The following is a 60,948-nucleotide window of genomic DNA, read 5'->3' as shown; positions in this document are numbered from 1 at the left end:
CTGCCTGCATTCCACGTACGGATTCCTGTGTTGCTTTTTGCACCCCTTCGGTTCTTGATCTACGCCGTTCAGCAGCCGACAAAGTTTAATGAGTTTTTTCTAGGGCCGAGAACACAGCTCGGACGTCGGCACGACCAGCCTTTTTTTGAGTTTATGGGATACTTTATGGATATAGAGAATAACTGCGGTTCTTGCTGTTCTATCCTCCAACTCCTGATCCGATTGACTGATTGACTCCGACTTAAAGTCTTAAAGTGCAGGGACTCGGCAACCGTCGTGAGCAAGGTCGTTAGATACCCCGACTTTTCCAGCCTGATGGCCTGTTGTTGTATACTATGACTCATAGAATGTGGGCATGATTTGTTGATTGCGTTCTGAAAACACGTATTAACTATGCCTCTCTTCACCAACTTCGAATGGACTGACGAAAAAGGCAGGAGAGGTTTGTTACCTCTGGGCAGGTCATCGAACAGGCGTGTTCTTCGGTAAAGGTCAGACTTAGATCCAGGAACTTAATACTGCCATTGGTCATCCTCTCTTGGGTGGTTTCAAGCGGTCTTAAGACTTCCTGTATCGATGTCAGGACTGACCCCATCATCTGATCAGTAGCCTGGTGCCTCAGAACGATCAGTTCGGTTGAATCCAGCGGAATCTCCGTGGTGCCACATTTCACACAAAAAGCCTGAAGTCGATCTCGTATCGCGCCAACCATGCCCAAGGCTCTCCATTGGGACACAACCTTGTCTATAGTTGGTGGCTCGTAGCGCAGAAGCTCTGCAAGGGGGACTATGGAGCCTCTGATCGGACGCAGGCATTCGGAAACTGACAAGTGCGAAATGGTTTTCGCGATTTCGAAGCTGCTCGGAAGTCGGTTGCACAAGTCTGCGACACGCTTCACCGCAAGAGATGGCCAGCGCTGACTATGGCGGGCTAGACTATGGCGGGCCCGCCATACGCTGACGGACTGCGGCTGCTACTGCTTCAGAAACTTCCGCTTCTCTCTTAAATTTCTCATAGCCGTACGCGATATAAGTGTGACAGTCGACGTGGCTGGTTATGTCTTCCTCTGATGGATTTACCCTGCCTGTTGGTAAGACGGCTATCTTGCTGATAGATTCGATCGTGCGTTCTAAGTCCTGCAGCAGTTTTGTCGAGTCCTTTTCTTCTCCCTCAAATCCTTTTGATGTTGTCTTTACTTTTTTGAGAACAGGGCACAAAAACAAAAGGCACAGCTGATTTGCTTTGTCTGAGTACATCTGGTACAGCATTTCGGCGACGTAGTAGTCTTGCGAGTTCGAAATGCAATTTCAGCTCGTCCCGTTGTTCTAGAATGTGCGAAACCGCTAGCTGTATGGAGATCCATCGCGTGTCGCACATCCGTGGGATTTTCAGCGGCTAATTGCTCCCATTAATAGCGTTGTATAATGTTTTGTACATGATCTGCCGCTTGCTTGATTGGCTGAACCAACTGTGTGTTTCCCTCACAAGATACTCAATACTGCGCGGAAAGGTCTGTCGCGTTGCGTGCGAGGCAGCGAGTTGCAGGGAATGGCAAACACATCGCACTATCCCCAAATTCGGGAGGTTGAATTCCTTCTTCATTTTTTCATAGACACCATTGTTGACGCCTGTGTTAACCGCTGCGTTGTCGACACCTATGCCGATAATGTTTGCTGGGTCCAAATTCAGCTTGTCCAGGGGGGTTTCGATGCCTTCAACAATCGCTGAAGCTGTTCCAGCTTCTAACTCTGTAAAGCTGTACTGACGGTCCCTAATCCACGCTTCCTCATGTGAGGAAGCTTCCACGCTGAGGAAGCGTGGACCTCCACGCTAAAGCTTGTACAAATTAAACTTAAACAAAAATCTTCAGTGTCGGTTTCTGTATTTTGTTTATATGTTTCTTTATGTGAGATAGCCTCGCATAAATCTCACACTTGCAATAGATGCACTGGGCCCTTGTGTCGTTGTCTTTGACTGGATGCAGCCACCCCTTGAATGCTGGCAGCATTTCCCAGCTCTTGCGGTACTTCTGATCGTATTTAAGGGCCATTTTGGAAAGCGCGTGCGTCTGTAGTCAACGCGGTGCGTCAGAAAAGCTCGAGCGATGCGAGGAGCAGAAACGAAACTGCAGGGAGCACGCTGGAGCCCTCTGTGCACGGCCTCTGTGACAGGTGATTGACCCTGAGCAGACTCAGGCGGCGATAGGTGACGCAATTTGGTGTCGAAAGGTGGCGCCATAGCCTGTCATACACCGAAATGTGACAGGAAAATCACGATTCGTCCTGTCTTCATGAAGAAATGTCATTGTCTCTAAAAAAAGTCGCTAAGAAAGTCGCTAAACACACCAGAAAGTCGCTAAAAAATCCGTTAATCCTAAATACAAAATTTTGTCACTAGACAGATCCTGAAATCCGCTAAATTTAGCGACTTTTCCCCAAATTTGGCAACACTGCGTGAAAGGTCGCGTAAAGGTGAAACATGTCCACAAATAATTTGCTTGCGTTAGTGACGACTAACGAGAGACAGGTTTCACCTCTTTTATGTCATCACAGAAATGTATCTTTGAGATTTAATGTGTGAAGTTTTTAAAAATATTGGGAACTATGTGTCCTACATGCACCGAAGAAAGTTCATGGCGGCGGAGCAGTCGAGGAGAGAAGGTGTAAGAAGGAGTAAGATGCACGCGTTACCGCTTCTCCACGAGGTTCGTACACCTCTTAAGCAGGAACCACATACGACGTTTTCTCGACGCAGATACGCCGAGCTTTGAGGTCGTGACGTCACTCCCGATGGAGAAACGTTGGGCCCACCCGCAAACGGCGTTTTCTCGGCGCAGCTTAGGAGCCAGCGCAAAGTTTGTACTCGAGGCCCCTGGCCGCATTTCTCGTCATGAGTAAGAGCTATTATAGGCTGGCGTAACATACGCGACAGATATCACTTGAAAAACATGCAGTATAACTTTGTATAAATACAATATATGGTAACCAAAGGCAATAACCAAGGCGCGCCGACCACCAACGTGGAAATCTCTTGCTTGTACTTCCGCTTCCGTCCGCTGTTCTCCTGCATCTCCCAGTATGGACCAAAGGCGAAAATTGCTGCTGCTGTTAAAAAAGGAAAAAAGCAACTGACTCTTCTCTAAAAGCGACAGCTGTTGCGGTAGAAGGAGTGAAGAAGACCGTCGAGAACACTATACTGGGTGCAGCGATATCTAGGTCAGAGGGAAACGACAATCGAACAATGGCTAGCAAGTGGGATGGTATACGTTTTGTCGCTCCCGTGTCCGCCTTCATTTTCATTTCCAGCCATTTCTGCCTGGTCAACTTCATTCTGTCTTCCACTTGCGCCTACTTCGCGACCACACCGTCTATGCCCACACAGCTGAGCGGCTGTCGAGACGGTCGTTTCCGGCCAAGCATGCGATTGGTCAAGACCGACACGTCGCTTCCCGCGCTTGCAGCTCCGATCTGTTCACCTCAGATGTCGGCGTCCCCGCTCGACGGCTATAGTTCGTGGAGCTGAACGTAAAAATGCCGAGCGCTCGGCGCTCTCGCGTCGAGAAAACGTCGTATGCGGGTCGCCCTTTATACGCCTTCCTCTCAAACGAAGGATAGATGACCATCTGTTCTCCTTTTATGAGGTGTACTTCACGTAAATCTGACGTGAAAAGAGTAGAAATGGGAAATCTACCTTTTTCACTCCACTAGAACACCTTTTCTAATAACAGTGTATATCCTTCACATGAAGAATATGATCTTATACACTTAATATGCAGTGTACACACGAAAGTGATATGCAGCGGTATATGTGCTGTATTGCTGACTTTTCATATTAATGGTGTATACGAGATGCGTTTGACCATTGTGCATATTTACGGTTCTTCGTTTTCGAGATAAACCCGATCCCCCCCGAACAAATTATTTTTCAAGAATTCGTATAAATCCCGATATCTACCCGAAATCCTTGCGGTCCAACAACTTGTCGTTCTCGGTAAACCGTCGGAAAAGTGAATCATAATATCAACAAAAAGAGCTATTTGTAACAACCTATTTGTCATCCGTTTATGATCCCCTCCTGCAGGAGTCAAAGACGAGCATTTGTAGAGCTCGGGCAAGTGTTTGAATACCGCGGTCATTCACTATCCCAGTTCCGAGCGGAAACAAAGATTATTGTTTCTCGTCCCAGTGTCACAGCAGTGGCTTGTTTCATATGCCTTTCGTTTCACCCGAAAATTTCCCAGTGACATATCAAACAGAGATCATAGCGCAGATTTCTCCCCGAATTCTCGTGTGTAAATAGCACCCGATTTTTTTCCACCCGAATTTGAAAAAGCATAAAACCCGAAAACGAAAAGAACCCTATAAGCATATCAGTTCAAATGTTTTATTTTACAGCTTGTACAGAGGTAATGCCATACAAAATGGGGTAAAGAAATTGAATGCATTATACGGCACGAATTAGAAGGATCAAACGCCATAGGCGTGGAATTGATCCAATATTGTATGCATGACTCAACGCTCAAGCTGACTTGACCAACTCAAGCTTACACACAACAGTGATCGCTAGGAAACACAAAAGAAAAAAAAAGTATTACAAACGACTCATACAGGACCAGGACCTTTCGATCAAAGAAGAAAACACCAATATCAACAACATGAAGAGTCAACACCTGATATGTAAAGCACCAGCGACAATTACACAGCGCTTTCACCCATGAAATAATCATGAATCATCTTCTTGAGAACCACTAACGAATTACAAGTAGAATATAAGGTGGAAGCGAGTTCCAAACTTTGGCCGCGAAATACTGGAAAGAAAAGTAGTCATAGTTGGTTCGAATACTAGGCAAAGTCAAGACAAATGATCCCTGATTCCTTAATGGGATTACGCAGGTCTTGGCCTGTAAACTTACAAACGGTACGGAAATTAGACTGTGCCGCAGTTTGAAAACAATTACACACAATCTACGCATAAGCAAAACCTGAACCGACGGTATATTGAAAACATGATATACAAAAGAGACACTTTCTTGAGGCGATAGCGATAACATGGCACGAAGCGCCTTATTCTGGGCTATGCGCACTGGATGTGTCGTGGACCGGTATGTCAATGCATAACATTCAATGCCATAAGATATATAACTTTGAATATGTGACATGTATACTGTTCTGAGAACTGATAAGGGAAAGAGATATCGAAGTTTGACAATAGCATATATACCCGAGTATATTTTTTGACAGATGTGCGAAATATGTTCATGCCATGAGAGATGTTCATCAAACACTAAGCCTAACAGTTTAAATTACGAACGTCTCTCAATGATATGTGCACCTAGGGCCAGAGATATGCCGTGTGATCGAATGTGCACTTGTGGTGGCTTGAATAAGACATAGGATGATTTGGCTGGACTGACTACGAGTTGATTGTAAGTTAACCAGGTGTTTAACCTTAAAAGAACGTTATTAGCTTTTGCATACAAGTCCACAACGTCATGACTCTCAACAAAGATTGATGTGTCATCTGCATATAAGATTGTTTGAGAGTTAACGTATGAAGCCAAGTCGTTTATGTAAACAAGAAATAAAACCGGTCCCAAAATGGATCCTTGTGGAACACCAGTAGAATTGGACCCAAGAAATGAAGACGTTTCCCCGAGTTGTACAAATTGTCTTCGATTCCGGAGATAATTACGTATTAAACTGTGAGCGACACCACGGACTCCATAGCGTTCCAATTTTATGCACAATAGGGAATGATCTATAGTGTCGAACACATTTTTTTGAGATCCACAAAAACGCCCATGGTTAACAATTTTGATTCTATATTACGTTTAATCAGTTCACTAATGGAGAGGGCAGCCAATTCCGTTGATTTATTTCTACGGAATCCAAACTGAAAATCTGATAATAAATTGTGTTTCTGAAAAAAGTCCTCAAGTCTAGTAAGCAGTAGACGTTCAAATATTTTAGCAAGTGTGGGCAAGATAGATATTGGCCTGTAATTCTCCGGTTGTACTCTACTACCTTTTTTAAAAATAGGGCAGACCTTGGCAATTTTTAATTCATCAGGAAAACATCCTTCGCTTATCAGCTCATTAAAAATACACGACAAGGGTTCAGATATCAAGCATACTGTGTTCTTGAGAAAGGAAACCGATATCTTATCGTACCCCACAGTTGCGGTTTGTTTCAGTCTCCGAATGACTGATTCTACTTCGCCGGGACAAGAAGGTGAAAAGAAACACGTGTATTCGTTGTGGGATGGCAAAATATTGTCTTGCCTTTCATTATCGCCAGCAACTACCGGTGAAACAACACTTAAGATATGTTTGTTCAATATATTACATATAGCTTTCTGATTACTAGTTTGGGTTCCGGTGTCATCCATTATGTTTAAGACAGCAGAAGTTGGCTTCACCTTCCCTAATGCACTATTGATAAGATTCCACGATTGTCGTGGATTTCCAAACGCGGCAGAAAATTTTTGTTGAAAATAATTTCTCTTTGACACGCGTAGTAATTTCGTCGTCAGATTCCGATATCTTATGTACCGTTCTTTTATTCTCAAATTATCAGGATTATTGCGCACCTTTTGATACATATTAGCGCGATGGTTTATGAATCGCAACAAGGCAGCCGTAACCCATGGCTTACGTCTTATCTGTCTCCGAGATCGCAAAATGGTTCTAGATGATGCGTCAACACATTCGAGGAGCACTTTGTGGAATTTACTAAACTTAGCAGCAGCGGAAATGTCAGTGTTTACAAAAGACCAATCCACACCACCCAGGATTGTTCTTGCCACATCAAAGTCGCAGATTTGGGAACGAGTCACTTGTTCTGTGATAACATGAGACGATAACAATCCAACAGCAAAGATGATATCATGATCCGTCATATCGCACGGTACCACCCCAGCTTTGAAAACAGTCGCGTTCAAATTCGATATGACATGATCTATTAAGGTGCCGTCACAGTCAGCCGGAGTACGAGTGGGCTCTCGGATCCACTGATCCATACCATTCGCAAGCAAAGTATGCAAGTACTCACTGGACTGACTATGTTGAAGCATGTTGATGTTAATGTCACCCATTATTATAATGTTGTATTGGGAGAGAAGGAGACCACTAAGAACTTCGTCTAGTTTTACAAGAAAGTCAGTCACGCTACACTGGGGCGACCTATATATGACACCAATTATAACGTCTTTACCCTTAAATGCTAATGAGTCAGGACTGGAGGTCTCTTCTGACTTTTTGTCAGAAGAGACCTCCACAAAAATAGATTCGCAGAAATCGCACTCGATTATAATGTCTCCTCTCAGCCTGTACGGCAACACCTCATTCACAAGTAGCGCTACTCCACCGTGGCAACCGACTGTGCGACTGGAAAATTCTGTGTTATAACCTTGAAATGAGTAGTATACTTCATTATCCTTTCTCAACCAAGTTTCAGAAAGCCCGAATACAGTTATGGGATTTTCTGTTGATGTAATTAATGAACATAGTTCATCGTAATGTTTATTTAAACTACGCACATTTAAATGAAACAAAGAAAATGTGTTACACAAATATTTCTCGTCTAGGTCCTGTAGAGAGAAATATGGAGCAGAAATACTGATCGGTCACAAGAACCAAAGGTGCAGTCGCCGTCTCAGCCCTACGACATAAAATTGATATCTTCCTTGGTTTTGATCTGTAGAACTGGAGAGTCATCAGATTTCCTGGCATAAATCTTTCCTTTGTTTGTCCACAGATGCTTACAGTTTGTTATCTTTTTTCGTGCTACCGCAGCGCCCATCAGTTGTTTATTTGACGGTGACAAATGTTCATTGATAAATATTTTGGCAGCACCGGATAGTCCCAAGGACGCACAAGTTAACTTCTGCTTCCTGCCCTTATGGAGCAATTCGTCCCTCTTCGTTCGAGAAATCATGCGAACGATAATATTTTCCTGATCAGATTGCCGTGTTGGAACGCGGTGACAGATGTCAATGTCCGCATTCTCTAACTTCACTCCCGATATCTCAGCTATCTTTTTCACAACATCAGCGGGACCGGGTGCATCCTTCGGTACTCCTTTGATTTCAAGGTTGTTTAATCGCTGGTACTGTAATGAAGCAGATAGTTCTTGTTGCGTCCTCTGAACACATTTCTTCAGCTCGACGATTTCAGTTTTTAAATCATTCACCTCACAACGCAAGGCATTAAGTTCCTTAATGTCATTTTTGCATTCATTGAGGGTGTCATGACAATTTTGTATGCTGTCTTTCAAGGACCGGTTGTCGGCCCGCATTTCTCGTTTCAAGTCTTCAATAGCCTTGACAAGCTCCTTAATTTCTTTCGCGGACATTGTACAAGCAGTCAATGTACGAGAGCACAGAACAGGCAACAGTTCAGGCAACGGTTCAGCAGCAGTGCTGATAAACTAAACAAAATTACATAACAGAAAATGACGTTCTCACCTGCAACACGAATAGCGATTAAATCATGCGTACAACAAATGCACTGCCGCTGAAGTAAAGACGGGTCGATAACGGCAGCCTGCTTTTAAGAACCAGCGATGAAGTAGAGGGCGGGAGCAGCGAACAGGCAGCACCGGTTTAGATCATGTTGACAGGTGGATTCCAGGTGCCGATGTTGACTGCAACACGAATAGCGATTAAATCATGCGTACAACAAATGCACTGCCGCTGAAGTAAAGACGGGTCGATAACGGCAGCCTGCTTTTAAGAACCAGCGATGAAGTAGAGGGCGGGAGCAGCGAACAGGCAGCACCGGTTTAGATCATGTTGACAGGTGGATTCCAGGTGCCGATGTTGACTGCAACACGAATAGCGATTAAATCATGCGTACAACAAATGCACTGCCGCTGAAGTAAAGACGCATGATGCATCATACAACATCACATGGATTATACGCAACCGCACATGAGTCTCATATGAACCTATATGGTTTCCATAAAGATTTGTATAGGCTCATATCAAATTCATGTAAAATGATATGGCTTTTTTCATTGCCCTATGGTAACGATAATTGCACCCTGTTACGCGCAGAACATTGGTGGTGGTGGTTGCGGCGTGCTATTTCCGCGCGATCTGCCAGAAAACTGTCGCCTTACGAAAGCAACATATCCCATTTTCGAAGTTGAATGAAGAAGACGAGGTTGCTTCATTTTGCAGGTTAGGCAATATGGCGAACGACGTTGTGTCGGCGGCGCTGATATAAGCTGCGCTTCTGATTAACAACACGCTACCCTTGTTGCATTGACCTGCACTACACGAAAGAGGGTGATCCTTGGCACAGAGGGGCACAAAGGTTAAGTAAGGAAATTGATCCGTTAATGGTAAACAGTGCTGAAAATAGCTGAGGTAAGCATTATTGTCGACGTAGCCAATGTGTATGGGAGAGCTAAACCGCTATCATATGCTCGCACGAAACGTATTTGTGCAATGTAGGAAACTTGAATGGGTGCTGCTTTGATCCATAACGCTGTTGTTTTCTCAAGTAATTCCGCAATGCTAAAATTTGTGAACATCCACGATAAGAGGTGCAGTACGTTGACCTGAAGCCTACCATGCATGCATTCGTCACGAATATATCCAGTTTCATGGGAAATGCACAGACACTGTCTGATGTCGTCGAGACATATGCCTATGTTACTACTGTGGCTTTACGTGACTTTACGCCGCGAGAAAACTATTATCGTGAACGATGCCACGGTGCTACCTCTCGGTGCTTTAAATGTACGCCTAAGGTTCAAACCCCGCGGAAGGCAATGTAGCTAAGAACTTTTCGGACCAAGCCGTAGTCGTCCTCGGCCGGGTTCGAATCCCCAATCTTGATAGTATGCGGACCCGCAAACAGTATCCGAACAGACTACCAACTCATGCACCTCGGCCGGTGCTATGCCAAGGGAAACCTGAAACCAATACACCTGTTTCGAATTTTGGTACCAGAAAGAAGGATATACAAAAAAGAAAAAAAAGCCACACTTACAGTGCCAGCATCCTACTTGAACTGAGAGCAATATTTCTAGACATGATATGTGGCATGTCATATTTACAGCAAAATGCTGGTTTTCATTCGTAAGGAAAGCGAATCTTACGTAGTCGAGGGGACACTTTGTAGAAGACATGCGAGTGGGGTTCGAAGCTCGGTCGAAATAAAGGGACGCGTATTTGATTGGAAGGTGAATGCCAACGGCAAGTAGTGTTTTTGCTTTGGCCGTCAATGATTGGAAAATGCAAAAAAAAAAAATTAAAAAAATATTTCGGCTAGCTGATACACTTCTTACCCCGTCCTGCTACGGATCTTTCCCTTGCCGTCTCTTTACAAATTCTGAAATTATTTTTAATTGTGCTTCGGTATGAGAAGGCAGTATAATGCAATAGTGTGATCTTTAGGAATAATATCGTACGGGAAGTAGGCTGCGCATTTCGGAAATACTTTGCAGGGTGCTTCCACTACGTCTCCGCGAAGCATACATTTTAATGTATTTCGCTTATAGGTGATGCCTTACGTACAGTCGAGGTGACCTATGTTCGTCAGTGAATTCCGGACTTGGCTAGATATCCGCGTCGCCTTCACGATACGACAAAAATGTCCCCGAGCATGACCACAGCCATATTTACTTTCCATTTACCGGCAGCACTTTTTATTTACTTAGATTTTACTTGCAGCAGCCACGTCACCACGAGAGATGTCCAGCACGAGCAGTACCGACCCTCCGCATGATGAACCCCCTGGTAGCGGAATGACGGAGGAGAGCCAACCTTCTGGTGCAGAGAACCCTTCCGACGATCCCGCCCTGTTCTCGGTGCAGAACTTCGACCCACCACCTAGCCTGGAGCTGGTGTGCACCATATGCAGGGGTGTGTTTCGCCATCCGGTTGAGTTGCCCTGCCGGCATGTATTTTGTCGCTCCTGTATATCACAATGGCTAGAGCGACAAAGCAGTTGCCCCAACTGCCGTCATGAGGCGGCACCAACGTCAGTTATTCCTGCGCTTCCCCTGGTGGCAAATTTGATCGCCAGCCTGCAGACACGGTGTCCGCACGGTGAATGTCAGGAAAAGGTGAGCGCATCAGTGTTTATTCAAGCCAAAGTAACGATGGTAATTTTGCGAAGGTATTGTTTTTTGTCGTATACATATTCCAAAGTGAAAAATTCCAAAGAATAAAAAAAACACACACACACACACAAAATAACAAAATAAACAAACAAAAAAACAGAATATCATTGATAGAAGCTCTACCGTCGAGTGAAGTATTTTCAGTAAAGCTTTCACGCGGGCATGTTGATGTGCGAAGTTATTCCGAAAAGTTCCTCAAATTCACATTTTAATGACAATGCCGTGCATATACTTCACTTGACACGACGTAGCTAAACGTGGGTAAGCAGTCGGACAGAAAATGATCGTATGACAACTTTCATGTAATGCCAGAGAGCGACCTTTAATTCTAGTACTCAATGGTCACGCTGTCAGGCAAGCGATGTGGGACATTCATAGCAGTTGGTGTTCACTTATTACCTACATCAGGGGTTTTATTAAGAAAGCAGATGGGCTTCAAAACCAACAAGTACCCCCCTCACATACCTTCTACCTAGAGATGCAACACTTTTGAACTGCTGAAACAAAACGGTTTCTTTCATGTGTTTTCAACTCGAAAAGGGAAATTTTCGCTGTAGCAAGGCTTAGATTGATTAGCGAAGTTCAGAGAAAAAATCATAGTGTAAATATATTATTTATTTAGAACACAAGTACAAAACATAACAAGTTTAGTTATATGTAAGCATTAGCGGAAGGCTTGACTAGATCTAGGCAATACATAAAATATACATGGAGAAAATTGCCGGTAATTTCGACTTACTGACATGGAAGAAAGGCTTCTTGAGGTTTTTTATATGGAAGAACTGAAGAGAGAGAAGAAAAGTTGAACTAACTTTTCGTTGTTCAGCGGTTAAATAAGAGTCACCGTTGTTCACCATATCAATAAAAGTTGGGATATCATTTATCTGGTCTGACTCAAAAGGCAAACTATAGGGTACAATAGACCGACTCATATTAAAAGAAGTAGGCTAAACGGGCAATTTTGACTTCGGTTATCCAACATATTTTTCCAGAACATTATTTTTTCCGAATTGCAAAGTTCGGGCAATTTTCGCGACGCCAAGGAAGAAAAAAACAAACAAAAACTGTTTTCTCGTCCGTTTTTCTGTTTTTTTAGAGGCCTCCGCATCTCCATCCATCCATCGAAGATGCACAACAAATCAGCTGAACGATACAGTCCTGTACCAGTTTTTCCAAATACCGCTCCAAATATTAAAAAAATATCTAGCATTGAGCTCCAGAGTAGCTCTTGAAGTTTTCATCCTTGTCATGAACCAAAGCACCCATAAATATTGCTAGCTGGAGGCACTCCCCACAATGATCGATGTCCTTCGAACTGGAGCTGCCGTAACACCAGCCCTCATAATGATATTCAATGGGGCATTTTCCCGTTTTCATACCTTCCACCAGATACGAGGTCCGACAAAGTACGGCATTAAAGTGTTTGCCTGGAGTATTTCGTGATGCTTCTGCTTTGTCTAGAAGCACAGCCTTCTGAAAAACTAAACATTTCACTACCACCCCCTTCCAACAGATGACTCTTGAAACTCTGCAACGGCACATCCTGACTTGCGAATGGCGCCAGGTTAAATGTCCGGATTGCAACGTGTCTTTCCGCGCCGACCACTTCCAAAGTCACCATACGAACGAATGCCCGAAGCGTCTCATTCGATGCACATCCCACTGCGGCTTCGACGTGCGAGCCGAAGACATGCCCGGCCACAACTGCATCACGGAAATGAAACGCCGTCTCGCGGAACTCCAAGAGCAGCGTGATCAGCTTACCGCACAGCTGGAAGAGGCTCAACGAAGAATACAAGAGATGCAGAACGAACTTTACGGATTACGTCGATGGATTTCTGAGATGGGGGTGGATCCAGGTGGGACGTCTGTCCCAGCCCCACAGCTGTTCGTCCATGGTACAGGGTTGGTTTTGTCGCTTCTTCTCTCTCTTACGCTCAAGAACACTATGTCATGCGTTCTGTCACATTATGTTCTCGTGAAGCTCCCAAGTTTCATACGAAACTGTTGTGCGTTGGGTCAGACGTGTGAACACAAAAGAATAATGCGAGCGAGCTGGTAAAAGTATGACGTATAGGTCTCACCCTGACGGGAGGATATGACCTTCTAACGCCAACCACTCAAACGTTGCCCACCGGCGCACTGCTGATGATGACCAAGAACGCCGAAACAAGCTTCCCAGTGATGGTGTGGCTACGTTTGATGCTTATAAACATATGACGTATAGGCAGGCAGGATCTTCTTGAGCTTGAGGCTGGGGCAAGGGGACGAACAAATAATCCTACAACACAGGACAATGCTCAAACGAGCAATGAAGCAAAATTTCAGTACATGTAAGAGGGATAAAAGGGTAAGGGGGATAGGAACACAATAACATGACACTCTCGGCATACACGGAAATGTGACGTGTCTTAGGATAACAAGTTATCACAAGACCTCAACCAATACGTATGTCTCGCATTCCGTATACGCGGAGACGTCGAGGTTACGGTCTCTTCTGTTTCCTCGCCCTTTCGTTTCCCCTACATGCACAGGAATAAGGACCCATTGATGGTTTCAGTCATGCCATGCCTATAGTACATCTATTTGTTTGTCCCCTGCCTTTAACCCCACAGTCAGGAAAACGCGTGCTTAAAGGGGACTAACCAGACACTTTGACCCAGGCATATACGCTAGTGGTGCATACGTAAGCGGTGTAATGTACGCGGGATAGAGGTGCACAAGGGAGCTTCGGGATGAAAGCAGGAACACAACAGGTATTCTTGCATCAATTCGGTAATCACGGACAGACAAGTAACTCCCGTGAACATGTGTTTCCACTTCCGCTTACTTATAAATGGCCATGCGTTTTCTCTTACCACAGCTGCGGACCGCGTTATAACTAAGATAGAAGAAATACCGAAATAGATAATGATCAAGTTGTAATATGGAAATTGGCGACTTTAGTGACAAAATTGATTGGTAGACATGAAAGAGTTACCTTCAGGTTATGTTTCTAGTGTTTGTTATGCACTCCTGTGGCGTGAAATTTAGCCAAAACTACGCAATCGGAAATCAGGAAACTAGAACGAAATCACTTCGTGTACGTATTTGCAACGAACAGCAGAAAACAATGCAATGAATAAGATTATCCGCACATGCAGTTGCATCCTCAGGTTCGTCGTTCAAGTTTAATAGGTACCTATAGACGTCAACAAACACGTCTTGTCAGGAACAGAACTTGTCATACTTTTAGTGTTCTCCATGTCTCGTAATTGCTTCTGCGTCATTAGACCAGTACCGCCGCGAATATTTTAGAAGACTTCTATCGCGCACTGGATGGACATGATAATGCGAATGGATTTCACAACCTGAGTAATCCTTAGATGCTTTTTTCATGTAATTCAAATTTCGTGTAATAAGGTAGTTATATACTGATCTAAAACGTCATATTTGGCTTAACAAAGGGATGCGCACCTTATAGTGTCTAGGTACAGCAATAGTTCCCTTGCTATTTTCACGGCATGGGTTACTGTGTGGGTGCATATTCAACTAATGACTACGATAAGAAATAAGTATGATGAATGCGTGAAAACAGTTGTACAAGAATACGTTCCCGGCTTTCGGTTAGGTAACAATTTTGTAACAGCAGTTTTTATCACTTACCATGCAATGCTTACGCACCGTGCACACACCTTGGCGAACAGCATTGAGCCGTTTGAGCAACTGAAATGGAGCGTACGTTGTAATGGAGCATGGGATACAGTGCGTTGAACTATTGACTTGTTCCACTTTGTAGCGCAGCGCCAGATTACTGGTACCCGGTTCCTTTCCAAGTCCAAGCTACGGCCATGGTCATTGCGCCTGCCACAAATTCGGAAGAGCAGGTTGCGCTGCTGCATGATGCCAGCAGTGGGACTTCGTACTCGCAACAAGGAAATTTCGGTAGCTCTACTGCCCCGCTTCTGAGGCAGAGCGACACGGTTCGTTCCAGTAGCACCACAAGCAGTACCACGCAAGATTTATCTACTTCCAGAATCACCTCCATAATGGAACTTGGTGAGTGTCTATACTTTCTGCTGTAATTTTGAAAGCTTCAATCCGTAGCTACGTTGTTCCGCACACGGAATGCGTACAGTGCCAAATCGCCTGCCATCTTTCGGACTTGTGAATAGTTGCTATGTTGCGGGTTGTTGTTGTGCATGAAGTTGCGCTAAAACCGGGACTAATCACATGATAGATGTTACAGAAATGCAACCTCGTGTTTGAGAAATACGTATTACAAGTCTCTGACTCTTCATCTCCTTCAGTTACACCTACTGACTAGAGATGCAAAATTTCCGGAAACTTTGAATTGCTCGAAAAAAAAAAGTTTCTTTCGGGTTTTTTTCCGAAAAATTGAAAAAAAATGGAAACAAACGCGGTTACTGCTGAGTCGAAGCATTGCCGGCCAAACCACGGCATATGAGCTAGGAACTTTAGTAGTGCTCATCTTCTAAATGCAGAGCAGAGCATCCCATGAGACTGCTGTCCACTCAGCGATAGGGAATTAGAACAACTCGTTCACTCCGACCAGAACTCCGACATTATATGAACGCGATGGCGATCGGTTGGAACGGCCAGACGGAGCTCTAAGTTGGTGGTTGTTGGCGGATTAGAGACACCTAAGGCAATGTTGGCGGGTTGGAACGCATCAAAGGCACGGAAATTTACATTTTTGAATTTTGTCGCCTTGAAATTTGGGGCTATTTTTCCGGAGACGAGGAACAATCCCGAAAAGAACTGTTTTTTCCCCAAAATTTCCGTTTTTTTTTCCTGTGCTTCGATACTGACGCTACATCTGGATACTCAGCATCTTGTGGTTTTGTAATAGCGCAAATCAAAGATATCGCATTTGCAGTTTGAACAGTGATGTCGTCCATAGCTCGCACCCTACACAAGCACCAGATGGCTCTGCCGTTCAGCATAAGTCTATCGTCACCCCAATCCACTGATTTTAAGCGCGGTCACTGAAGATCTTGAAAGGTAGAAGTGAAGACGAAGAACAGTGCAATTGTTATCAGGGCCCTATGTAGTTTTCCTGTGAAAACAAAAAAAATGTGAGTCTTGGTATAATGTCTGGTATTCTGTAGCAGTTGAGCGATACTTCAGCGTGGGGTTGTGCAATATTGTAAGACAAACTTACTGGTACGAACTTGTGCAACATGCACCGTAATGTCCATTTAGCGCAGAAAAAAATATTAAACCTGAGTGCTTCACAATTAAGAAAATACCTGTGAAGTAACTAAGTTACTTTCACTATAACTTCATAGTAACTGTATCTGTACCTTAGTTACTTCTACAGTAACTTTTCCCAAGACTCAACGGAACATGCTGCAGCAAACCCTTTCTAGTTTGGGCTTGTTGCGCTAAAGTTCCACACGGCGACCGCAGCGCCAACTCCCCCAACGTCCTTTCAAAGCCGCAGTGTGGGCGATACATGCTTGTGCATCATCTGTGTGTGTGTAACCTCTGGCTAGACGATCACAATTGGCGCTGCAGAATACGGTTCGAAGAGCCCCTAAAGGTCGTGCAACTGGAGAGCGAGGAGGAGGTCATGGGACCAGAATACAAGATAATCCGAACGAGTATCCGTTTTTCTGTTCAGTTTGTTCTTATTTCTTTGGCTGTAAATGTCACAAAATGTGTATTGTGTATTCTTAATAGAAACGAGTTACTTTTCCGAGTATTTAGTATTTTACCCAAATGCTTTTCAATGCTGAATATTTAGTACTCTGCACAGTTCGTTTTTTTTTTCCTGCTACTCCGTAACTTAGCTTAAATACATTTTTCGAGTATCTTGTACAGGTCTGCTCTATCTTGTGCTGACGCACCAGAATTATGTTGTTGCCCATTGATGATGCACCTTACACGCACGAAGCTGCGTCACACCTCATCGTTATCTTCCCAGAAATGTTACATGTGACATGTCTGGATCATGCAATTCATCGCGTCTGCTCAGGAAGGCACTGACCCATGTGAATGAAGTTATCGCTGCCACTAAAGCTGTATTTCTAAAAGCACCTTATCGCAACTGCGCTTTTAAAGAGCAACTGCAGGTGGTTCCCGTTCCGCCAGAGCCCATAGGGACACGCTAGGAGTCTTGGCTAAATCCATTTCAGTATTACTCGTAGTTTTGCGGGTGTGAAGTCCATTATTAACGGTTTTCAGCAGACGAGAGCGTTGCAGGGAGCGTGCCCAAGGTGCCTTTCAAGAGAAACTCGTACAAGGAGATCTGTCTTGTTTGTGCGCCCATGACACATTCCTGACCGCTACTCTGGGCGGCGAGACCCTCACTAGGGACGCCACTGCGCCGCCTCTTGGTGGAGATCCTAGTTTCGGTTCGTTTCTGTTAGTTACAGTAAAAACTGTCATATTGGAATGAAAATGCGATTTACTTGGAACACATAACGTCGTTTTCGTCATGAATCACCAGGAAATATCAACACTGGACAGCCTCTTACACGTGCAATGCCTTGACACGCAATGCAACGTGCGAATACTGCCCGGGGACAACACCACGACACGGTTCGCTCAGTGAACACCAGGGGGCGGCTCCCAAACTTCTCGGCGCCAATATGGAAACTTGAGACCAGTGGGAATGCACTAATCGTGAACATCGACCTGACCCTCTCTTTCGCTCTTGCTTCTTCATGAAAGCATGAAATATATTTAATATGTCCATCCTCCCATTATAACTACCGGGTTCATCAGTAAAATATATTCCTATCGTGAGTTATGACTATGCCTTTTACAGCCTACTATAGGCGCTAAACCTGAGTTGTTTAGTGTCTGAACATGCGGTTTCTACTCACGATGTACACAATACAGTGTTTTTATTATTATTTGTAACATATATTTAATAAAAAGAAAGCTATGACAGCTGCACAGATGCCGATTTTGCAGCCATTATATTTCTAGTTGGACATTCTGTCGGCGAGAGTGTGTAATTACTAGATCAAAAGTAAACTTCGATTTCGTTAAGTGAACTTTTAAATGGAGGGCTGCTGAAAAACGTGAGGTAGTACAGTTGGGGCAATTGATTATTCAAAATCATTCTATATTTTTTTTTAATCTGAGACTAGCAAATACATTGAAATATCTATCCGAAACAACCAGTAGATAATTCAACAGTAGATGATTCGCAAGAAAGAAGTTTGTGCGAATCATCTACGATCGGTACTCACAAAGAAAATGTTTTTTTTTTAATACAACGCCCTCCTTGCGAAGCTTAAGATGACATCACTAAAACAACGTCGTTATATTCGAGATATGACTCTCTTGTTCCATGTCGCGCATGGCAAAATAAAAGTTCCTTCATTGTTAGCAGTGTCGATTTTCGTGCGCCATCTAGACGTTGTAGAGTCCATCGTACTTTTTATCCACGTTTTTGTCACTCGTCTTCTCCTTTGGCGCGCATGCAGTGTTGCTTTAATGACATTGGAAATACTAGTGTGGACATTTTTGATCTGATATTTATAGTCTGATATTTTTTTCATTCTTATCCTCTTTGTAATATTGTAATCTAAAAATTGTAATATCTTCTTGTAGGTTAACCTTCTTTTTCGTGCACCTCTATGTAGGCTCATGCTAGTGGCGGGCACGTAAAACCAATAAATAAATAAATAAACTTGTTATTTGCGAATGAGCGAAACTGAAACCACGCGTGGAGAACAACGCTCATTGGACGTCGGAGGGCCACGCAATTTGGAGCGATGGAGCTCATTGGAATAAGGCCTAATATTGCGCAGAGAAACCGCTTGTGACCCAGACAAACGCCTTCAAGCGGAAGTTACGTCTTTTCCTGTGGTCATGGTGGGTGTGGAGTCGCTTTCAGCTCATGTGGTTGGTGTAGCCAAAAATGTGGCTTTGAATAATGACTGGTTCCAATTCTGCTTCCTCACGTTTCGCCGAAACCCCGTGAGTTTAAAAGTTAAATTAGGGATTTTTGGTGGTCAGTTACCTAGGAGTTACATACCCTCGCCGACGTACTGTCTGCCTGGCCGTGCAATCGGTCGGCAAAACCGGCACCTGTGCTGTGCTCAGTTTTTTCTTTATTAATATATGTACAGTACAGAAGGCACACTGTGTATCACCCACCCCCAATAAAGAATCTTGAACAATGAAAAGCACTACACTCAGGTAGAAAACACGATACACGCATGTTGAGCTCCGCAAGGAGTTGTGGTCGAACATTGTGAGGTCGACAAGCAACACGCTCTCCGTGTAAGGGCGATGTTGAAACATTCAAGCTCACCATTGCGGTCATGCGCAAGTTTCGGCAAGTACTACTGTTTCCTCTGAATCAATGTCGTAACCATCTTTTTAGACTGACAGCTGTATGAGAGAGCTTTTGCGAAGGTCATGGCGAAGTGGCCCGTAACATTGTATTCGGCGCGCTATTCGCTGGCGCAGCAGCAAATCGGAGAGCAGATGAAAAAAAAAAAGTAATTATTGTGGCGCATAGGCGTTAGAATCAGACGTATTCTCTTATTTTTTGTTTTTTTTAGGGGGGGGGGGTTACAGCCAACCCACCATCCACCCACTACGACTCCCAATCTCTCTCCACCCTGATCTCCCTTATCCACCTCTATCCACCCCTAGTTGTAACTATCACTAACTGTTCCTAACGACCACTAACTACACAGCCGAACAGCAGCGACGCAAGCCTTCTTCCTCCCCGGAGAGTTGCCCCTTCGCCGCGCTGTCAGAGAGAGAGGGTCCTCCCTCTACCAGTGCGCAATACCAGGCAATAGGAAGGTAATAGGAAGGGGGAGGAGGGGTTTTCTCCGGGGCTTCACACATCCATCAGACGGTCACGATTTTCCAACTTGGGGGTTCTAATGCGAACGCATTAAAAGCTACAGCCGTGCGGGGTGCCAGTGCCGTCAGTGTATTACTCAGGCGCTATGCAGCGGCCACGGAGAGCGCGTCCGCAGTCAGCGAGTTCAGGGGCTCGGTATTCAACTTGTCCTTATCCCATAACGCGCGTTAAATGCATCACTTCTGCCCGTGATTCGCCACGAGCTCCCGCGCGGGCATATCAAAGCGGCTTTAAATATTTGAACAAATGAACTTTAAATGTGTAGATAACGACCGCTATGAGAAAGTTGAAGATCGGGGCCCAGGTCTCGGCGTGCCGCTGCAGAACGTGATATGCGTCGCATATCAAGCGAACAAGCTACCCAACGCGCTTTGGCTGCACGGAGACAACGTGGCCCAACAGTACGGAAACGCTAAGCGGTTGCGCTGAGACGCCGCCGAGAAGATTCGAAAGTTCGGGAACGTAAAGCCGAGGCCAAGAGGCGAAAGTAAATAAGTAAATAAAAAAGTAAAGTAAAAAAAAGTAAGCAAGTAAGTAAGTAAAAAAGTAAACTGCCCCGGAAACGCGTCCGTCGGAGTTTGCACGGGGCAGTGCGGTGTTTGCGGAGAAGTTTCTGAACAAGGAGTTTGGACATGTTTGTGACGTTTGCGATAGGCTGTGGTTTCGGATCGCCGTGGCGCCCGCACGCGCGCAGCACAGCGAACTGTTGCACGTAGACATTACGGCTTTTGCTATCACTTCTTCGCACACGGGTGCAAACGTGCGTGGATTTTTTTCAACTCCCATTCAACTGTGCATTCGTTTTATCCAGAGAAAATATGTCTTAGCGTCGTCTGTACTCTTTACCGCAGAGGTTCAAGTAGATGCTGATAGCACGGGCGGCTCATCGGATCGGCACTCTGCATCGCCACATCTCATGGTTATCGACTTGGCCAGTCAAGATACTGTGGCCTCCATGTCAGTTTGCCCAGGTGACCACGTTCGGGACGTCGGAGAGAGCAGTGCCATGTCATCAGTCAGTAACCAAAACGTGCTACCGTCGATAAAACCTAGGGTTAAATTCAACGAGTCCGGAGCGCTGGAACGGCATGACAAGGAGTTTGAGATGTCACAGTACGGGAGCCAAGATAGGCAGACGTCGCAACAGTGTCTGTCAGTGGATGCTACCACAGCGGGATGTAAGTGAAAAATAGAATAAATGAAATGAAAGAGAACAGAAAGAGGAGTGAAAGGAGACAGAAGGGCAATATTACTAAACCACATGCACCGCGTTACAATCGTAGCGCCTCGAACAGAACTAGACATATAAAGGCTCAAGAAAAGATCCGAGAAAAAAAAACAAAAAAAAACTCCTTTTCTATTTTTTCAATGAGCTCGAAGTAAGAGACAAAAAAGCTGTCATCATGTTTCCGCACGACATCTGTCTTTCTTCCTTTCTCTTTTTTTTTTTTTTTGACAGTATCACTTCGATTGTACAAAGTAAGTTTTGTTTTGAGAAGGCAACGACGTACCTCATGGCAGACCAGCGAAAGACAACCGTCGTCATTTTCTAATGGCATTTCTTTGTTTTTGTTCATTTTCTCTGTCAGTATAGTGAACTTTTGCAAAACGCTTCTAGGAGGGTAACTGTTCAGAGGCTGAAGCACACAAACCATATTTCACTTGCCATATTTCACTTGAAAGGGTTTCGTCCGCGCGGCTCATGAGCACCTGGAAACGTAGGAAATCATAAACACACAGGCAAAATGAGAACAGTCTCCACGTATCGTAAAGTGTCGTACGGCATTGCTGGTCCGTCAAGATGCATTCGCTACCCTGGTAGGTACGTTGCGACTTGTCTCGGGCTGCGTCCCAATACCCAGGTTAGTCGACTGCCTAGCAGTCTAACCAGAAGTGCCGCCATGTTAAGACTCGTTCCAAATCTCGCCAAGTCCGCTATTCAGTCGGCTACCGCCTAGTGCGCGTCGATGCAGTCTAGTTATACGCCTGACCATCTGACAGCCGGGATGGAGACGCGCGTTGACGGTACCAGCGTGCCCGCTGTTTCTGCTGGCTTTAAATGTAAAGTTACACATAATGGTATGTTTTTTTAAAACTGCGTAGAGAGTTGCAACATATGTTTAGTGTGAAGGTGACAGTTTATGCACGATGTCCTACAAACTTAGCGCATTAGACTCCTGCTGCTCTTGCGCCGTACGCATTTCTTGCGTGAGCGACGAGATGGCGCCACAGGTGCCTCGGCTAGGCAAGCCTGTTCCAATAGTGACAAGCAAAGGGTCTACTCAGCTGCCTAGTCAGGCGGCTTCGCGGGCGCGAGGTATTGGAACGCAGCCTCAATTTGGAAATGTGCGTACCAAACTACGCAACGTGGAGGCGCTGGAGCGCGCGGCCAAGAGCGATTCACAGGGAACCGTTCTCACGCCCAGAAGGGAACTATGTTCTTGAGTTCGAGGAGACACGGAGAGACAGCACGTGCTCAAAACCTGCATGGAGTACCTGCTTCGTTACTTGCTTGGAGTCTACCACCTCAAACTTCAGAAAATGTTGTCCATAAGAATAAGTATGCTTGATGGCACGTACCGATTGTGTTTTCAACATTGCATATTTTCCTTTTTTTTTTAAAAAAAGAAAGCATGTTAACGAACAGGTTTCTGTTCCAGCCATTCAAAATTTCGTGAAATTTTTAATTTCGACGCAGCACTGCAAAATTAAAACACGACGACCTTCCCATTTCCAGAAAGCTGCATTTGCAAATTTTCGTTGCTTTGAAGAGAAAAACTGAGGCAAATACTAGTCTAAAGTGGGAAAGGAGGTTGCAGTACTGATTCGAATAGCAACAGTTTGGTAGTTGGTTCACTGGTGACCTTTTGTGGGCATGAGCTCGTGGAATGTGTCTGCTTTTTGAAATATAGTTCAACCTCCCAGTACGAACACGTCTCCCAGACGGACCCTCCCCTACGGCGGACAACTTGGTTCCGGCGAGCATTAATGCTCTTACTTTGATACCTCTCGTGTTCGAACACCTCCAGTCAGCGGACAGGAATCCTGGTTCCGTGGCTGTCCGTGCTGGAGAGGTTTCACAGTTATATCGAATGATCACCAGTGACTTACCGCGTCTATCTCGCACATGTGGGGATAAAAGCAGACTTGTGCGTAACGCATTACTAGTATTTGCGTTACTTGTAATCAATTACGTTATCGAGTAATCAGTTATTTTTTGGAGAAATTACTCAGTAATTGATTACTTTTCCGGCAGATGTCCTGCCCCAAGTCACGCCCCTCATGCCGTCAGCTTGTGTTACATTAACATCAGGTCATTGTAATAACGTTCAGGGTCTCTCTCCCTAACCTCTTCCTGAAGCTTTGGAGGTTTAGTGAGTCATGGCGAAGTTCCAGGTAATGTTCTTCCAAAATCGGGTCAACGTCTCCCCAGCCGATAAATACAGTAGACGTACAGATCTACCTGTCCTACGCGTTTTTGTTTTTCGTGTTATTTCAGCTATTCCGCTTCTGAACTTTTCTTTTTTTTTCTGAGGCACAGAAAGACGGGTATAATTTGCGTGAATGCAGAGTAATGACCGGAGTAACGCCTTACTCTGTTACCCGTTACTCAATTAGATTGGGAGTCGAGTAATTGGTAACGGTAATCAATTACTTTTTGCGTAGAAGTAACGGTAAAGGTAATCAATTACTTTTTTCGAGTAACGGGCACAACTCTGGATAAAAGTCACGTGAACCAGGATATCTCTATCGTTTCATTGGTTTTCTTTTCGTTTTGTTTTTTAATCTTTTGCAAGTGTCGTGTCGGTTGTCCGGTGACGTACAATAGAATCTCTCGAATGCCTTTAGAACACAGGGTTTGCCTACCGTGCCTGATGATGAGACGCGGTTGCTTATATTATTACGCGCTCGATGACGGCACGAAACCTGCTGTGGCTACATCCGTTGTGTTCTATGGGCCTCATGAGATGCACAAGCTATAACGTCACCTGCAGAGTGCGAACATCGTATTCACCTTTGAAATCTCGAATGTAAGAAAGGGAACAAACAAATCAAACACATAAAATGCCTCTTGTCCACTGTCGACATTTTTTTTTTAAGTTGACCTTTCATAACCACAAATGATCTGATCTCTGCACAGCCGACTGCACAACCCAACCTCCCAGTGAAGACTATCTCTCGGGGTCATCTGCTACGACGCATTTTCTGGCGACTCGTCGGAGATACTGTGTGCCCACGCTAGTTGGGAGCCGATCGTCGACCGTCGAAATCGCTCCGGAAGCCAGGCCCAGGGTCACCTTGCAACGGAGCGACGTACCACTCAATATTCGGTCCGTCAGACAGAGAAGCAGGAACCTTGTCAACGCCAATCAGCAAGATTACCATGTGCCAGGACCGTCTTCGCACACTATCTCCCTGTCGATTTCGCGTAGCTTCAATGATGGTCACGTTCAACCAGGTAAGGTTTACATAAGCCATTGGATTAGGCAGTAAGGGTGCCCTTAACTACCCCCCAGAGGAGCGGTGAGGCACAGGAATTGCACTGTGATGTGTAACATCGTGGGTGATTTTACCCATGATTTTTTGGTAAGGTAGCATTTAGCTGGCCTGGTCTTCCACAGCTGACGAAACGATTTTTAGTCACAGGCAAGAATTGCTAATGTAACAGCATTGTACATTGTGTAATGAACTTCACCATTAATTCTTAACCTAAAACCGAATGTTGAAGAAACTTTGTAATCCTCTACTTTTTATTATTTTCTTTTTTATTCTTTTTCAATAGGAACATTTGGAAGTAACCTGCACTACTGAAGTTAAACTTGTCTCGCACACATTAAGGTCATGCTATAGCTGATTATTTACTGCTCTCTTGTACAAAATAGGAAACATCGATCCAGAAATTCAATTATTGAAGGTATAATCGCACGCTTCTGATTTGGTCATCTGTTAGGACATTCACATAGAAATGTATTTGCGTTATAAACGCGAGAAAATCGCCCATTCAGTTTTAAATTTCACGAATCTCCCTCAGCACTGCTTCAGTGGAAATAGCAAATGACTGGCCACTGTTCGGCCCTGAACCCAGAAATTCAAATGGACTGTGCCAAGATTCTTTTAAATTTCTAATTAACTGCATATGCCAAAAGGGATATGCGCCCGTGGAATGTTGTTAGCATTCCCTAAGATATGTACAACAATGTAGGGTGAAACGCTGAACACATTACAGGAAGGTTTTCTCTGAAACTGATACTGGGTAACTGGTACGGGTAAGAAAAATGCTTTGACTTGTGAGGAGGTATTGTTACTACGCACTGATGTTGCTTAAACCCTAGATTGATAGATACAAACTTGACGTGGTCAGTCTTCTCCTGTGTTGTGAGTTTATTTGTTCCTCCACTTGTCTTCATCCCAAACTCAGGGATATGTTGCCCACGTAAAGTTTACACCAGCTCGCTTGCATAGTCCTTTTATGCTCAACGATAGATAAAAGTTCTATTTTTGTCAATTTCAATGGGGGAGGACATGAGAAAAAAAACGGTATGCTTTCGACAGTTATTCGCATGATTATTATTTTACAAACACGATGTGGCTTTACGCCTTGTTTACGGACATCACGCCATCAAAATTCCTCAACTAAATTTGCTTGGGGTAATCGAAGTTATGACAGGAAGGTGTGAGCGACCTTTCATGTTGGTTGTCTGCCACCTCCCTGTTCTCTGCTGTGTTTTCTATCTCGCACATTTTGTCACACGTTCGCGCACAATGCCGACTCCAGTCACCGAAAATTGATACAACTCCCCCCCACCCCCCGCCCCTTCCCCGCCTAAGAAAATATTTGGGATGTAAGGAGCCCTTTTTAGTTGAGCTTCATTCAGACTTCGGCAATTATACCTAAACATGTTACAACGTAACTGCCCACCGCCCTGTTGTTTGCAACACTGCCCCGTGCTTCCGATTCAGGACAAACAACTGGCCTCACCCTGACACTTTTCACATGTATTTGACAGCTGCACTTAACACATCCGAAGAATCCAATGGAGGAGTCCTGTCGCCCGTTTCAACCTTTGCGTCTGGCCCTGAAACGTCGGCGTCCAGTTATGGCTACCTACCCCTGATGGATAGCTGCTCCGAAATTGAAATTCACATGGCAGCACCACAGAGAGAAGACGGCGGAGTCCCACTGCCCATCGATGGCATCTGCGTTGATATATTAGAAATGCTCCCTCTGGTACCTGGTCTAGCGGGCCCGTTCGGCTTTAGCGCTTCGTCTGTCTCTGAAGTCAGCGCAGTGAACAGACCAAGAGGTACCGTTGATGTCAATGCTGCGATTGACGAGAACGGCGTCATCGAAACGGATAGTGCTGACAGACAGCAGCCCCCGTTTTCTTAGCCGCTACGCCTCGAGGCCTCTGAATAACATGGTTAGGTGACATACGCAATAAAGAAGAAAGGCAGATTTCGATTGTTGTTTTCTTGTTTAGTGCACCGAACAGTTTCATGTACACTTTTGCTTAAATAACTTCAATAACAAACACAACGTTAACGTAAACTAACTGTGGCGGCATAGGTAGGAAACAAACAAAAGGCATATCCTCCCACTTCGTAGCCCTCATATTCCAGCAGTCCTTAAACACAGGAGACATCACGCGGGACTGGAAACTCGGAAAAGTGATTCCCATTTTTAAATCTGGAGACCGTCATTCCCCATCTAACTATAGGCCAGCCTCACTAACTAGCATCCCGTCTAAGCTCATGGAACTCAGAACACATAGTAGAATTTTTAGAAAGTAAAGACTTCTTTTCCTCCCACCTTTCCCCCCACCTCGGTTTTCGCAGAGCGTTTTCTTGCGAAACCCAACTAGCATCACACGCTCACGACATCGGTACCGCCCTAGACAATGACAATGACCTGAATGTGATGTCATATTCCTGGACCTGTCAAAGGCTCTCGACAGAATTTCACACACTTTGCTACTAAACAAATTATCAGTACTCGATCCGTTGGGTGTCAAATGGATAAGCAATTTTCTGCAAGACCGTGCCCAGGTAGTATATGCTAATAACCGTTACTCCTCATCCCTGGTCCCGGAAAAAATGGTCCCGGAAGAAATGGTCCCGGCTGCGAGGTCGGAAAAAATGGTCCCGTTGACTTTCTTTAGGATGCAGCTTCACTGTGAACGTACGTCATTTATGCAATTTGTAATTTTCGGTTTTCAAAAAGTGTCCAGTTGGGGTGTTTTGAGCACGATTTCCCCCGACAGCGGCGCCGTCAACGTTGCGAAGGTATTGTACAGGATGAAAAATATGGCGACATCGACGACAGAGAAGCCAGCAGCTGTTGTTGCCCAAACAACACTATGCCTTACTCTTGGGAAAAAAGCTTCGCTTAGATCCGAGGAGAAGCGTTGCATACGCGCCCAAAGATCTTCGCTTTATCTTCCACAGCCCTTCGTGACCTTATAATGGATGGTGACTCGACATTAACACGCGGCACCACCCCGGAACCATTCTTAATACACGACAACGGACAAGATGCCGAAAACCGCATCATTGTATTTGCCGCAGCAAGTGGCTCAGGCTCAGGCATCTAAGCGAGAGCACGTTATGGCTCATGGATGGCAACTTTGATGCTGCTCCAAAGCTATTCAAGCAGCTCTATTTTATTTTAGCCCCTCTCGGAGACAGCACCGTATCAGTTGTCTATGCTTTTATGACTTCAAAAACCCAGGAAGCGTGTGAGGAACTTTTTCAAGCAATCATCGATGCATGCGCTGCCTAGGGTACACTCTAAAGTCCGTAACCCATAAATAGAAGTAAAAAACTTGCAAACTTTTTACCTCTATTTCTAGAGGTAACTATGTTACCTATACTCTGAATAACCCTTGTACACAGGTTAAAGCATAACCTGTAGTCACTTTCCACGTTGCTGCCTATGTAACTCTTACACAGAGGTTAAAGTATAACCTATACCCACCCACTGCGTTGCTAGGTTTGTAACCTTTATCTTAAAGTTATTCAGTGAAGCCATCTACACAGGAAGGCGGGGTGAGGCGTCCCTGAGAACATTGCACGAACTCCTAATAAAAGAAGCACACCACAGAGAAATGTGTCCTAACAGTATTGGGTAATCATAACTATGCGCTCGCGGATGCCGATTTGCCTGTACCTGAAGCAGAGTAAGCTCGACACGCGCATCTTTTTGGAAAAATAATAAAAAATCACAATACTAAAAAAAATTGTGGAGCTCAGTTGCAAAAAAAAAAAAAAAACGAGTAAGAATGGAACCACTGAAAACAAATTAAACGCATGTCACGAGTTTCCAAAAACCTCACGGAACTAAATATCGTTCACTGCATGCCGCTATGTAAAGTACTTCATTAACTAAAAGGTTCTGACACGTTCTCAAGGACACCTTGCCCAATAAAACGCAGGAAATGCTAAACGAAAATATGAAGCTTTTCTTTGCAAACACAGCGTTACTTTATTATCAACGGTTCATACTACATAGTATTCTACGCAAAATACTCGAAAAATATACTGTAAAATTCTTTATCATCTTCATATGACACATGGAAAGACCATTCAAAGAATGAATTGTAACATATTAAATAGGAGTAATATTAAAAGTTCAAGATGCAATACACTTTGCACTGAAAGTCAAAATCGAGTTCACAAGTCTCTTCTTCAGTGGAGCAAAATATCTCCGAAGGATCATGCAGAGAAAAGGCATATATGAAATATGAGTATTACTAAACTGCAGAACACCTTGCACTGAATGTACATATAACGGAACTGAGTTGACAAGTCACTTTTTGACTTTAGCAAAATAGATAATTCGTAGTCATCTTCACATGACGTGTAGAAAAATTATCTAAATGAAAGTTTAATGAGATAAAGAACCCCAACGCATTTTGCACTTAAGGCACGTTACAAAAAATCAGGGGTTCCTCATAATGCAACTTCCGAACCTGATCTGATTTTACCAAAGTGGTGTCAATCTGCACACCCATTTCCTGAAACAATTCCTCTATGCTGCTTACAACGCAATCGACAACCACCTTGGAGCACATGTGGTGGCCCTCTGGGTTATGGCATAAATAGCCTTTTTTTTTTTCAGATTATTCTTCGAACTTTGATCTGTTCTTTCCATGTGCTCAAGTAGCTCACCTATACATTGTGTTGGCTGGCTCATCCTGTCATGTTATGTCATCCTGTACTCGTGTGCTTAACTAAATACAAAAATTCAAATGATGTACATGTATCTTTAGATGGTTTCAAACGTTGTTCCACAAGTATCACAAGAAGGGAGAAAGCCACACCCAACACACTGAACAACGTGGTCACAAAAGCACTGGAAATACCTAGTCGACAATCTACAATGTTGGCAAATATAGGTTCGTACATGGCTGGCTGGCTGGGTTTGCGACGAATCCCGAGCTTGCGGAGAGTTGTGGGAAGGACCTGGTTTGCTGCTATCTCTCTGAGCCTCTGCAGAGTTATAGACTGGGATTGGGCTGCTGCTGTATTTCTGCTGGACTGTTCGTATGTACTTCTGTGGCACAAGATACCTAAATATAAACCGCAACGTCAAAAAGGGGGCGCGCTGATTGTTTCATTTTTACACTAACCCCCACAGTTTACGAGTGCAGGAACCATTACCCACACTATTCACTTACCCTCTGCCACAATACTGCCAGGTAACTCATGGCTGTGTCCATCAAATTTGGAACCAGTGGAGCTGCGCTATGGGTTACCTGCGAAGAACAATCTTTTTTACTACAATATTCTGCACAAATTGCAAGGCCATAATATATCGGGTGCTTTTAGTCCTACCACATTCTGTGCTATTGCGCCGAATGCAATTGTAACGTTAAAAATGCTTTGCTCACGACGTCTCAAGTTCAAAACAACCTGCGAAGAGCCAAATGATAACGGTTACACAAGTCTGACGTGGAACCGCGCAGCTTGCTTATCCTCCTTTTCGGGATTCTATCATGTAGTCACAGGCAACCAAGTGATGATAACCGACATTTCAGTGCAATGACAGAAGAAAAAAAAAAGACCATAAGCGACCGTTAAAATAACTGGTTAGGAATCGACTTAAACAATAGTGAAGGAAAAGAACGAATGTCTAATTCAGGACGAGGAAGAAGCAGTCGCAATTATGATGCGTCTTTGGGATCACTAAAAGCGAATGCATCAAGAAGTTTCACGCAACGCAATCACTTGCTCAACGCATGCATAAAGCGCGTTCCTCGTGTTACTAACCTGTTTCACTCAGTGCTGCATGCTTGGCTCGTGCATGGTGACAATAACAGCATGCTTCTTCCATTGCATGTCCATTTTCATCCATTTCTCCAATAAATGCATCACGATCACAGCCGGCGTCCGTGCAACGTCCCTGTGTGAAACTTCGAATGTCTGTGTGCGTCCGTCACATCATATATCCACCTGCGAGCTTCGCCCATGCAACATTGCACTAACATGAGAGTGAACTACGCAGGAATGTAATAGCAAATGCAGAAGGTTACTTACTATGTGACTTTGAATTCCGTTGTTTCCAATGCAACGGATGTCGAAGCGGCGAGGTACCACACAGCAAGCGAAACGCTCCTCCCGCTTTTTCCTGATACACGCTGTTGCCAACTGCCACTTGACGTGCAACCTCCACCTGCCGACTTTCGCGAAACTGCGGACCACTTCGCTTTTATAAGTAACGCTGGTAACTTCTCCAAAAGCGTAACGCCGTCCTTAGGGGTAACGCCACTGTTTCTCTCGCAATGTAACCTGTAAGAGGGCAGCGCACGTCCGCATGTAACCTTTGAATGGGCTGTAACCTTTACATCGAGCACAAATAACTTGTATTTCACAAGTTAGGTGCGTATCAGAGTAACGTTAGAGGGAACTAGATTAAGAGTGCCTTCACCTGATGTTGTCATCACGGACTTCGAAAAAGGCGCCATGAACGCCGTGAAGAAGTGCAGACACGAGGCTGCTTTCTTTCACCTGTGCCAGAGTACATGGGCAAACATTCAGCAGCTGGGACTAAGTACAAGGTACAAAGAAGAAGAGGAGTTTCGCCACTTTATTGGCATGCTAGATGGCCTCGCATTCCTTCCCCTTCGTGACATAGAAGCGGGGATGTTGTTTCTGAAAGCTGTCGCTCCAGGAGAAGCGGAAGCTGTGGTCGCCTACTTCGACGAAACATACGTGAATGGAACATACCGTCACGTTGGAAGACTCGACGATAACCCACGGATTCGTCGCACACCAGCAAGGTTCCCCCCTGAAGTATGGAATGTCCACGACGTCACCCTGGACGGGGGAGATCGAACAAACAACCATTGCGAAGCATGGAACAGAAGATTCGGCAGCTTGATCGGCCACTCCCACCCCACTGTATGGCGTGCAATAGATGCACTCCGCCTGGAGCATTCAACGGTAGAAGGGAAGTTAGCACAGTCACTCGCGGGAGTTCCGCTCGTGAAGAGGCAGAAGGCTTCCACCTTACAGCTGCAGGAGAGGCTCCGTCGCCTCTGTCAAGGTTATGCAGACGAAAGGAGGACACTCGAGAGCTTTCTACGGGGCATCGGGCACGCAGTTCGCTTGCGAACGTGAATCACATGTAATCTTGTTGAAGCAGTTAGTTGGTTGGTTAGTTAGTTAATAAAATGAAACTATGGTGATGTCAAAGCAGTAAACAGGCGAATTCGAAGTTTTTGGCCCTGAGTTTGAATATAGGATATCACACATCGCTTCAAACTAATAACATATACTAAATAATTAAGATTAATAAATAATAACGAATATAAATAATAATAAATAGATATAAGTAATTAATAACTTAACGAATATACATATAAGCGTATAATCAATCATTTCCAATGGTACCTAGTAGGTGAGGCAGGGAAACAAACAGGACGACGACATACAGCATCAACAACGCCCGAAGGTAGCATTTCATTGAACTCATTTCGTATGGTACACGCAGAGCTTTACTGTTGAGCGCCCAAAATGTTTTGTTGTAATTAACTAACTCGAACAAAACTAATCAAATTCTCTCCCGCTATTTAAGGGCCCAGTCCTCATTAGAACCTCTTTCTACTGCCATGCGGCAAACACAAAAAAGTCGAACACGGGGTCATTTTTTCCACCCCCGCCGGCCTGGACCATTTTTTCCGGGGCCATTTTTCCGGGACCATTTCTTCCGGAACCCTATATCCTCACACATTCTCTTTATTCGCAGACGATTGCGTCATCTACCGCCCTATTTACTCCCCAGTAGACCGCCTAATACTACAAATGACCGAAATATAATCAACGAGTGGTGTTTAACCTGGCACATGTCGCTAAACCCTGCTAAGTGTAAATATGTTAACTTTTCTGGCAAAGACCAAGCATCATCGTCGTCGCACACAGTCAGCCGATCACCCATAGAACGCGTCGACACTTATAAGTACCTAGGAATACACTTTCCATCAGACCTATCATGGAACGCTCATGTCACGCACGTACTATCCGATACATATCACTGTCTGGGCTACCTTCGCTGACATATCACACATAGTTCTCCGCAAAGCACATGGCATACCTCACCTACATCCGGCCAAAGCTTGAATATGCGAGCGCTATATGGGATCCTCAGCAAACGAATCTTTCAAACAGCATCGAAGCTCTACAGAACAAAGCTGCACGCTTCATTTTTAACGATTATTTCCCCTATAGTAGTATTTCCCCCACTATAAAGTGCGCCTAATGCGTGGTTCACACTACAACTTCTCTCCGTTGCGGTTACGGTGCGGATCCAGTGCGGAGGCGGCTGTCGTACGACACGTTGTTCAGGCATATGCGTTCTTGACAAGTCAAACGCTTTTGGTTGACCAATCACTTCTCCACTCCACCATGTCTCCATTCCACAGGCAGCCATGAACAGGCAACGTGATGTGGTCGGCGAAACTTTGAGGGTAATTGAAGCGTATCTGTGTCATACGGAGCGCGTAAACTGGCCACTTATTGTTCAAATGGCAGCAGCAGCGCTTCTGCTGAAAAGAAGGAATAAACGACGACAACAGTGGGTTCGCCAAATACTACAGGAACGTGCCCTGCACGGGGAGTTCAACCAACTAGTTCAAGAAGCGCGCCTGCATGACGACAAGACTCATTTTGGATATCTCCGAATAACGAAAGAACGGTAAGCACACAGCTTTAAATGTGGTGGGGATGTTACAGGCCTACCGGACATGCTGTAATGCACCTGGGGCGCATTTTGAGTTAGCACCACTTTGGAATTCCCTTTCACTCAGGTGCATTGATTTTACAGATTTGACCATCTCCTTGCACTTATCGAGGCCCGAATCCAACGCTCTGACACAACTTTCCGTAGGGCGATCCCTGCTGCTGAGAGGCTGTCCCTCACTTTGAGGTAAGCGCTTAATTAGATGATTCACACAAGGCGGCGCTGAATGTGTACCTGGTACTTGGCTCACGGGTCATCCTAGTATATTTGTTCCCTCAACTACCGAATTGGAAAATCCACCACGAGTGGAATCATCTGAGATACCTGTGAAGCCCTTTGGCATGCTCTGGAGCCCTTCTACCTTCAGGCATGTAGTCTGCATAAAGGAACGAGGTATCAATATTAGTCCTTTAGATCAACAAGTGTTTTTCTTACAGGCTCCAACTACGCGGACTTGGGACAGGATTGCAAGAGATTTTGATGAACTGTGGAATTTCCCACACTGTGTAGGCGCTATCGGTGGGAAACATGCTTTAATTCAGAACATGTCGAAGACCGGCTCCGAACATTTCAATTACAATAAATTCTACAGCGTGATCCTCCTCGCAGTGTGCGATGCCCAGTACAAGTTTACAAATGTGCACATTGATGAATCTGGTCGCCTCAGTGATGGGGGAGTATTTCGAAACACCGAGCTTGGCCAGCAGCTGCTCTCCGGTCACTATAATCTTCCTGCCCCAAAATGCCTGCCTGATTGTTCAGTCATGCTATCGCCCCTAGAAAGATGGATGGTCTCCCGATCGGTGCCGACGGGCGGGACGCTTGCGCAATGACGTCGCGCGAGGGCGCTAGTCGCAGTCGGCGTGCTACCCCAGTAGCCGGCCGCTTCCCGCTACGAGCTTTGCAATCGCGCAGTTTCTTGCTTGTTTGTTTAATCATTGTAACTACAACATCGTGAAACATATGGACGTCATGCCTGTCATTTTATTCCACTTTGAAGCATGTGCTCGTAATCTACTTGATCCTTAAATGCTTTGAAAATAGCCTCCCAGTGCTGCTGCTCTCCGCGCTCAGCGATTAGGGCCTGGATCGTCGCTGATCCTCTGAAGTGTTTCATTGTAATGGCAATTGTAATTAACGAACCACACGACACAACGCACGCTAGTAGTGAATTCCTTTTATTTATTTAGCCATGGACATAAGAATGTTGCACAAAAGAAAAACAGACCAATGGTCACATTACACGCATATTCCGCTCGTAGCATTTGCATTATCACAATTACTATTGCACAGACCTTAAACGAAAACGCAAATGCCATAAAATTACAACTCGCTCTTGGCAATATGACTAGATGGATATAATGACTTGGACAGCATGACTAGACATGCTTCAAGACTTAGGTACATACAAGATCCTTCAGAGATAACAGCACAGTTTTTCGCAAAGTAGAGTTCATTGGATGTGGTAAAGGTCTTTGTTGTCGGCTTCAACCCAGAACCGGAGCACAACTTGAGGTTTGCGGTCTCTAACAATAGTTCTTCATCTGTGGTAGTCCTTATATCTTGGACCTTCCACTTCTTCCCATAGAGGTACACTGTCGCGCTTGCAGCAATAGTGTCCGAGGCAGCGATATCAAAGATGACACGTCTGCTGACATGTAGTGTGTCTAATGCTCCATCATCGCTCGTATGACACTGCACGAAAGTTAGCAGGTCGCTGACGTCGGGAAGAACAATCTTCGTCCACGGCAGTGGTGCTTGAAGCTCACGTAGAAGCTCACTATGCTTGGAGCTCATGTCGTCAAGAGGACTATTTTCAGTTAGCACATCAATTTCTGCAGCCGTCGGAGCCTCTGTGCGTCGTTTTTTTTATGGTGGTGGTAGCGTCTGCTCGCTGAAGTTGCGGTCCTTTCTTTTTCGCGGCAGAGGCTTTGTTAGGTACTTTGGAGCATCAGGAAACAACGTGGGAACAGCATCACTACTTTCCTGAGGCACGTTGTGTGGAATCTCAACTGTACCCTGAATTACAGTTTTGAAGCTCCTCTCGATGTAGCAGGTCTCAAAATGTCTTTCACTGACGACACTTGCTTCGTCGAGTGCTTTGTCACCACGTGCCCACTGCAGTAATTTATCGGGGTCTGTTGGCACCCGGAAGAGCGAGAATTTCAACTTACACGAGCGGTACCCACTTGTACAACCGAGAACAAAACATGTGCTGTCCCGCGTCCGTCGACTCCTGGATGCTATGCCGTTTACGTCATAACAAACTTCGCAGAAACTTCGCCACAAACTTCACAATCACATACTGTTTCCTCAAGGCTTCACAGACGTAATTCCTGACGACAAGGACACGACACAGCCTTTCACAAAATGCAAAATTACATCAAATCAACGCAACGGGACCCACGCACCACAGCGACAAAACGGCACGCCGATTATGCGCAGCGCCCTCTACGCTGTCATCCAAGGGGCTGCCACTCTCCTCCCATGGAGAGATGCGCGCGGTGGGCAGACTATCCATCTTTCTAGGGACTATAGTCATGCTGCCTCATGTACTGGTGGGGGTGCAGCCTTTCCTCTTCTACTGAATTTGATGAGACCTTACCCTGGGAGGCAGCTGCCCATCTAGAAGGCTGTGTTTAACTACAGATTGTCACGTGCAAGAAGAATAATCGAAAACAGCTTTGGTATACTTGCCAGCAGGTGGCGTATCTACAGGCGACCTATCTGTGCCAGCCTACCAACCCTGAAAGCAATTATTATGGCAACGATCTGTCTTCACAACTTCCTTCGAGTGTGCGACAGCAATGAAAGAACAGGACACTGCTTGTATTGCCCTGTCGGGTTTGTAGATATGCAGGATGCATCAGGAAATGTAACAGAAGGAATGTGGAGGAGGCAAGTGACTGATAATGATGCACTTCAAGATGTTCCGCGTCTAAGCACCAACACGTATGCTGAAAGTGCACGACAGACTAGGGACACATTTGCAGATTATTTCTGTTCAGTGGGGGAGGTACCGTGGCAGTACGCTAAGGTCTACAGAGGCAGAGCGCCCGAGTAGTGAATGACATTTGGAAGTGTACATAGTGTGCTGTGCTTTTAGTGCTTGGAACGCGTGCTGTATTTTCTGTATAGTCTACAAGAACAGGAGACGGTTAGTGACCTTTTCAGACTGGTTTCACCAACACTGGTCATCTTTGAACCAAGATCAAGGGTTGCTTAAACTGAAGTGAACACACTCCACCAAAACCAAAAATGTGGTACAGTATCACCCATGACAGTGAAGCTCCCCCGTCATCTTCATATAATGCATGTGATTTTTTATGAACATTAGTTGGTTATGTGATGAATGTTTCAGTGACAATAACTCCCTTTAGTGAAGCAGAGTTCGTTAAATTCAAGTTAAGGGACTGTTGGCCTCGGTTCAAATGTTGGTAGTGGTGAAACCGGGCCTATGCCTGGAAGCTATTCCTCATATGTAGCAAAAAATTCGGGAAAGACAGAAAACCTTGTTGAATGCAGAACGGAAACAGAACCCGGAAAAAGAACCAGTGCTATATTTCTGCTACAACAAAATTTGTAGTAACATGTTTGTTTTGTACGTAGTAACTGTTTTGCAGTAACGGTCCACATGCCATCAGGTATACGCCATCCTGTTGTAGACATGTGTATATATTTGTGGAACAACATATTGTTAAGCAAGTTCTAACTAAGGCATGCATCGCAATGTACCAGTGAAAGCAAGAATCTGTACATAATAGAAACGTTCTTTTATTCGAACACCTTTGACTTTGTTTTTATGACAGCTGCACAGCTAGTGGGCAACCAAGAAAACCAGACCGTACTTGCTGCCCCTGCATGTTCATCACTACTTTTCATGGTTACTCACTACTTGGTCAGAGCCTGAAGCATCACATACACTGTACACGAACATCTGTGTCCATGAACAAGACACAGTGTGTGAACAACTGTGTGTGAACAAGAATAGGAGTTGTGTCCCAATGTAAAATCTCAAATTAACTGTTTACGTTTATGAAGACAACGAGACCCTACTACAGGGACGAGAACTGTAAGTCAAACATCAATTGCTTTATTTCGATTTTTGCAAGTTGCCTTGCTTCAACATTTAGGCTTTTTAGTGTTGTTTTCAAGCTCAGTAAAAACATAAGGTCGCAGTCAGACACGTCGATGTGTGACTGTTGGCATTCATTGGTGGAGATTTTAGTACTTGCTGCAGCAAATACCTCAACAAGGACATCATCGTCGCTTTTCCTGTTTCTCTTGGGTTTTGCAAAAAGTGGCACCTGGTTCAGTTCTCTCCGCCGCTTCCAATGACCGGAAAGCTGGTGAGGGAACAAGACCAGCCCGTGTCATGTCCTGAAAATGGAAGAGAAACGCAGCAATATTTCCATGTTAACTTCACACAACAAAGACCTTATCTTCAAAGCTATTATATGTGATCACCATTTAGCCTCTCTAAAGGAATTACTAGGTACACTAATCTGGCAAAACAAGAGACTCGTAAAACAAGAAGCATTTGGCCCTGCGTGACTCATCTATTCACGACAACCCTCATCCTTGATATTGATCACCAAGCATAGTTGTGTTCAATGTACAAACTTTCACATGCTTTCTTCGCCCTGAGATAACGTACCATAGGGGAAGCACTGTCTTCTGATGTGTCAGAGGTGGGGGTTAGACTGCCTGAGCTTTCACCTGGCAACAGTTCCTCAACACACCTTCAACTCTGCTGGTCCACTATCGCAAGCAGGATCTCTACCGTCAAGAAAAGCGAAGAGTTCCTACCATAAAGAACCACTTCATAATGATCTGATTCGTTCACATCAAGCACTGGACACAAGCAAATGACAGGGTAAAGCTACTTAAATTGGCTATCTAACCCTGCGGGGACGTTGATGTTCCAACGGCTGGTTCATTAGGGCTCGATCCTGCAGCTCCTTGAATTTTGGTGGCGGCCGTACTTTTACTCGCACGGCTGAAAATATACAAATGTCAACATCCTTCGTTGCCTGGTCAATGAGCAGGGAAAAGGCTAACAACTTCCTACACACCAGGCAACAAACCAACAAACATGTACGTCTTTCGTTGGGAACACTCACCGAGGCTTTATTTTATCAATCGAAAAACCCAGGTATTTTAGAAGGGGCCAACTTGACTCGCACGGCGTTGCCGATCCGCTCGGCAAGGAATTCCTTAGTTCACGGGACAGGCGGTCACGTATGTTCCTCCACATCCGTTGACAGTCATCGACTGAAAACACAAAGCGAACACTGAGTGTAAAAAAACGCTAGATATATGCGCTGCGAAATCACTGCGAGCTACGAGTTTCAGTTACTATGACATGCAAGCATTTTAACTTACTTGGCATGCTCAGCGCTCCTGCAATTGAGATCCAGGAATCTTCCCGCATTAATGAATCTGTGCACTCGGCACGGCGTGGGTCGTAGAGCCACAGGTATTTCTCGACCTCTGCAATTAGAGCTTCTTGTTTTGCCAACGTGCTTTCACCGGAGGCAGCCATGTTCGAAAAGCACGGCGACAGCACAGCAGTGACGCGCTTGCGCGGAGTGCCTTCGCTCATTGGTCAGCTGCATCTCCGCAGGTAGCCCGTACCGCATGGAGTTCGGTCGAGCTCAACTCTTGCGGTGCGTGCGCTTTTCGGAGTGTCGTGCTTCGTTGTCATGGCAACCGTGTTGCGCCGCATCCGTAACACATGAAAATGCAACAGCGTGAACCAAGCATAAGACGCGCGTACCACGGCGTCGTAAGCACGATTCACAAAGCTATCGTAGTGGAAAAGGTACCACCTTTGCCGAGGAAGAAAGAGTTGCTCATTTCCTGTCACGTGTAATTCTGAGAGAAACAGCCAGCGGTTGCGAGACTACGTTTTCTGTTCACTATGGTTATGATGACGAAAATCTGCAATCGTACCAATACGAGTCGTCCCGTTAGAAGAAGAAGACACGAAAAGTTAGAAGACACGTCCTCTCGGACTTGGTCGGTCGTGGTCTCAGTCCACTGGACGAGGAGAAGGAAGAAGAACCCAAGCTTGATAATGGATGTAAGGACTGGTGTGTTGAACGGCGGTTGCAAACGGGTCGCGCCGCCGGGTCTGCCGACAGCTGGCTACGAAGGGTTCGGCTCGCTGTCGCGACGCGCGCCCTCGTGGTCACGTGGCCCCATGTGCAAAGAGCACCGCGGAGAACCCTGAAGTACCTGCGATCGGCGAAATTGAGGCAGTACGCCGCAAATTCGAGGGAAAGAAGATGTGCGCGTGCTGGTGCATCACGCTGCGCACATATCATAAACTTGATAAACTGCTGACAACGAAGCGAGCTTAAAACAAACTGCAGCCACTGCGGTGCTGTTGAAGATCTATAGAGCACATTCTTCTCCATTGCCCCGCTACCAACCTTCCCGAACCGTACTCTCCTGATCCCTTAAAGGGACAGTCGCATCGACCACAGATCGATTCCGAAACCACGGTGAAATGAGATTCCCCGTCCTTCACTGACAATGACTCCGAAAGTCCCATTCCGATCGACGGAATACTTTTTGCATAATTCGTGTGTAAGCGGCGCTACAGCAGACGACGGATGCGGTCGTCAAGCGGAACTCCCTGCTGAGAATCTTTAGCAACGTCACAAGAAATCTGACCAATAAGAACGCGGCGAGCCAGAGGAGTCCCCGCGGCGTGCAGCTTGCATGAGCAAGGTCAGGGAGACGAAGGCGAAGGCGGCGAAGGCACATACGGAGATGGCGGACTCGGAACGCGGAAGTGCGAATCATGCTGTTCAAATGCCTTTAGCAATAGCTCCCGTGACGAATATACATGTTTGATGACGGCCCATATTCGGCGGATCCGCTTCTTCTGCAAGTCGCTGGTGATGTGCGTGCCGCAGCTGCGTTAGCGCAACAGAACGAGCCTCAGGACCACTGCTTTAGGTACGTTCATGATCGGAGTGCTCAATACTTAATCCCGTGACATTCACACTACGACGCAGGAAACAATCCAAGTGTTTGTGCGGGGTCTGTGCTCCCCAGGAACCGGATGAGTGCCTATATGCTGCAGTGCTGGTGAAGTGGCAGAGTTGTGCAATGACGGCACGCACCACACGCACGCATCACAATTTGTTCCCAGCTCTCTGTCATCGGCCAGAACTTCTGTTGGTGTATCCACTGCAGTTTTGCAGCGACGATCACAGTCTTCGCCTACTGTGCCCACGATAGATAGGCACGTCGAGCAATCCTTATTTTCGTAGTTGTCGTTGTTGTTTGCACACACGACAAATGCCCTATGAAAGTTACGAAGGCTCTAACCAACTGTGCAACTCAAGGGCCGGGTTAGAATTAGAATGATTGTTAGGAAATTACTGTGCTAAGTGTTTAGGAAAGTGTCCTTTCTTTCTACAGCTACGTCAGGTTCACTACTTATTGTGTGTTTACAAGCTGAGTTTGGAGATTCCTTGGACAGAGAAACAGACGACAGATACCTGAGTGTGTCATCGGCATGATTCGCGAACGTTTTTCCATCCTGGTCCTATCAGGACTATCATCTTTTGTGTGCCTCATTTCCTGTTCACACCTACACCATAATAGACCTGCGTAGTTTCCAATTGAGAAGTGTGAAACAGAATCTGTGTTACCACAGTAATCCCGAGAAGTGCAGGGGAATAGGCAGGAGCAATAAGTGACAGTTATACTTTTAATGGTAGTGTAAAGCTTCTTATCGTTGACAGTATTATAGCATGTGAAGGATATAACACGTCAAATAATTTCAGGTAACGTTTCATAACTCACTAACGGTACACTTATACCTCATTATCATAGCAAGTGATACATCTGTCTGGGAATGTCCACAATTTGTCATTCCCATGGAAGATTATTCTGCCTTGATACAGCAAAACAAATTTTGATACCTGCCATTGATCCAATTTTTTTAGCACCACTGTTTTGAAAACAGCTTTCAAGACTGTAACTTCAGAGATCCTTGGCAGAGCATTACCTCTTGTCTATGTATTATAATAATTATTATAATGACAGGCAATAAGTTACGCAAATGTGAATAAATCTTTGTGTTGACTGAGCGTTGTCCATTCAAGAGCCATCGCACATGTCCACATCCAACTCTTCACGCACAAATATTTATTATTTGCTATGCACAGACAGTTATCAGCGTGCACCACACTGGCAATGTCCCTTGGGATCTGAAGCGGGGACTCACAAAAAAAAATAAAATAAACAGTTTCGTAAGTACTTCAATTGCAATGAAAACGGGACGGTTGGACAGTAAATTGGACGGTTTCATTATAACAGTGGTACACAGGAAAAAAACTCTGGGTGTTGGGGGGGATCTGGATCGATCTGTCACCCCCCGACCTTTTTAATCCGATAATCCGGATTAGGCGAAATGGGAATAGGCGAAGTGGGATGTAACCCTGGGCACAACCAAGTGTAAAATTTTGGAAGGGTTAGTACATCCTGAAATGACCCTCATGCCTCAGACCCCACTGCTCGAATAATGCACCTCCCTTTTACAGTAAGACGCCTCTTACTATCTACGGCATTTCCTATCAAAGCTCACAGGACAGCAAATTTGGCCAATGCTTATGTGACAGTGCCTCGTAGAACATGCAGCTTTTCTGTTGAATTGACACTACATCTCTGGTAGCCCCTTTAATGTCTGGAGGTAGGTGCATCATTTTACATTTAACCACCAATAATGTATAGCATGGCAAAAAAGGAAACAAGGGCTTAATCTCAACGCTGCATCAGCATCATTCATCATCTCACAATAACGTTGTTGTTGTCAGCCTCTGCACAAAGATTCGGGTGGACCTGAAACGGACCTTTTTTTCTTTTCATTTCCTGTTTTCAAGTTATTTTGTCTTGGCATGTAGCTGTGAGATGTCAGTAGAAGCCATGAAGTCATTCTCTTTACTTCTTGAACTTGGATGAAGAAAGCACTGTTCTGGAAGATCCTAATTTGTCAGAGGTGTCGTAAAGGCATTAGTGTAAAAACCAGGTCTCTCAGCAAAATTGCCGTGCACACACGTACATTGTTTGATGCCGTTTCATGGATGGATGGGACTTGGATCAGCAGCACCTGGTCCTTTTATAACACAGAACGTCAAAAGTGCATCTCAAGTTGGCTACGACAACCGCAAAAACCGTCGCCCTACAGCACACGAACAGTTCACAAACAGAGAGATAAAAGGAAACTGGGAAGTGGTTTATGGCGCTTATGTTACGGACAGAGGTACTGTTTGTATATAGTGCCTGTTTCTAACACCAGCACACAAACAGCGCCAGTTCTTCCTTTTAGTGATCGGGGTTCATAGTTTGCGAATTGTTCTGTGTCCAAAAATTGTAAACATATTATATGTATTTAAGTAATATACGTACCACTTGCGCTTGACCCTGTCGAGCTGCCTGCAGCTGTAATACACATGAAAACCAATCATGCCTACCACATTCCACACAAGTCACAGGTTCAGTAACAGGGAAAGTTTCATGATAACGCGTCCGACAACGAGAAAAGCCAACACGTTCATATGAATAACATCATGTTCTTTTACTTGTTTATTGTATTTTATTTATGTAGTTATTAATCATAGGTTAGGGGCTACCTTACGTTTTACCGATTTCGTCTTTTGCTGCTAAGTTACTCACGCGCAAGAGTGACAGATCCGATTGGGAAACTACATAGACATTGTGACTTACCGTGTATTCACACGAGCGTGTTTTCTGACGGCGCAGCGACTGAAGGAGCGAGAGGGGTAAATGATAAGGCGCTGAGGCTACGCCCTTTTGCAATGCCTACACAGATAGTGTTCCAATGTGCTGCCAGCTCAGATGTTGGGGAAGCCGGGGATAACGTTCGCGCTGCGGTTGAACGTTGCAGCATTAATTTTATGTGCACAGCGCTTGGTACACAATGGACGAAAGAAAGCGAACCTTGGTGGCTCTTGCTTTTCTCATTGACGATAGTGAATGCTGGCACGAAAAGAAGCGGTTAAAGAAGCTATGGACAAATGAATGGGTGCTGAGGAAACAGTACGGTCTGCAAAATAGCCTTCTACGGGAGACACGATGACCCATTTGTCTACCGCAAGGTTTTCAGAATCTATGCGGCCACTTTTAAATACATTCTGCTCCGCATAGCAAAGCGTAGAAGGATAGTATAGAGGCCATTATGCGGGACAGTATACTAGCCAGTGATCGTCTTTCCGTAACCCGTCTGCAACAGGTTCGTTCGAATTATGTGCGCTTAAACATGCCTCTAAATACATAAAACGTTCGTAAATAAGAGTGAGCAGGAAAGAGTGTAGGAGAGAGTACTGTGAAAGCTGTGCGTCGTCGTTTTTTACCGTGACTCCGCAGCAGTCTGACGGTGTTGAGTGTGGTGTAAAGCAGAGACGGCTGTGGCGTAAAGGTCGCACCTTTCGAACACAGTAGAAACAGCTTCGCCGCATAGTAGGTTCTGCGCCAATCATTGCCGTGAATGATAGAGCTCTCACTTCTGATTGGACGACAGAGTGGGGCCTACACCTTTTTGTATCAATTGTGTGTGTGTGTGTGTGTGGTGGTTCTTCTGCCGCACGTTCTGCTAAAGCAAGAAACCTCGTCCTCTTTCTGCAGAAGGGAGGTCTTGCTCAACGGCCCATCTAATACTTTGCTCTCCCCGACGAACTCATGCACCCTCAACGCATCTCCACCCTTCATCCTCTATGCTTTTTTTTTCGGCCGGCTTGGCTAGCTTTGGTAGCTTCCAATTCCTGCGTTTCATTGGCCCCATTGTTTTAGGCGTTGGACAGGCCATGTTTTTGTGTCTACTACTCATTTCCAGTAAAACGTTCATCGCGTATACTGGTGGCATAGCGAGGCAGAGTTCACACCCACTCAAACAACCCTTATGATCTTTCCTGATGCTTCTTCTTTTTTTTTTTTTTGGTGGGGGTACGTTACCGTCCCATACATACATGCAAAATTATGGAATAAAACGAAATTCACGAATTGGCACTTTTTGCATATCGCGTTATATAGGAAGCTCCCCTAGTGAATAATTATGAAATTTGTCATGACAAAGCGAGACGCTATCACGTAAGTGTTGCATTTTCAGCACTATAGCTTTATCCAGGGGCAAAGCACGTTACTCTAAAGCGCAGTGCCAGTTCCCAAACTGTGTGGCCGCGATGAATGGGAAACACGTAAGAATAGTGAAACCGCGGAAAACTGGCTCCCTTTATTACAACTGATTGTTCTCGTTGACGCTTGTCAGAACACAATGTAGCCCTCGCGAATGCACTGCATGACGTGATGATGACCCCGGGGTGCTACCATGTAGGCTTGTGTAATGACAGCCCTCAAATATCATACCATTGCATGGTTAATTTATGATGCCAGACAACTATGAATATGCGTGACCCCAGAGTGGCCGGCTTGTGGAATAAATTTTGCCCCCCTTTGTCTTACCCGGCGTGCGGCATACTGCTCACACATTTCTCGTTTTTAAACGAAACTGCTAGTGTCCTGAGCCGATACGTTTTGGTTTGGAACGCGAATGCTGCCAACTCGTTATTATTAATTAACAGCAACTGATACAACGACTGCGCCGTGAATATGCGGACCCAAGAAGTGTTTTGATGTACACATCTACCGTTCCTTCGACATCCGGGTGTCTCTTTTCCATTTCAAGAGCGATCTTTTCCCACATGGCAAGTTTCCTCGGTACATTTCGGTTTTGCTCATCGGTAAGCTTCCACAAGATCGGGTGTTGCTCTACCTGGTGTATTAGATTAAAAATAATAGAGCTTGTAACACTGGCAACAGAGGGTGGCTTTTCTTTTTCGCTCCGTCTTCCTTCTGCGCGTCAGTCGTCAGATTCTGTGCCGCACGAACAAACTATCCGTGTGGTTCTTTCTGACGGACGGAGATGCTGAGCGCAGTGATGTTGCACAAGGCTCTTTGATATCTCGCCCAAAATACAATAAAAACGTGCGCGCTTCATAGATTCTGCGACGCGATAAGCTCCGCCCGCGACCGAATGGTTGGATGATTGCGTGATTATGTTGATACCTCCTTCTCCTCCTTCAGTCGCTGCGCAGTCAGAAAAGGCGCTCGTGTGAATACACGGTTACTGTCGAAGTTGCTGGCTCGCTTTGTTCGTGGAACACTGTCGGAACGGCGTCAAGTTTCAATTCGTTCCTTTTTTGTGTCAATCCAAGTTGCACTTGCACAATGTTCTCATCCAGGTACACTTTATCGGTGAAATGCGAGGAGCATACACGGACAGCATGAACACTCTTTGCTTCATCTGGATACCCGCTAGTGATGTAGCTGCTTCCAACTTTCGCTTCGTCTGGGGTCTGGCTGTAGCTGTATCTTTGGCGTGCGAAATCAAACATCGAGGTTTTCGAAGGAAGTTTTCCTGGAGTCGGGAACGCTGCGTCGGTTTCCAAACGACATCTCACGCGAAGGATGCAAGCGTAGAGATATTATTCGCGTCACTAGAAAGTGTCACATGTGAATACGGGCGACGTGCCGGAAAAAAACAAAGCAGCCCCAGACTTGGCGGCAGACGACAGCGTCCTTCAAAGCGGATTAGCCAGATTCCACCTTGCGTCACGCGATGTTGTTGGCGCTGGCGCTTTCGAGGATCAAAACGAAACCGGATCTTTTAAATTCGATTCCTCATCGCCCGGTCCGTTTTGGAAGGAGAAAATTTGGCAAATAGCTCGTGGTAGTGTACCGAACACGTTGGTATTGGATTCGTAACCACGGTACCGGATGCGACAGTCCCTTTAACGAGCTAGACTCTCGCCCCCTCTCTCTCAGAAAATTGCTTGGTCCCTGGCCACATCCAGCCCACCAACGCTCTGCCCTCAAGGCTATCTTAACCTTTCTGGACACCATAGGGCTTCGATCCATATTGTGAAGGGGCTCATAATTTCATTCCCCGCATCACCACCAGCAATGGGGTACAGTATCGCCTCTGGCGATGAAACTCCCCAGTCGTCATCTCGTAATAAAGTTGTTGTTGTTGAAACAAATGCTACTCCAAGTACCCGTATCATACAATAAGGATCGAGCCCGCCCTCCCCTTTACAGCCGCCAAATATTTTGTGACACCCGCACCCTTTGTTTCCTGCCCACCTTGAGAGGGGCTATTATTCCAAGTGTACTGCGGCAGCCACGCTGCCTGCACCACTACTCTAAGACACGCAACGAAACGCATCGAAACAACAACTTCATTTTTAAGATGAGGAATGGAGAGTTTCACTAGGCATTGGAAGCATGATGCGTTTGTATTCATAATGTTACGTTGCAAACATCATGCAAAAAGCATCAAACAGCGAAAGCAAACGAAAACGAAGTTAAACTGCGCGAGAGCTCGCGGCTCGTGATGTGCGATAGGTCGTCCACCCACGCTGTTTGATTTCTTTAAAGGCGCAGATATAGTCCAACGTTTTTGGCGTCGCAGTCAGCGACAGCCGAAGTCAGACGCACCAAGCAAAGCGATCTGGGAAATATGCGTTTATAGTCAGACTCGCGTCAGCAGTGGCCTGCGACCGTTGCGCAAGCGCAAAGTCGCTGTGACTGCAGCAGCGCGACTGCGACTGCGCTGATCTGACTGCGCGAGCGGGGTCGGCGAAAAATAGAACATGTTCTATTCTGAGCGTGCGACGTCCTAGCGCGTTGAATGCCGCCGGCTGCGCTAGCCACTAGACTATGGAGGTTATGATTTCCCCCGGCCTAGCGCAACTGTGCCGCGCTTGTACGCGCAGCACAGTTACGTCGGACTATATCTGCGCCTTCAGTCGGCACATACCGCCAAGCGGTATCGTATGCCTTCTCAAGATCAAAGAAAACAGAGAGGCAGTGTTGTCTTCGGACGAAAGCTTCACGTATCATTGTTTCTACTCGAACCAGGTGGTCCGTTGTGGACCGCCCGGCACGAAAACCACACTGAAGTTCAGAGAGACATTTGTTTTCCTCTAGAAAATGGACGAGCCGAGAAATGCGAGAAGATGTCTGCATTAAAGCACTGCATTTCCCGCGAATAACCGCCGATATCCATGTGGAAGTTGTCCACTAATACAAAATATTATTACAGTTTCCCGAAATGGAAGCTTCGGGTAACATAGTAAGTCCGTATTTTGCTTCGGAGCCCACACTTCCAAGATCGTCTGCCGGCTATCAACAGGAAGTACGCCACGGAAAATTTCAAGCACCCGGGCGCTTGTCGTCTGCTTCCATGCACCCAAACGAAACGGGAGCGCGAAAAGCTCTTCGCAGTCACACACTCCCAGGTGCACGAGCGGAAATAGCGGTACACGCTAGCGGCACACGAGCGGTGCACGCGTTAAGTAAGCGGAGTAGAGTAACACACCCAATACTTCATGCAAGACGAAGTATATGCTGAAATAAAGTTAAAATCCGGGTGGGTTGGTGGTGCATATTAAAAGCGATAAAAACCCCCAGTGCGAGCGGACAACAAAAAGGACGAAGGACAGACAAACACATCATTGTCTGCTACAGCACTGTCTGCGCGTGTGTTTGTCTGTCCTTCGTCCTTTTTGTTGTCCGCTCGCACTGGGGTTTTTTATCGCTCTTAAGAAGCATCTGCACCGTGTTAGAGTAAACGAGTGCGTTAAGTAGTGGCTCTACCCAACACGCTCGGTGTACCTCGCACTCCGGTGCCTCTACTATAAGCGGTCTTTCAGAGCCATGAGCGCGATACGTGCTCAGGGTCAGTTTGGTTATCAGGCCTCTCCTTCCTCCATACGTCACGGAGCAAGAGCAGCATTTACGCGCTCCGACCTGCAAGCTGGAGCGTGAGAATTAATGAAGAGCGCCACCGGCGCCGGAAAAGGAGTGACACCGTTTGGTAAAAAGGAGCGCGCTCCCTGCGCTCTGGAGCCGCTACTTAACGCCGTCTGAAACAGAGGCGTTTTTCCAAGACCGTTGAGGCAGTTATCACCTTTTTTCTGTCTTTTGTTCACTCTGTTCTTGGTATTCCTTGGGTTCGTTAAGTAGCGCATCCGGTGCGCATGGAGCGCGCTCCTTCTTACCAAAACGGGACATCTCCTTTTGCGGAGTGTGGCGCTCCCGCACTCCTACCCACAAGTTGGAGTGCTTCTCGCGCTCTCCACCCTCCGGTTGCACCCATCTGTACCTTAATTAATATTTTAAAGGTCAGCAACGCCGATTTCCCGAAACGGTAGTGATATTCAGAACGAGCGCATCCAACTGCCCCCGAAATGCAAATTCATTTCTCAATTTTGTCTTCCTATTACGAAAATTAATTTATAAAAGAAACCAAAACAAGCCATGGGCGCAGCCATTTTTGTGAGGTAGATGCGGAAAATCTGCTTCATCTATGTAGATTGGAAATCGTGCTTCTGATTGGATGAAAGCTGAGGCTTTCTCCGACTTTCCTGGCGGCTTCTCCCACTTGCGAAGAAATCTAGTTATGGCAGCCGGCTATGATGACGGTTTCGTCCGAGGTAATCCCCAGAACTATTGAACGATGGAAACAACTGTGAACTCACCTCAACAACATTTTCGACGTGAAATCGTGATTATGTGCTTGAGAACTTTGCAGTTCAACTGCCATTCACGTCGACCCGCTTGCTGCTTTTACTGCAAGCGCAAGTATGGAAGCGATTGAGCAACAACGCGAGAGGTGGTGGTCGTTTGACCGTATACCTGTAGAGGACTGGTCTTGAAAGAAAGAAGACCGTATTTCTGTCCGTGTGCACATCGTGGGATTGCCAGACTCGTTACACAAGATACATATATTGTGCAGCATTAGAGCGCGACCGCAATGACCGACGTTGGAATGTATCGTGACCATTCGAACTGCATTCGTTGAACCATTCGTCTGTCATATGAAAGAGTCGCCCTGCACAAAAAGTGTTGGATGTAGTTTTGTAGTAGTGTTGTTTATCTTGTAGAGAGTGTCGTGCCATGTTGGTCGAGAGCCCTTACGTATTTTTACATGTTTACTTGAGTGTGCACATTGCTCTATCCCATCGTCCATATTCCAAGGGCCATATTCTATTCACAACAGTTTAGCAAATAAACACGTAAGGTTCCATCTCATACTGCTTTTGAGTTACGCCCCAGCGTCGGGAACTTGGCGCCCCCATCGCCCGGCAGCAGCCACAGTAGCCCCCTCCTGCACTCACGGTTGGGTCGAGGCAGGAGGGAGACCCCCACGTATAGATGTGCGTGGCTTTCCCGTGACTGTGGAAAGGGGGACCCTGGCGGTTGAGTGGACCTGAAGGTTGTTTAGGACCCTTCTGGGCCCCTCCGGAAAAGCAACACACAGCTTTGGCCCCTGCTTCCCATAGACGGGAGGTCCTGGAGGGCTCGGCCAGGACTATTGAGCTAGTCGCCATCTCCACTTTCATTGCTTTCTCTTTCTCTATTTCCTCAGCCTCTACCTTTCCTTTTTCACCTTCTTTGGCGGCAAGGGTCAACCTTGGGCAGTCTTTCACTCTCCAGAAGCTGCACATGGGTATAGTGCACAGGCAAGTGTTAGCGTGTGGGACACGTTCCCTTGGTTGGGGTCGGTGGTGGCCGACACGCCCTTTGCACAGAATTCAGCATACATCTTTGTGGGCAAACCAAACCCAAAAAACACTGATCGGCGCAGAAAGCGGCACCGCACCGGTGACATCACAATGGGTTTGTTTGAAAGCAGTCACGAGTCGTGGTTCCCCAAACACCTAGTTATCCATGCAGAGAATGAAACAAAGTCGTTTGCAGGGCTGTCCCCATTTCTTGTGGCTAAGACACTTGAACAAGTGGTTTGGAAGTCTTACAACGCAAGGAAACCGAACACCGGAGACTTACAAGTCGAAGTGGGAACTAGGCAACAAAGTACATCACTCTGTTCACTAAAGACCATTGGAGAAACCCCAGTTTCTGTCACAGTACATCGCAGCTTAAACACAGTGAAAGGGGGCATATCCGCCAGTGAGTTGCTACCACGTTCTGACTCTGAGATGACGGACGGCTTAAAGGACCATGGGGTATTCGACGCAAGGAGGATCATCATACGAAGAGAAGGAAAAGAAATACCTACACCACATGTCGTTCTCACCTTTGAACTCTATAAGTTGCCTTCCAGTACCAAGGCAGGTTATGTCAGCTGCCCAGTACGCCCGTACGTCCCCAACCCGAGACGCTGCTTTAAGTGTCAACGGTTTGGGCATGGTTCGCAGGTCTGTCGTGGACAGGCTGTCTGCCCAAAATGTGCAGAGACAAATCACACGTCTGATTCGTGCCAAAATGCCTTAAAGTGTGCAAACTGTCAGGGTGGGCATGCAGTCTACTCCAGGTCGTGCCCACGTTGGCAAGAGGAGAAGCAAATCTTGAAAGTAAAGGCAGAACAAAAGATAACATACAGGGCGGCAAAGGCACAGGTTGAATTTCAAAGAAAAAGTACTTTCTCTGAAGTGGTGCGCAGGGGGGTAGCACCACTCAGAGTTTCAGTGGAGACTCAGACGTCTGAGCCTCCACCCCACACCCCCCAACACGAAACGCAGGACACGGAAGTGTCCCTTAAAAGTTCCCTAGCTTGCCAGATGAGCAGCCAGGAGACGGCCTCAGCTTCCTGTGAAGCTGACGGCATGCAGTCTATTTGGGGCGGGGCCACACAGGCCTCGTGTCAAGGTACAGAACAAAACAAGGAGGTGGAGGACGATGAATCTCTGTCACAGAAGTCGTCGTCCAGCCAGCCAGGTGTTTCCTCTCTTGGAAACGAACAAAGAGAAAAAACGGCTAGCAGAGGTAGGGGAAAGAAAGTAAAAGAGACACCGAAAATGCCTCCACCGAGAATTACTCCTCCCTAAAGTAAACTTTCATGCCCACACACTCCAAGTTACACATCCAAGTCATGACAAAGTTATTGCTCCTTTTTTTCCTCCCTCCCCGGCGTCGGGAACTTGGCGCCCCCATCGCCCGGCAGCAGCCGCAGTAGCCCCCTCCTGCACTCACGGTTGGGTCGCCGCAGGAGGGAGATCCCCACGTATAGCTGTGCGTGGCTTTCCCGTGTCTGGGGAAAGGGGGATCCTGGCAGTTGAGTGGACTCGGAGGTTGGTTTGGACCCTTCGGGGCCCCTCTGGGAAAACAACACACTGCTTTAGCCCCTGCTTCCCATAGACGGGTGGTCCTGGAAGGCCCGGCCAGGACTATTCAGCTAGTCGCCATCTCACTTTTCATTGCTTTCTCTTTATCTTCTCCCCTCCTTGCTCCCCTCCTTTTTTCACCTTCTTTGGCGGCAAGGGTCAACCTTGGGCAGTTCTTTTCACTCTCCAGAAAGCTGCACTTGGGTATCATGCAGAGGTACCTGCTACTGCATGGTATGCAGTCCCTTGGTTGGGCTCCGTGGTGGGTGGCAGGACTTCTGCACCGAATGTCATTAGTTTTCTTATGGACAAAATCAACCCAAAAAAACCCGATCGGCGCCCGAAGAGGAGCCGCACCGAAGAACAAATGTTGAATTTCTTCGATCTAAGTCGTCCGGAACCTTGGTTTGCCAAGTTCCTGATACTTCACTCAGATGACGAAGCTAAACAACTATCCAAAGCATCTCCTTTTCTTGTTGCTAGGGCACTCGAAAACGTAATAGGAAAGTCCTTTCAGGCCAAGAAACTCAGCTCAGGAGACATTCAGTTGGAGGTCAACAACAAAGAACAAAGTATAGCACTGCAATCTCTAAAGAACATCGGGCAGATACCTGTCTCAGTTACAACACACCGAACACTGAACACCGTTAAGGGAGTCATTTCCGAAGAAGAGCTAATCGAGTGCAGCGAAACTGAAATCGAAGAGGGCTTGAAAGAGCAAGGTGTCGTCTCTGCCAAACGGATAATTATGCGAAGAGATGGCAAAGAGATCCCGACAAAGCATATCATCCTGTCATTTAAGCTGCACACACTTCCTTCTACTATTAAAGCCGGTTATGTCAATTGCCATGTCAGGCCATTTATTCCAAACCCTCGTCGCTGTTTCAAATGCCAGCGCTTTGGGCACAGCTCTCAAGTCTGTCGAGGACAGTTGGTGTGTCCCAGATGTGCTGGCAAAGAACATACTTCTCAGTCGTGCACAAAAGACTTCCACTGTGCTAACTGTGATGGGGGGCACCCGGTCTATTCTCGGTCCTGCCCACGGTGGAAAGAAGAAAAAGAAATATTGAAAATAAAAACAGAACAGAACTTAAACTACAAAGCAGCACGAGCACAGCTCGAGTTCAGACAGAAAGGAAGTTTTTCCGACGTGGTGCGTAGGGGAGTGGCGCCACCGAGGAAGTCCGTGGAGACACAGACCTGTTTTTCGGGTTCTGAGTCTCCACTCTACACTCCCCAACCCGAGAAGGCTGGAGACACTCCGGTGTCTTCTGCCGTGACGGAGGCCAGCCGTTCAACTGGCCACAAAGAAACAGCCATGGCCTCCTCTAAGGTCGATGGCACACCGTCAGTTTGGGACGGGGTCGTAAAAGCCCCTTCCCAAAAAGGCACCCAAAGTATGGAGGTCGACGATGACGACTGCATGTCGCAGAAGTCATCGTCGAGCCTTCCCAGCATTCCTTCACAAGGGAAGGAAAAACGAGAAAAGGGACGAGGAAGGGGTTTCAAAGGGAATGATCAACAGAAACAACCCCCGCGAAGGGTCCAACCCCCCTAAATGGTACAAGTCTTTCATAGTCGGTGTCACCAAGTGCTGCGCCTTCTTTTTCTCCTTTTTAGTGTGACCGTTATGAACCACTTCCTCCAGTGGAACTGCCGTGGTTTACTGTCTAACTTAGACGACATTAGCGATCTCTTCGACAAGTACAATGCAGCATGTTTCTGCCTTCAAGAAACATATTTAAACACACACACAACAAATCCAATTCGTAGACACAATGTATTTCGAAGAGATCGAACCAACGCCACTCGCGCATCTGGCGGTGTGGCTATCGTCACACGAGGAACTGTTCCGTCTAAAGAAGTCCACTTGGTTACAGACTTGGAAGCCGTAGCTGTGCAGATGTGTCTGGACAGAATTGTCACCATCTGCTCGGTCTATTTGCCACCATCAGGAAGTTTTGCACAGAGAGATATAGAACACTTAATCAGCCAACTTCCAACTCCATTTATACTCCTAGGCGACTTTAACGCCCACAATCTGCTTTGGGGCAGTGCAAGAACCGACAGCCGAGGGAAAATGTTGGAAAGGGTGTTGTTATCAACTTCCATCTGGTCTGTTAAATACAGGAGCACTGACGTACGTCCACTGTTCAAGTCAGTCGTTCTCGGTCCTAGATATATCACTGTGCAGTCCATCTCTATATCAAGATATAGAATGGAGCGTGGAAGAAAACCCACTTGGGAGTGATCACTTTCCAGTGGTCCTTAAATATATGTGTGCAGTCAATAGTCTGACAGCATGCCCCCCTAGATGGAAGCTCCAACATGCCGACTGGGACACATTCTCTAAAAGATGTGACCTGTCGTTAATCCCTGTGGAGAGGATGACGATTGAAGACGCCAACAATGTAGTTACCAACGTCATCCTCGATGCAGCAACACAATCCATTCCCCAGACTTCCGGTCGTCTACCGAAACGACCCAAGCCATGGTGGAACAGCGAGTGCAAGGAAACTCGTAAACTTCAAAATCGTGCGTGGGGTACATTTCGGAGGTACCCCACATCACAAAATCTCCTTTTGTTTAAAAAGGCGAGAGCCAAGCCATTTCAATGTGGGTTTCGAACTTGTTCGGCTAGAAACCACTATTCGTGAAGCCTTCGTCAGAAATCAACATTGCTTATCCGTTTTCTTTGATTTAGAGAAAGCGTATGACACCGCGTGGCGACATGGTATTCTGCAGGATCTTCACTCCTTTGGCGTGGAGGGCAGACTCCTTAGATGCATTTCAAACTTGCTCCAGCACAGATCCTTTAGAGTGCGACTGGGAACCACTCTATCCCGCCCGTTCGTACAAGAGAATGGTGTCCCGCAGGGATCCGTTCTCAGTGTTGTCTTAGTTATTGTGAAAATCACCTCTGTGACCAATGTCATCCCACCCTCCATATCTTTCTCCTTGTACGTGGGTGACATTCAAATATCTTGTTGCTCCACGAACCTGTCAATATGCGAACGACAGATACAGGTGGCCATCAACAATATGGCCAAGTGGTCTTTATCAAATGGATTTAAATTTTCAGCTGAGAAAACTGTGTGTGTCCATTTCTCTAGGATTAGAGGACTGTTTTCACCACCTACGCTGCAGCTTAACCGACAAGATATCCTTGTTCAACCAGAAGCTAAATTTCTTGGCATCACTTTCGACTCGAAGCTGACCTTCAAGGCTCATGTTCAAAACCTAAAGATAAAGTGTGTCAAGTCACTAAACATTCTAAAAATTATATCTCACAGATCTTGGGGTGCAGACCAGGAAACACTGCACCAAGTGTATACTGCATTTATTCGTTCCAAAATTGATTATGGGTCCTTTGTCTACGGTTCTGCTCGCGAGTCGGTGTTGAAAGCCCTGGACCCTGTCCATCACCAGGGGCTCAGGCTCGTGCTTGGCGCCTTCCGAACGTCTCCACTACAGAGTCTGTATGTTGAATCGAAGGAATGCTCCTTGCAAAGACGGCGTTCTTACCTCGGTACGTCGTACGCACTTAGAATACGTAGCCTACCCCAAAATCCTGCCTCAACTTGCGTCACGCACACACGTTTTAAACAGCTGTTTATTAACAAGCCCTCCGTTGTCCCTCCATTGCTCCTCGAATTGCATCAGAGTTGGATTGTCATGGTTTCTCATCCTGTGACCTACAAGTTGTAGAGTGTAGCAGAAAGATCCCACCCTGGGAACCACCTCCAAGATGTGACACCTCCTTGGCAAAATACAAGAAACAAGACACTGCTTCATCGGTACATCAAGAAGAGTTTGCACACTTGAAAGACAGCTTTGATAACCATACTGAGATTTACACAGATGGGTCCAAGTCCAGTGCAGGAGTGAGTTGTGCCATGATTTGTGGCGCGCACACAAGGTCTCATCGTATGAAAACCTTTGCATCAATTTTCACTGCCGAGGTTTACGCCATCATCTTGGCGCTCAACTACATCCTTCAAGACTCCATAAAGTCTTCTGTTATATATACAGACTCCTTGAGTTCCATTAACGCAATTTGTAGTCAGCACACAACAAAGGACTTTCTTGTGCAGCGAGCAAGATCTTTAGCCAGTTCGATAAGAGCAAAGGGGTACTCCCTCATACTGTGCTGGGTGCCCAGCCACGTAGGCATCAAAGGCAATGAGTTAGCAGATCAAGCAGCTGCAGCGGCTCTCCAAAATGACATCACACCCTTTGTCCGTGCAAGACATGAGATCGGCACTCAAGAAATCACTGCACAGATTGTGGCAAGCCTTTTGGAACACACAAACAAATAACAAGCTCCACTTAATTAAACCTCACATTCAGGATACAGGAGACCGGCTGGAAAACCGCCTGTTGTGTACTTTACGAGCACGGTTACGTATAGGCCATACGTATACCTTACACATGGGTTCTTACTTTGGGGAGAGGAGCCACCTCAGTGTGCGCACTGTGGTCAGCTCCTGTCTGTTGTACACATATTCATCACATGCACACATCATGAAGTCCATCGCAAACATCACTTCAAGGTATTTTATAAATACTTATTGCCTCTTCACCCAGCCCTATTGCTTGGTGACGAGGCTCTCGTCCCTTTTACAAGTGTCTTTGATTTCCTTCGAGACGTTGGCGTTATTAGCCTTCTGTAGTTTTACACGTATACACTCATCTTTTATTAGTCATCGTGTTTACTCTTAATTAACCATAACATCACCACCGTCTCAATCACACCTCAGTTTATGGCGCATTATGATCTTTGTTGTCAATGCGCCATTAAACTCCCAATCATCATCATCATCATTTTCCTCCCTTACCTTCCTAATGGGTGCAGGCACCATACTTCAGTGGGATTGCCGAGGTCTTTTTTCTAACTTGGATGACGTTAACGACTTGTTTGAGGAACACAATGCAACTTGTTTCTGTCTGCAGGAAACCTACTTAAATCCAGAAAATTTCAACCCCTTTCGTAGGTGCAATATATTTGGAAAGATCGTGTAGGCAGAACACGTTCGTCGGGTGGTGTAGCCATTGCCCTTCCTCGCTCTGTACCTGCAATGAATATTCCGCTAACAACAGACCTAGAAGCTGTTGATGTCCGTGTGTGTCTTGAACAGACTATCACTGTCTGTTCATTATATCTTCCTCCTTCAACTTCAGAGAGAGTTCAGAGAGAGTTTGAAAAGTTAATTGACCAGCTCCCTCAGCCCATGATGATTTTAGGCGACCTCAATGCGCATAATCCCTTGTGGGGCAGCGCAAAGGTTGATAGCCGTGAAAAAATGGTTGAGAGAGTTCTCTTTTCAAGGTCACTTTGCCTCCTAAACACAGGGTCAACAACCTACCTAAACTCTGCAACACAATCCTTCTCTGCTATTGACATCTCTCTTTGCAGTCCTTCCCTTTTTTCCTCTTTAGATTGGAGAGTGGATCACGACCCGCGTGGTAGCGACCACTTCCCAATTGTTGTCACATTTCGTGGCCCCACCAACAACATTGCAACACGCCCGCCTCGGTGGAAACCACAAGAGGCAGACTGGGACCTCTTCACCAAAGAGGCCAATATCTTGACCCAATCTTTTCAACATCTTCATGTTGACGAGGCAAACACTGTAATTACAAATGCTATTATAAATGCTGCTAAGCAGTCAATTCCACAAACAAAAGGTAACCTTCCAAGACGTCCAAAGCCATGGTGGACGAGTGACTGCGAGAAGACTCGCAAGCAACAAAATCGGGCGTGGGGTATTTTCAGGAGATACCCCACAAGCACAAACTTAATTTTTTTCAAGAAAGCTCGAGCAAAGGCACGTTGGACAAGGCGTCAAGCCAAGAAAGATTCTTGGAATAATTTTGTGTCATCCCTGAACTCAAGCACCCCTTCTAAAGTAATATGGGACCGGTTGAGAAAAATTAAGGGTGACTTTATCAGTTATTCTGTACCTTTACTGGAGGTAAAGGGTAGTGTTTGTCAGAACATGGAGGAGCAAGCCAATGTTCTCGGTGAACACTTCGCAAATGTGTCAAGCTCTTCACATTATGCTGATAACTTCCTGAGAGTTAAACATCATGCCGAAAAACAGAACATTTCAAGTGGTACAGGTGATAGGTGTGCCTATAACCAGCCCTTCACAATGCAAGAATTGCTAAGAGCCTTGTGCTGCCGTAAAGTCACAGCACCTGGCCCTGATCGTATCACCTATTCTATGCTCAGTCATTTATCAACTACCTCTTTAGAAAGCCTTCTTGATTATTTCAATCTCGTCTGGCGAGAAGGATCCTCGCCTGCCAGCTGGAAAATGGCGACCATCATCCCTCTTCTCAAACCTGGCAAAGAAGCTTCGGATCCAGCGAGTTATCGGCCTATTGCCCTGACCAGCTGCCTTGGAAAAACCTCCGAGCGCATGGTCAATGCCCAGCTTATATAGTTATATACTACCTGGAGGAAAATCAATGCCTTGACCAGTACCAGCGTGGGTTCAGATCCTCCCGTCCTACCTCAGATCACCTCCTGCGCTCAGAGACTACCATAAGAGAAGCATTATTAGGAGGCAGCACTGTGTTTCCATATTTTTCGATCTCGAAAAAGCCTACGATACAACCTGGCGATACGGCATTCTAAGAGACCTGCACTCCTTGGGAATACGAGGCGGTTGTTCCGTTGTATCTCCAACTTCTTTCAAAGACATATGTTCAGGGTCCAACTGGGAGCTACACTGTCTCGCCCATTCGTGCAGGAGAACGGGGCCCACAAGGCTCCGTTCTCAGCGTTACACTGTTTAGAGTGAAAGTGAATTCCGTTGCAAGCGTTATGCCGCCATCAGTCAAGTATTCCTTGTACGTTGATGATTTGCAAATGTCCTGCTCAGCTTCAAGTCTGGCTGTTTGTGAGCGACGGCTTCAACTGACTCTTAACAAGTTAGACAAGTGGTCGTGTGAAAACGGCTTTATGTTTTCACCGAGCAAGACGGTCTGTATTCATTTTAGAAGAATTAGGGGTCTATTCCCAGAACCCACACTCAAAATGAGCGGCCAGGATATTGCCGTTCGGAATGAATACAAGTTCCTGGGAGTAACTTTTGATAGAAAACTCATCTTCTCAGCGCATAGCAAAAACTTAAAAGCGAAGGGCCTCAAGTCTTTAAATATCTTGAAAATCCTGTCACACAGGTCTTGGGGTGCCGATCGTGAGACTCTTCATCGCATATATACGAGCACTGTGCGCTCCAAGTTAGACTATGCATGTTTTGTTTATGGGTCAGCACGGCCTTCTGCCTTAAAATGCCTGGATACAGTGCCCCACCTCGGCTTAAGGTTGGTGCTTGGAGCTTTCAGGACTTCTCCAGTTCAAAGTCTCTATGTTGAAGCAAATGAGTGGTCTCTAGAAAGCGACGCTTCTATCTTGCAGTGTCGTACGGACTGAGGGCAAGAGGGTATCCTCAACACACCGCTTTACCCTGTGTGGAGGGCACCCGTTTTGAACGGTTATTTCTTAACAAGCCCAGTGCTGTTGTGCCTTTCAGTCTGCGGTTACCACCGAACACTACGCTTTTCTGGGCTACAACCTGCCTTCCTTGCAATGTAGCAAAATGCTCTCTCCCTGGCAACCTGCAATAACGTGTGATATTTCACTGTTGAAGTTCAACAAACGGGAAAGACCTGCTGTTGAGATACAGTACGAATTTGAACTTCTCCAGGAGAGCTTCGGTGACCACACTGAAATTTACACCGGTGCATCCAAGACCAGTTCAGCGGTATCATGTGCCATGGTGTCTGGTGACTGCACAAAATTCCATTGTCTTAGCAGTGTCCTGTCCATTTTCAGTGCAGAGATGTACGCTATTGTGGTGGCACTCAACCATGTCTTACAAATGCGCATAACATCTTCTGCTATATATACGGACTCACTTGGTGCCGTGCATGCAATTAATGCTATAAAAACTCACAAAAATCTTCTTGTGAGGCGTGCACAGTACTTAGCGAGTGTCGTACAAGGTAGAGGTTACACTTTAATATTTTGCTGGGTACCCAGCCATGTCGGCCTAAGTGGAAATGAGAAAGCTGACCGCGCGGCAGCCTTTGCCATGGGAAGCGATGTCACACCTTTTGAAGTTCCCTTATGTGATCTAGTCCGTCAGGTAAAGGGAGACATTAATAAAAAATACCAGGACTTCTGGGAAACACAAACAGTCAACAAGTTGAACACCGTAAAACCGCACATTGGAAAGTGCGTGCAACACATTCAGAGCCGACTGCACGAAGTTTTGTTTAGTCGACCCAGATTGGGTCATACTTTCTTGACCCATGGAGATTTGTTACGAGGAGAGGACCCACCAGCGTGCACAAAGTGTGGAGCTGACCTGTCCATTTTGCATTTACTTATTAGCTGTCCTTTTCTCGAGGTACATCGTCAACGCCATTTTTCTTTCCTCTATGAACACTGTGTACCTCCCCATCCAGCATTGCTGCTGGGTGATGAGGCTCACGTTCGGTTTGAGAATGTTTTTAAGTTTTTTAGAGATGGCGGGATCATTATTGAGTTGTAGTGTCACAATTCCCCTTTTATGCAGGTATTTACACACCCTCTGAATCCTTGAATATTTTTTATCCTTTTAAAACCATCAGTATATTTTTAAATTAAATTTATTTTACACATCAGAGTTTTGGCGCATTATGATCTTTGTTGTCGTTGCGCCACTAAACTCCCAATCATCATCATTTTGAGTTAGCATATTATCTTCAAATCAGGGTATAAGCCCCCAATTGTTACATTGTGTACTCCACATGTGCAACCTGGCAGCACTTCCCATACCATATTTTTTTTTAGAACATGTGCTTAAAATTGCACAACTGCCACTGAATCAAATTTGTTGCCAAATTAGTCAGTGACAAAGGTATATATACTTTGTCACAAACCTAATAACCTTGGTGGAAATGGTTGACGCTGTCCTCTGCCTTGTACGGTGCACTTTGTAGGAGAATACACATAGTCCAAAAAATTTCCTTGTCCACAAATGCCCTGTCGAAGCTGAAAGACCCTTATCAAAATGGAGAAGCCCGGGCTTGCTTGTCCAGCGAAACAAATATGAAACTGCAGCACTCAACGTAAATAACTGCATGCTCAGCAACTAAGGCTGGTGATGCCAAATACCTAATATTTCTATGTTACAAGGGACAGAGGAGAAAAGAGCACTGCAGCATATTAATGTTACTTCAAAAGTATAACTCCACGAAATTGGTGAGAGTCAGCTGGTGTATTTAGTCACCTACTGCACCAGTTTTTAATAAGCATCAACTGCATTTCTAGCAACCAGGACCAAGCCTCTACCACTTTCACATACGGATCTAATATATCTTATCTATGACCTAATAATAATAGTATCTATCTATGACCTATATGGACCTTCAACACAATTCGAAGTTGCTCTGTAGAGCTGACAAGATACTTGCAGAGTAGATAATTTGCTTATTTATATTTTCCAAAGAACACGTAAAAACCAATGTGCTCTACCAACTGTATTCAAACAAATACAAATATAATTTGTTTTCACC

General features: G+C 45.7%; 3 protein-coding genes and 1 long non-coding RNA gene across 8 annotated transcripts; 3 read left to right on the top strand and 1 right to left on the bottom strand.

Moving 5' to 3' along the window:
* Window positions 1-9,168: 9,168 nt before the first annotated feature.
* LOC135383021 (uncharacterized) lies at window positions 9,169-26,431 on the top strand. Of its 4 annotated transcripts, none has more exons than XM_064612659.1 (7): window positions 9,169-9,316; window positions 10,684-11,075; window positions 12,646-13,037; window positions 14,911-15,170; window positions 20,826-21,152; window positions 24,116-24,433; window positions 25,983-26,431. In XM_064612659.1, the coding sequence occupies exons 2-7, from the start codon at window positions 10,701-10,703 to the stop codon at window positions 26,363-26,365; spliced, it is 2,055 nt and encodes a 684-aa protein (XP_064468729.1). In that variant the 5' UTR covers window positions 9,169-9,316; window positions 10,684-10,700; the 3' UTR covers window positions 26,366-26,431. The 4 variants fall into 4 exon arrangements, with proteins under 4 accessions (XP_064468729.1, XP_064468728.1, XP_064468727.1 ...); XM_064612658.1 differs by having other exon boundaries at window positions 10,681-11,075; XM_064612657.1 differs by having other exon boundaries at window positions 9,169-9,369.
* Window positions 26,432-28,431: 2,000 nt separating this feature from the next.
* Window positions 28,432-30,885, bottom strand: LOC135383020 (uncharacterized). 2 transcript variants are annotated; one of them, XR_010419616.1, is made up of 4 exons: window positions 30,511-30,885; window positions 30,244-30,433; window positions 29,652-29,729; window positions 28,432-29,543 (listed from the first exon to the last, which is right to left on the bottom strand). It is a non-coding gene; the product is annotated as an uncharacterized LOC135383020 (long non-coding RNA). The 2 variants fall into 2 exon arrangements; XR_010419617.1 differs by having other exon boundaries at window positions 30,244-30,376.
* A 51-nt stretch (window positions 30,886-30,936) lies between these two features.
* LOC135384264 (uncharacterized) lies at window positions 30,937-31,593 on the top strand. The gene has a single exon (XM_064613475.1). It carries the CDS (start codon window positions 30,937-30,939, stop codon window positions 31,591-31,593), a length of 657 nt encoding a protein of 218 aa, XP_064469545.1.
* An 18,333-nt stretch (window positions 31,594-49,926) lies between these two features.
* LOC135384263 (uncharacterized) lies at window positions 49,927-51,099 on the top strand. Its single transcript, XM_064613474.1, has one exon. The coding sequence runs from the start codon at window positions 49,927-49,929 to the stop codon at window positions 51,097-51,099; it is 1,173 nt and encodes a 390-aa protein (XP_064469544.1).
* The last annotated feature ends 9,849 nt before the right edge of the window (window positions 51,100-60,948 follow it).

The sequence above is a fragment of the Ornithodoros turicata genome, chromosome 2 (genome assembly GCF_037126465.1).
Source record: "Ornithodoros turicata isolate Travis chromosome 2, ASM3712646v1, whole genome shotgun sequence".
NCBI classification, from domain to species: Eukaryota; Metazoa; Arthropoda; class Arachnida; order Ixodida; family Argasidae; genus Ornithodoros; species Ornithodoros turicata.
Note: the sequence above shows the minus strand (reverse complement) of the source record. Positions and strands in the feature narration are given on the sequence as shown.

Excerpts from the sequence above, each read along its gene's own strand:
- LOC135383021 (XM_064612659.1), top strand. The coding sequence starts at position 10,701 with ATGTCCAGCACGAGCAGTACCGACCCTCCGCATGATGAACCCCCTGGT. Across the intron at positions 13,038-14,910 it reads CTGTTCGTCCATGGTACAGG|CGCAGCGCCAGATTACTGGT; the intron begins GTTGGTTTTGTC and ends TCCACTTTGTAG. Across the intron at positions 24,434-25,982 it reads TGATGGTCACGTTCAACCAG|CTGCACTTAACACATCCGAA; the intron begins GTAAGGTTTACA and ends TGTATTTGACAG.
- LOC135384264 (XM_064613475.1), top strand. The coding sequence starts at position 30,937 with ATGAACGCCGTGAAGAAGTGCAGACACGAGGCTGCTTTCTTTCACCTG.
- LOC135384263 (XM_064613474.1), top strand. The coding sequence starts at position 49,927 with ATGGGTTTGTTTGAAAGCAGTCACGAGTCGTGGTTCCCCAAACACCTA.